The sequence below is a fragment of the Humulus lupulus genome, chromosome 2, assembly GCF_963169125.1.
Source record: "Humulus lupulus chromosome 2, drHumLupu1.1, whole genome shotgun sequence".
NCBI classification, from domain to species: domain Eukaryota; kingdom Viridiplantae; phylum Streptophyta; class Magnoliopsida; order Rosales; family Cannabaceae; genus Humulus; species Humulus lupulus.
In genome coordinates, this window is record NC_084794.1 from 166,001,744 (window position 1) to 166,073,832 (window position 72,089).

Genomic DNA, 72,089 nt, shown 5'->3' on the forward strand with positions numbered 1-72,089 from the left:
CACTCTGTAAGAAATAGTCAAGAGATATCAATAATACTGCCTGGTGGACTAGAAGGATTTTAACCTTCAAACCACCTAAAAAGAAAGGAGTGATCATCTATAGTTATTTACATATTATGGTTCACCAATTTGCACTAATCCATCCTATTTATTCGTATAATTACCTGTTGCCGAAGAACCGCGTCAACAGGTACAATGAGCTTCATGAAGTGTGGTCAAGGCCAGAGATTTTTTAGACACAATACCACAATTGTTCCATCCAAAACATTTGTGAGTGATCTTATTCTAAATTTAGGTTACAAGTTGCATGTAGAATACTCATAACTAAGTGTGAATTGAAGCAATAATATCAAGGATTGTTAGTATTGAGTCTTCAAGAAGGCACTTCGACACTCAAGTCAACAATGAATCTCTCAATTCAATCAGTAAAATATAATAAAGTTTGCAAAATTGAATAATCGATGGTTTTTTTTTTATATCCAATTGGTACAATTTCCAAAAGTTAGTTAAGATATAAAGAACTTATCGTGATTTGTTAACTTTAGTAGTCTAAAAAGTGGTGGAAATCAAGCAATATAGGTAGGATCTGATAAGCTTTCTTCCTTTCAGGGTTGGATGTTACCAGAAACTTTTCTAGACTTGTACTAATAGGTTCTATCAATCACCTTCATGACCGATATCATTTTTCTATGTGATGCAATGCTTTCTTACTAATACAAATTTGGCTCCCATAAATGCCCATTGTTTCTTGTTTGAACCTAGACATATGTCAATCAAAGAAAACCTTTCATTCACTAAATGTATAATTAATTCGGATGTAGCTTGGGATTTGAAGGAACTAAATTTCCTATAATTATTTCATTTTTCAAGAGGAATCCTGATTAACTTTTTGGCAATCGTACCTATTTTTAACATTTATAAGGATCCATCTCAAATTTCAATCTCTCACATCTAGCTCTACCTTACCAATTTTCATATTGCATTCTCTATGATCTTTGCTCTTTTTTTATTTTCTTTTTTAACTTCTTTATTTCCACAACCTTATGTTTCGTTACTTGAATGGATAAGACCAAACCTACTTCTTACGAGGAATGGTACGAAGATTTCCTTCAGATGCTCAAAATGGAGAGTGATAATCCTACCATTGTATTAATCTAAACCCTAACAAGAAAGATGAAATAATCCTTAGCTCGAAGCACATTGAGGCTATTTGATTTCTCTATCCTTGGTTTGGTATCTCCAATGCTTTGTATCTTTTTTCTGCATCTAATGCAATTTGGCCAAAGTATTAGGAAAACTTATACATGATCTTTATTTATTTTCATGTAGATCTAATACTAAACAAATTAATATGAGATAACCTAGAACATGTTTCTAAAATTGAATTCAAAGAGAAACAATGATAAGAATACTTACAGTATACACAACAGAATGAATGCGTCTTTCCTTCAGTTTCCCTAACTATTGTATCCTTTCTGTCGCAGAGTATTATCAAGAAACTGAATCGATCTTAAATTTTCTTCACAGTATTCCAAAGTATCCTTAGAATCACCTAGACTAGAGTGGGAAATTCTCAACACATGAGATAGATATAGAGAAAAGAATAATAAGAGGCTTAGAAAAAGACTTGTGTATAGAGAGAATCTAAAACTATCAGAAAAGAAATGATTAAACTTCTGAACTTATGAACTTAACTCTCTGTTAACATCCCTTTTATAGACTCAATTAGGTCATTTATTTAATTAAAAAATCAATAAAGTAATATCCAATTAACAGCCCTAGGTCGAAATTATCATGGGCTTTAGGCCCGTGAAAGTTCCCATTTGATTATAAGCCCATTGTACTTAAAATCAATGCCTGTATTATTTTCAAATGATTTAATTAATTAAATCATTATTAAAATCCTTTATCAAATTAATTATTTATAATTTGAACCTTGATTTAAACTTACTTATTAATTTAGATACAAATTTATCTTAATTAAGAAATCTGCCCTAATTTATCTTTTCTTCTCAAAATTGCATAACTTTGTGATACTATCCAAAACTGACCTAGTCAGCTTTGATAATTCTAATTGATAATTAAATCAATTAATTGAGACTATCTAGATTTAATGGGGACCACGGGTCTATGAAATCAAGCTCCAATAAGTTATTATAAATCTAACAAATAAATTTACTAACTTATTAATTACTAACAAATAAAGACTCAGAATTTCACTCTTGAATTCATAGAACGCTCTATAACAAATATAGATACGCTATTAATTATCCATTGTTATAACTATAATTGTCACTCAATCCTCTATAGACGGTCTACAATGAGATGAGAATAAAATATAGCTTTACCTCTCATTGTATTTTATCCTTAAAACACTTAGTTCCTTGTAAATGATATTCAAGTAAACTAATTTAATTACTGAAATGAGATCTCTATCATTTAACACCTTGAACCAAACTAAAAGGAAACCATCGTTTCACTTCTTCATCAGAAGCTATAAATGTTCATATCTATGATTAACACTCTCACTCAATTATACTACCGAGTCCCAAGGTGTAAGTGTGGGCTAGTTCGTAGGGTAAGCTGGTAACGAACAAGTCGAAGAACTCAAATAATACAATCAATTAGAATACTAACCACTCAGAATTGAGATTGAATTGACCTATGGTCAACTATATGATATGACTAGAATAGATAATAACTGTATGTTTACTTATCTTATCAATTGTCAATATCAGTCCTGTCTGATGTAACAAATACATCCGATCTTATCTACTTTGCTAATGTTCTGGAAAGAACATAACACTACAATGTGTAAGTAGATCATATCGTAGAGTGACAAGTCAGTGTAAATTCTGTGCACTTACTAATCTTAGGACTGACTTATTTTGAACATATAATCATATTTATATTTCACTGTGATTCTGTCACTATAAATATGATTAGCTATATGCTCGGGATTTAATAGAAGTTCATATTAAACAAATAATCATGAAAATAAAACATTTGAGCAAAGTGATTGACCAAGTCAAAAAAATGATTTCTATTATTTTATTGATAAGAAATGAGATTACAAAGAAATTGGGTTTTAATTAGGGCATAATACCCCAACACAGAGTCCCTTCCATCAATTAGAAGGGTTGGTCTGTATGGAAGTTTCTAAATCTTACGCAATCATTAGCGAATATATCTTCAAAGTTTACCATTCTATTAAGAACAAAAAATGCAGCGACAAAACCAACTACCCTTCCCAAAGAAGATAGCACTTCATGTATAACGACTACAAAGACTAAAAAAATTGATGGGTTGACTTCCTTTTCACTGTAGGAGGCAACTGGTATCTTGAGAACCTTCCTAATGAGAACTCCCCAATCATTGGAGTCTTCAACGATGGTAAATCCTCACTTCCTTCATAGTTTAATGTAATGCCCCGATTATTCAAAGCATCAAGTGTGTGAAATTAAGTAAAAATAATTAAGAAAATAAATAAATTTTAGCTTTTTATACCATATTAACATAAATCCTTATTCAAAATTAAGGGCAGATTCTGGAATCCTAAATAAAACAAAATCATTTCATTAGAACACTGAAATACTTAAAAGCAATATCTTTCATATAAACGTGTCAGAAAAATGTGAAGCTCGACTCCTAAGGTCAAAATATCCTAAACATGTACTCCCCACCACCGCAACTCTTCAATTCACTATTGTACACACTTTGCCTTATCTTTACCTGCATACAAAGTACCCGTGACCCAAGCCCAACAAGAAGAGTTATGGAGGAGACATCCCCCAAAACCCAAAATATGGCAACACATGTAATATAATAACATTAAGATAATCATGCTTCACGTATGCATTTAATCAACATGTTTACAATATACCATCAACGTATCATAAACATAATCATAAACATGGCATACACATAACCATAAACATGTCACCCTGCCTTTGCAATGACCCATTGCGTTTCTGACAGGCCCTTGAATTTTACCACATACAAGGTTAAAAGAATATGTATCCTCTTGATCTTTCCACATATTTAATATTAATCATAACATACTCATAACATGATATACAAAATAATTATAACAAACATTTACCCTACACGCAGATGTCTACTCTTTTTACCTCAATCACAACAGCGATCCACACGCAAAAAGATGTACCTTCAAGTAATCATAGTGACCCCTAAGTCAAACAACATAAAAACATTCATCTTTAAAGACCTATAACCCAAAAAAAACATCATGCAGTTACCCCTTACTCTTTGTAGGACCCAAACCACTCTAAAGTGTCCTCAAGAAAGTCCTAAAACTGCCAAACAAAAAACCCCAAAGTAAAAACCTCAAAACTCGAATCAAATCGATCAAAACAAGTAAAACCTTGTTTATGGAACACTGGCGCGGTCGTGCCAGCCCCTAGGTATGGTAGCACCTAAGGATGTTCCCAGAATTGCAAATGCGATTTCTTCTTCGTGTTCTTCTCCAATCGACCCAAACCTCTAGAAAATCACATTTAATCCCAGTTTCGACCCTAAATCAACCACATACCAACCATAATACCATCTAATCATGAAAACAAAATAAAAACACATCCATGAAATCATCATGGTTCATGCATAGTTAGGGTTCAAGAACCCGAACTTTGTCTTCCTCACCAAGCTATTCAAAAACCCATGCATACTAGACCTTTAATCACCCTTAAATCTGTTCCTATCATACTTCTTATCATTATATAATAGGAATATAGATCCTAGCAGGCACATCTATTGAACATTAATAACCTAACATGATTTCTAACCTTTTTCAACATTATCTTGCATTCAAGCTTTAAGAACCCTAATAAAAAATATTATGGAAACTCAATAATATAAAAGAACCTTACCCCAAGAAATTGAAGAACCTTAACCACAAATTTTTTCCTTCAATCACAGCCCTATACTATTGAGAGAGAGAGAGAGAGAGAGAGAGAGAGAGAGAGAGAGAGAGAGAGAGAGAGAGAGAGAATTATGAGATCTTACCCTAACCCTAGTCTCTCTTGATCTATATATAATGACTTGATCTAAGCTTTGCTATTAATTCAATCAAGCCCTTTTTAGTAATACCCCCCTTAAACTAATAGTTTCAACTTGTGGAAATTGCAATTTCTACCATAAAACTCATAATTATTTTTTCACCCCAAATTTATAAAATTCTTGGCAATTATGCGCCTAATACTTGAAGGAATAACCGTGTGTTCACTTTATTTATTTTTGGATAATCATAGACATGCATATCAATTCATTCATAATTTGGATGATCATGACAAACATATTCATATTTCATAAAGCATATAATTCACAAAATTATCAATTTCCCTTGAACCGATGTTGTGAGGGAAATTTGGTAATTTAATACTCTTGAGGGGTATTTTTTATTTTTTAAATTATATATTATGTCATTGTGTGAATATATGAATATTTTTATGTGATATTAATATATGTGAAAGATATTTTATGTTGGAAAATACCGAGGGTGCTCGGGGATATGTATAAAAGTGATGAATCGTGATTTTCTTCAAGTGTTAGGGGCTTTATTGTCAAGAATTGTTGAAATAAGGGTCATAATGGAATATAGATAACTTATGGGGAATAACTTAATTATGGATTATGGAAATTAATAGTTTAGTGGGGAATTACTAAAAAAAGTTTAGTGAAATTGTTAGAATAGCTTAGAACAAGGGTAAGATGGTAATTTGGTGATAGCGAGCCATTATAAATAGAAAAGAGAGACTAGAGTTAGGGTTTCATTCATCATTTGAATTTGGTGGTTCCTCTACACATGATCAAAAGAGAGAACTCTCTCACTCTCTCTCTAGACAAGGGTTCAAGATCTAAGGAAGAAGGGGAAGAAGGACTTCTTCATATACGTATGGATCACTAGATACTCATGTGGGGGCTTCCTTAAGACATATTGGAAAAATATTTTCATGGCTTCGGTTGCTATACATGATCTTGGGGTAAGACATTTTCACATTTTTAAACTTTCCAAGATTGTTCTTGATGCTCTGAGTTATTCGAATGGTAGTATTGATTAGAAAGCATAATAGGTTGGGATGGTTGGTTTTATATACATGTTAGACACTAAGTTGATAATCTAATATGGTTATTAACTTGATAGGGTTGAATTTATTAATTTATGATTGTTGGTTTTGAATATTGGGGAAGAAGAAGTTTTATTGCATGAGAGATTTGTTAGGGGATTCTCATGAAGTTTTGGTATTTTATTTATCTCTAAAAATTATATGACGATATAGAGGGATTTGAGACGAGAGAAACCCAGAAATAATTCTCAAAATGAGATTTATATTGAGGGAGATATGGCGTTTCGAAGTTCAGTCGACGTCTGATTTTTAAATCAGCTTTGCGGCACAAAAGGAGCGTGCGCCTAGGCGCCCAGAAAACTGGGAAAATAAAGGGTTGCAACGCTTGACTACAAAATGGTCATTTTCAGTTGTCTTTAGGCCATTTTGAAACCGTTTCATCTAGGTTCGTTGGGGACTTCCTCCTGTACTTCTTGGGAACATTTTTAAGACTTTCCTTAGGACAAAATAAGGTTAATTGGGTCTTACTAAGTGTAAGATTTGGTTCATGACATTTGGTTAAGCTGTGAGTATCTAAAAGATATATGTTTGTATGTTTTGGATTTAGGACTAGGTAAGCCACTTGAAGGGATGTGATTGCATCGCTGCTGGACTTGAGGTAAGAAGAGTGGTCACTATAACACAGAGTGTACATTTGAAGGCACATAAGTTATGTATGTATGATCTAATTATGTATATGTATGTTATGATCATGGTCATAATTTTTTCATGTATGTTATGACTTTATGAGTATTCCATGCTTATGAACGTTGTTGCATGCTTATGTCGTCTTGGGTGTGTTCATTTAATTATACGGATTTTCTATGACTTTATGTTCATATTATGACACTTTTTGGTGGTTGGTAGGTTGCAGGGTAAAATAGTAATTGGAACAAGTGGGTGTCTAAGGCCATGGAGGATTAGGGTCGAATGTCACTCGCTACTGTAAATTTTCAACAGTTACTTACAATATTTGTTTGAATCACATTTTGATTATAATATGTGGGAGTTGTTGTATTTTTGCATGACATGCTTACGATATGAAAATGCATGCTCAAGTTATGATAAATTGCATGGGACGCCACTTGCTACTGTAAACTGCCAACACTTACTTACAATATTTTTTTGAAGCACATTTTGATTATGATATGTGTGAATTGTTGTATGTTTGCATGACATGCTTACGATATGAAAATGCATGCTCAAGTTATGATAAATTGTGTGGGGCGCCACTTGCTACTATAAACTGTCAACACTTACAATATTTTTTTGAAGCACATTTTGATTATGAAATGTGTGAATTATTGTATGTTTGCATGACATGCTTACGATATGAAAATGCATGTTCAAGTTATGATAAATTGCATGCCGGCGATATGAAAATACATGCTTACATTAATTAATGCTCGGTTTCACAACTGACCAAATCAACACTAGTTTACGGCCGGAATGACACTGGTAATAAGTGTTATGATTGTGTTGTGATATGTTATGTTATGATATATTTAGGTATGCTATGATTATGTTATGATACGACATAATTTGTTTTGGAACTAAATATGTTAATGTATAGATTATGAGTAGTATATGGCTTAAGATGTGATAGTTGAGCTAGTATATGTTTTATGATTGGGCTTTGGGGTTGTGACCTATATAGCTCTTGTTGTTGGGCATTAGCTCACGGGTACTTTGTGTTGCAGGTAAGGGAAAAAAGCGTGGTTTGTTGAGGCGATGAGCTGGAGCACATTCGTTCAGATGTGTGCATGTCGTAATTGGTTGACCTTGGAGTCAAGGGGTTTCTACTTATGTATTATTGTTTTAAAGGTCTTTAAACTTTGGCTTTATGTTGAGTTTTAAAACATGTATTTTTACCTACTTTATGCATATAAAAGATTATTTATTTTAAATGCCAAGATCTCGAGTTTCAAGTTTTGTAAAAAGGTATTTTAGTTTGTGTTGTTTCTAAAAGAGTTTCATTAAAGCTTTGTTTTCTTAAAGAGATTCATGTATGTATTAATTTACTTAAATACAGAGTATTAGTAAATTAATTGGTTTTAAATATGGTCATTGCAAATGAAAAATTACATAAATACCCCTCTTTAAGGAAATGGATCTTACAACTATCCAAGGGTACTTCGTCCCCAAAATTTACCTGAAGAAATCAGTTACTGTTCATGCCTATTCGACTCCAATTCCCATGTAGCTTCCTTGACATTATTGTTCTTTCGCAAAACCTTAACCAACACAATTGTCTTATTCCTTAACACCTTTTCTTTCTTATCCAAAATCACTGCTGGCTTCTCCTCATACAGTAGATTTTCTTGAAAATTTAACGTCTCATAACTTAGAACGTGAGACTCGTCTGACACGTATTTCCTCAGCATCGACATGTGAAAAATATTGTAAACTCCTAATAAATTTGACGGAATGACTAACCTTGAAGCCACTTGACAAACTCTGTCCAGTATCTCAAGAGTTCCTACATATCTAGGACTTAGCTTCCCTTCCTTACCAAATCTCTTTACCCCTTCATTGGGGATACTCTCAAGAACATGTAATCACCTACCGCAAATTCTACATCTCTGAGGTTCGAATCTAGATAACTATTTTGTCTGTCTTGAAGGGCAATCATTCGAGCTCAAATTTTTCTATCTTCTCTAATTGACTCTGGCACAAGAAACTTTCTTTCTCCCATCTCATCTAAATGTATCGGCGATATACACTTCTGTCCATACATCTCATACTGTGCTACTCCGATTGTCGCATGACAACTGTTGTTGAATGAGATTCGTCAAATTAAAGATACTTACTCCATGATCTGCTAAAATCTAGCACACATTCCCACAGCATGTCTTCCAATATCTTAATCATTCATTTGGTTTGCCCATCCATCTAAGGATGAAACACGATACTAAACTTCAATTTCGTCCTCATCTCCTTTTGTAATTTTCCCCAAAACTTAGAAGTAAAAGTCAGATCTCTGTCTGAAACTATCGATGTAGGTGTTCCACGCAATCGCACTATCTCTTGTACATACAACTCAACACACTAATCTACTGAATATACCATCCTTACAGGTAGAGAATGTGCTGAATTTTTATATTTGTCCAATATCACCCAAATCAAGTCATGTTGTTTCATCGTCTTAGGTAGTCCTGCGATGAAATCCATCAATATGTCTTTCTATTTCCATTCAAGGATACCGAATGGTTGCAACAACCCACTTGTCCTTTGGTGCTTATTTGCTAGCATGTGAGACATCTTGCCACATATTTCACCATATCCTTCTCAATCACAGGCCACCAATATAACATTTTCTAATCATGATATATCTTGGTTACCTTGATGAAGTCAATGAAGAATAGTGTGGGCTTCCTCCAAAATCTCTTTCTTTGACTTTTCCTTAGCAGGCACACAAATTCTTTTTCTGGTATCTCAGCATACCGTTGTGAGAAATGGAAAATTCCTTACCATTCCCTTCTCGAACCTCCAGACAATGTTTAACCAGTTGTGGATCAACATCTTTCCCTTGTCTTATACTTTCCAAAAGTGTCAATTGCAACATGATATTGTCTAAACCACCAATGATAAACTCAAATCCAGCCTTATCCATTCCCTCAACCAACCTTGCTAAAACATTACTTATTGTTATCACCTGACCATGTACTCGGCGACTTAAGGCATTTGCAACACATTTGCCTTTCTGTGATGATATAGAATTTCTTAATCATAATCTTTCACAAGTTCCAACCACCATCTATGTCTCATGTTCAGCTCCTATGGGAAAAGAAATACTTCAGACTTTTATGGTCAGTATAAGTCTCACACTTTCTCCATAAAGATAATGTCTCCAAAACTTTAAAGGAAACACCACTGCTGTTAATTCTAGATCATGGGTTGGATAATGTTGCTCATATTCCTTCAACTACCTTGACATAATTTCTCTGGTTCCATCCGATACCCACTAGCTCTTGTAGCTAGGTTTTAAACTCCTTCAATTTCGTCGGTGCCATCCAATATGGTGCATTCTGAATTAGTGCAATCTTTGGTACTAACTCAATGGTGAACTTGATCTCTCGATTATGTGGTAAACCCGGTAAATCTTCAGAGGACACATCCAAGAATTCTCGTACCACTCTTGTTTCCTCTAGTCCTAGAGTCGCCACCTTCGTATGTCAACTACATTCACCAAAAATCCCATACTCCCCTCTCACAACATCTTTCTCACCTTTAGTGTTGTGATGATCGGGATTCAGGGTAAATTAGTTATCCCTATAAACATGAACGACTCCTCTCGTTCTAGTGAGAACTTTACCACCTCCCTCTGACAGTCAATTTTTGCGCCATGCTTAGCCAACCAATCCATCCCAACGATCACATCAAAGCCTGCCATCCTAAGTTCAGTCAAGTCTACAAACAACTCTCTATTGTCTACCCACAAAGTCAAGGCCCAAATCCATCTTCTAGATATTACCACCTTCCCGGTTGGTAACATGGTCCAAAATTCTACCGTTTATAATGCACATGGTGTAATATACTTGTCCACTATTCTATCAGCAACATAAGAATGAGTGGCACTAGAGTCTATTAACACACAACAAGAAATTTCAGCGATAGAGATCTGACCTATGACCACAAAAGTACTTGCCTCTGCCTGTGCATGAGTAAGAGCGTATATTCGTGTTCGAACCAAGTTCTCATTCTTCTTTAGAATCCTTTGGAGAATTCTGCCCAAACTGTGGACAACTCTTCTTAATGCGTCCCTCCTTCCCACACTGGTAGCATGCTTTAGCATGGCACTCTCATTATGTCGTTTCTATCACTTGGGGCACTTGCAATGACTTTTCCCTCTTCCTCCATTCTTGGGGCACATGTTTTACACTTAGTTAATTGTTAATGTTGTTAGGAATTATTGGCATAATGAGATGCTAGGTGATGATTGTTTTCTTATGTATGAATTGAAAGTATGTTATATGATGCCTATGTTTAGTGCTTGAGCTATGGTTGTGGATGCCTGTGTGCGAAAAACACTTGTAGGGATTTTGTTGTTATCATTGGTGAGAATAATTCATGGTAAGTTTCTCCCCGTGTGAATTTCATGTGTATGAATATTATGTTGAAGGGAAAGCTACATTACACGCTTGATTAACATGAACTTGAGTCATATGATTGCATGTGAGAATCATGTTCAAGTTTGTGACTGTTGTGATGTATGTGAGAGTAGCATGCATGTATATATGTTTATGGTTGTAATATGAAATTGAGAATATGGTTTTATCTTGGTTGGGAGGGTTGTATCCATCACAACTCTTCTTAATGGGAGTTAACTAATAGGCACTCGGTGTTGCACGTAAAGGAAAGGCAAAGCAGTGAGATGATGACACAAGTCGATGGCTTTACATGACTAAGGATCGGGCTGCAGTGATTTCATTTTTATTGTTTTTGAACAAGGCATTTGGGATAATGTCACATTTTGTTTTATTTAAAAATGTTGGTTGTGAACCTAAGTAATATTTCGGCTACTTTAGTTTTGTTATTGTTTTAAAATACTAAGCTAATTTGTTTTTAAATAATGAGACCTCAAACATGTTTTTAATTGTTTAAATGGGTTTGAATGTCTTAACTGTTTATTTCATTAAAATGGACTATTAAATAATATCTCGAGAAATTAGGGTGTTACAGTTCTAATCAAAAACTAAATTTGAATATTAAATAAATCATTGTTTAGATTAGAAACCCTTTTTCATAAATTAATTATATTTATCATAGTATTTTTCTTAATCTTTGTTTTCATAAAACCAAGGGTTGTTAAATAAATTTAGAAATACCATTTTAGTTTATGAGATCTTTAGAAAATGATTTAATTATGTCTTTTCTTTGAAATTTAGGGTTTAGGACCCTATTTTTACTTAACTCTAAAATTTACCATAATTCATTTTTATTTATAATTCATAAGTCTAAGAATCACTCTTAGGTTTATTTTTAAGACTATTATAATGTAAAAATTGTTACAAGATTTGTAGAGATATATTAGATGTCAAAAATGGCTTTAACATCATTATTATGAAAACTGTCCAAATTTCAGATTCGACACCTAACTTTGAAAAGTCATAGCTCGTACTCAATTCATTATTTTCCGATGAAACTTTTCCAGATTAAACTTTAACTTATTTATACTCACTCAGTATAATTTCAAATCAAAATATTCAGTTTTTAGTATCCTAATATTTTTCCAAAAACCGGAGGTCAAATCTGCCAATCACAAAACTATTTTGCACCACATTATAAAAACAATCATAACTAAATATATACTCAATCTTTTCGAACGTTTCAAGAGTCTAAAATCATCTGCTGATCCTAAAAAATATAATGGTCAAATAAAACTACATAAAACATACCATTTGTGTAGAGCTAAACTCGTTGGAAGTCAAGGCTAAAAAATGTCAGAAACCGAAATTTTCTCTATTCCTAAAGAACATTGGATTCCTTGTCTAGAGGGGCCCTAGCTTCCTTGCATGCATCATCAAACTTAAGAATAATATTATTTACACTTTACAACAGAGATTATTCTCATAAAATTATACATATAATATAAATCTCATCCTAATATATTAATCTAACCAAAATCACAATTTACCTTTGGATGTATCTATAGGTTTTGAGGATTAGTTATTTTATCTTTCCGACCCTCTAGCACCTTTGTTCCTCTTCAAAAACCTCAGCCATATTCCAAAATTCAGATTACAACTTAGATCCTAGGAAGAAGATGAACAAACAAAATGATTTTCAAGGTCCTATGTAACGACCAAAAATTGCTAACAGCGCTTAGTGCTTTGATTAGCGTGCCGGAAGGGCATAATTAGTTTATATGTGTGTTTAATTGGTTAAATGCGTGACTATGTGGCATGCATGATTATTATGACTATGTGAGTATGCTCTATGCATGTTTATGAGTATTAAATATGCATGTAGACCATTTAGTGTTTAGAAGGGCATATATGTAATTTTTGCCCGTTAAGGGCATAAATGTGATTTTATGTGATATACGGCTGAGACCACATTATTATGTGGATATATTCGTAATATATGGCTCGAGACAGCCCTAGTGAGTGAATTAGCGAAATAGTCACAGCGGGGTATAAATACCCGGCTTGGGGGAGCCTAGGGGTATTTTTGGAAATTTAGAGAATATTTTGGGATTATTGAGTAATGAATAAAAATTTGGTAATGTGTTAGACATGATGAGGTTAATTGGTAAATAGTAGGAACATTTGAGGAATTAGCAGGAACTGGGGGAGAATGACTGTTTTACCCCTGAGAACCCTTAGAAGACTAATAAGCTTAAAGGGGCAAACTAGTCTTTTGTTGGGTTAGGATATACTCAAAAGACTTAGGAAATGAACCAAAAACTCACAGAAGTTTCTCTCTTACCTCCTACGCGTTTCTCTCACTCTCCCTCTTGAGTTGAGACTTTGAGTTTACTGAAGGAAGGGGCTTGATTTAAGCTGGAAAATAGCTGATTTTGGTTGGGTTAAACTGAAGATTTAAGCTAAAAAAGGCCAGAGGATAGCTAGAGAAACTCAAGCTATAACTGAGGTAAGAAATCAAGTTGGTTTTCTCTAATTCTCATGAGGCTATTTTAAGAGTTAAGGTTTGCATGAGACTTAGCTTGTTAGTTGGGTTTGGATGAATTTGGGTAGTTAATAGGAGTAAGAAATTGGTTATGAGCTAGATATAATGTTTGGACCAAAAGGGTGGGAATTCTAGGCTTAAATCTAGGTTTAGGGTGGAAGTTTGAGGTTGAACTCGTGGAAAAACGCTGAGGAAAGTTTTTTTTTTTTCTGGGTTTAGGGGCTCAGGTCTTGGCCATGTTCTCCAAGCGTCGCGACCTGCATGAGTTTATGAGGCGGGGAGCCTCTGTTTTCCCAGTGCACGCCGCGACTCGAGGAGGGCAGGTCACGACTCGTGTCCCCCATCAGGGAGGTTTTTGCCTCTATCTAAATGGCAGGCCGCCGCCCTCTTGGGCAAGTCGCGGCCCGCAATGGGGAAATTAAGGGGAATAAGGTTTAAGGCTCAAGGAGGCTCAGGAGTTCAAACCTAAAAGGTCACGACGATTTCTATTACCCGATTTAGTAGAAATTTAGGTCCCGGAGGCTAGCTATTATTTCCTAAGTCTTTATTTGGAATAGAAATTGATGGTTACCCATTGACACTGTGACTAGGATTATCGCCAAGGCTCAGGACTGAGGATCGTTCTCGGGATCGTTATGTATGCTTTATTTGGGATTTGAGGTAAGAAAACTGCACCCATGTAATTGTGGTTGGGACTAAGGTTCCCTATGTTTGGATATATGTGTTGTATAACTGTATTTGTAACGCCCTGGATAGCCAAGACCGTTACACTATGTGTTTATAAAGGTGTACGACTTGCTAATCAAGTCATTTAACTCAAAACGTGTTACTGAAACTATAGTTGAACTAAGGTTAAAAAAATTTGGTCTCAAAAGCTGCATTTCTTATAAATAAACATTTTCTTTTTACATGGGATTCCAAAAATAATAAGTTAAAGACTGTTTAAAAAAGATTCAAGATTTAGTTACAGTGATTCGCCACTCTTAGGAAAAACAGACAGTTAAGAATTTCTCGTCCTATTCCATTCCTCGGTCGTGGCGGCAGAACAACTGTCTATGTACATTCAGCCCCGCAGCTCTCCATCTCAGGGTGGGTCCTACTTGCCTTTGCCTTTACCTGCACCACGTAGCACCCGTGAGCCAAGGCCTAGCAAGAAAACACAATAATAGAGCATAAACATTCAACAGACAATCAGATAACTCATACCGCATAAGCATGTACTCAACAGTCTAAGCATTCATGTTATTCAAGTATTCAGCATACCAAGTATATCATTCCATATCTTAAATCAATTCACATATGATAACTAGGGTTAACGCCCTTAGGCCGCACCCCCTATTTATCCCACTGACTTTGGCCCACTTAAACCGAGCTCAGTGAATATTAAGTTGTCCTCAGTTACCAGTGGCCGAGCCACGCCCTGTGCGCAATTAGTATTTACGGCACCCTTAGGCCGTATATCACATGTCCCATGGCATAATACCATCTATGACAACATATAGATATAGGGAGCTCTTAGTCCCATCACAAACACATAACCAGGTGCAGTTTTCTTACCTTTAGATTCGCTAGCTTTGTTCAATTTGTTCCTCAAGCACGATCCCATTCGAGCCCTAGAGTACACCTTTGATGGATGAGCTCAACCTAGGTTATCCTCCTCACTAGCTTGGCCTTCACCTCCTCAAAGCTTCAGCCTCAACTCCCTCAAAAGATGAGTATCCCCTGTCAATTCCTCAAGCCAAACCAGGGACCCTAGCCTCAAGGTCCTGCCTAGACTCTTCCTGAGTTTTAGCTCCAAGAAACCTCAAGAAATGGAGAAGAGAGCTCCAGCCGAATGAGAGAGAGAAAAAGACTTCCAATTCCCCTTTCTTTTCCTTTTCTTCCTTTTCCTTCAGACTTCCAGCTCTCTCTACACAATCCACTAAGTATAACACTTAATAATATTTATCCCTTATAAACCAAATGACCACAATACCCTCCCATTAAAATTTAAGCCCTTAACCCATCCAAGGGCATTCTGGTCATTTATTCCCATTTCCCGCTAATTCCTCGAGTGTCTCTAATATTTACCACTTACTTTCCGACACCTAACTAGTCACCAACTATATTCCCCAATATCAAAATAGACTCCAATATATTCTCTAAATTCCCATAAATACCTCCAGGCTCGACCCGACCCGGGTATAAATCCCCGCCATGACTTTTTCTCTAAACCGCTCACTAGGATCGCCTCGAATCACATATTACAAATATATCCACATAATAATGTGTTCTCATCAATTTATCACATATATAAACAGTTATGCCCTCAACGGGCCAAAATTACGAATATGCCCTTCTAACCTAATCAGGGCCTACATGCATACTAAAACACATAGTCATGCATCACAGATATTCAAATAATCATATAACATGCATTTAATCATTAAATCACATATAATACAATTATGCCCCCCGGCACATTAATAAAGGCCCTTAAGTCTTATTAGTAAATTTGGGTCGTTACAGTATTATTATTATTATTTGAAATGTTAAAGTATGGCCTAAGGGAGCTGGGGCTGACGATTAGCGCATTGGACACAACTCGGCCACTGTGAGTCGGGTTCAGCTAAGTAAACCATGGACTCGGCCTAAGCAAGCTGGGGTCAGCTTAGTAAACAAAGGTTTTGGCCTATGGTCGCTAACCCTGGGCATTTATATCACTGGTTAAAGTATATTCTTGAAAATATATGTTTACTGTTATTAACTTGATATTTATATTCTGTTGAATTTCTGAATGGCTGTACTGAGATTGATTGGATGCTACTATTGTATATGTGTTTGTTGTTTATAGTCTTCTTGTTGGGCCTTGGCTTACGGGTGCTACGTGGTGCAGGTAAAGGCAAAGGGAAGCTGGACCAACCATGATTTGGAGAGCTCTGAGGGTGAGATGTACATTGTCAATCGCTCGTCCGCCATGGCCGAGGGAAAGTACAAGGACAGAGCCTTAAAATGTGTGGTTTGCCATTAGAGTGGCTTTTGGTTGTATAAAACATTTAGAGAGTTATAAATTGTCTCTTAAACCCTGTTATTGGGATCCCTTGTACCAAACGTCTATTTTAATGGAAAATAACCGTTTATGATCAAAATCTTTTAACCTTAAACCTGATAGTTGACTTTAGGAACACATTATTGTTCAAATGAATTGATTAGCAAGTCTTGCACTATGTCAAATACACAGTGTAACGGTCTTGGTTATCCAGGGCGTTACACCCTAGAACACTTACCATAACTTTGATCTTCAAAATCATTCCATGCACACATTGGTCCTCTAGGCTTGCATGTGCTTTCCTAAGCTTAAGATCTTGCATGCAAGATTTAAAATGAGTTATCAATTCAGAAGAAAAAATATGGAAAGAGACCATATACATCAGCCATGAATGGAGAAAGAGAAGAGAGAAGCCAAGAACACAAGTTCTCACCTTTCTTTTTCTTGCTTGCGCCCCACCTTGGAGCTTCAATGAAGGATCTCCTTCTAGAGAGAGAGAGAAAGGATCACGAAATGGAGAGAGAGCATGAGAGGAGAGAGATGCTTTGATGTTTTAGAGTAAAATTGACATAAAATGAAAGGGAGAGAGAATGGGGTGTGTAAGAGAGTAGAAGAGAGAGAATGCTATGTGACTTTGACCCTTGTCAAATCACACTAGAGTAATCTACAAATCTAGTGATCTGAACCCCAAATATTTGAGCTCCCATTGGGCATTATTGTAATGTCCAAAATTCCCTAATGTGGCTTAGTGCCTCGATTAGGGGGCCAGGAGGGCCATAATTGATTTAATATGTGATTACGTGATTATATGCATGATTATGTAAATTATATTATTATATGGTGATAATTACATGTATGTGGGCCCACTTCTTATAAGAAGGGCATTTTCGTAATTTTGGTCGGGCATATTTGTATGCCCAAAATTGGGCACGCAGTAAGTGCCGCTCTCGTCCGGGAAGATGGCCGTATCCAGCTCCCTGTGTATTACGTAAGCAAGAGGTTATTGGACGCCGAGTCCAGATATTCGATGATCGAGAAACTCTCCCTCTGCTTGCTGATCGCTTCACGGAAGCTGAGGCCATATTTCCAGGCGCACACCATCAAAGTACTCACCAACCACCCTCTCCGACAAGTCCTGCAGAAGCCCGAGTCTTCTGGCAGATTGCTTAAGTGGGCCATGGAACTGAGCCAGTTCGACGTCCACTACCAACCGCGTGTTTCCATAAAAGGTCAAGCTCTCGCGGACTTTATTGTGGAATGCTCGGGAATGAATGACCTCCCAGAAGATCCTGTCCCGGAACTTCCCACCTGGAAGGTCTATGTAGACGGAGCCTCAAATGAAAAAGGAGCTGGAGCGGGGGTCATCCTAATATCTCCCCAAGGGCATCAGCTCCAGAGCGCCATCCGTTTCGCGTTCCCAGCATCCAACAACGAGGCAGAACACGAAGCCATGTTAGCTGGGTTACGACTGGCCAGAGAAGTCGGAGCCCAAAAAGTCGAAGTATACAGCGACTCCCTACTTGTGGTAAACCAAATATCCGGGGAATACCAGACGAAAGGCGAAAGGATGGCTGCCTACGTGTCTCTCTCCCGCGACCTACTGCAGCATTTCAAAGGCTACCAAATCCGCCAGGTCCCCCGGGACCAGAACTCACTCGCGGACACGCTGGCCAAGCTTGCAACGGACCCGGAGATTGAACAGTATGGCTTAGTCCCCGTCGGGCACTTAGAAGCCCCCAGTACTGAGACGCGAAGGATAAACGCCATCATCGACCATTCCCACTCCTGGATAGGACCCATCCTCAGATTTCTCACCATCGGAGAGCTCCCCACTGATAAAGCTGACGCAAGGAAGCTCCAATATCAAGCTCCCCGATACGTGGTTATGGATGGAAAGCTTTACCGCAGGGGGTTGTCCATACCCTTCCTTAGGTGTGTTGCCGGAACCGAAGTCAGCACCATCATCCATGAGATTCACGGAGGCTTCTGTGGCGATCATACCTCCGGGCTGAGCCTCTCCAAAAAGATCCTTCGACAAGGATACTTCTGGCCCACCATGAAGAAGGATTGTGTGGATTATGTCAGGAAGTGTGAGCAGTGCCAGAGGTACGCCAAGGTTCCGCGAGCGCCGCCTACGGAAATTACCGTAATGACCAGCCCCTGGCCGTTCGCCGTTTGGGGCATTGACCTAGTAGGTTCCCTCCCCACTGGAAAGGGTGGAGTGAAGTACGCCATAGTCGCGGTAGACTACTTCACCAAATGGGCTGAAGCTGAACCTATGAACACGGTCACATCTAAAAAAGCACTAGATTTTGTCATCAGGAATATAGTGTGTCGTTTTGGGCTTCCACGGAAAATTGTGTCCGACAACGGAAAGCAGTTTGACAGTGAACACTTCACGAACTTCTGTGCTTCGCATGGAATTATCAAAAGCTTTTCCGCAGTCGCCAGACCCCAGGCTGATGGACAAGTGGAAGCTGTAAACAAAATATTAAAGACCACGTTGAAGAAAAAACTCCAAGCCTGCAAGGCTCACTGGCCGGAAGAACTTCCGCGAGTACTTTGGGCCTATCGCACAACAGAGAGAACTTCGACGGGGCACACGCCTTATTCCATGACCTTCGGTTGCGAGGCCGTCATCCCAGTAGAATCTATGATCCCCTCTCACAGGCAAGACACCTACGATCCTACCCGGAACCATGCCCTCCTCCAGGAGTCCTTGGACATGATCGAAGAGCTCCGGGAGCAGTCGCAGGTCCAACTAAAAATGTACCAAGGCAAGATAGCCCGACACTTTAACATGAGAGTCCAGAGCCGTGCATTCGAAGTTGGGGACCTTGTCCTACGGAGAGTATTTCCTGCTACGCAGGATCCGGGAGTAGGAGTCCTCGGACCCAACTGGGAAGGCCCCTACGAAGTCCAAGAAAAAGTGGGCCATGGGACGTATCACTTAAAGAGACTCGACGGATCTAAAGTCCCGCGCGCCTGGAACGCGGAGCACCTCCGCCGTTACTACCAGTAGGCCCCGGACCATCCAGTCGGAAGTCCTTGGTGAAAATAACAAAAGTGAAAAATGTGGAAATAATCCTCCCTGTTGTAAAACTCGCGCCTAACAGGCTAATTTAATGAAACACGGAGAGATTCACTCCGCTTTTACTGCACTTTTTATCCCTGTGTTCAAAGCTGCGTTTTAACAAGTGACCACGCGGTCTGGAGACGTCCGGACCCCACGCTCACTTGGGGGGTATACATGGCTAAGGCATAGCCATACGCCCCTTGAACAAAACGTACACAGAACACCACTTATGTGCTAGCATTGTGTTTGAAAATTTTAAATTGTTTGAAATGTTTAAATTGTTGAGCTTAGGTTTATTTGTTGCCATGAACATGCTTGCATTACGTGTCGTATGTGCATTATGTGCTTATGTGAAAATTGCCATGGAAATGCCTGCCATTACGTATCATAAGAATTATCTTCTGTGTAGCCCAGCGATGGACGGAACTGGGGGTTGAGGCACGTTCATAGAGCTACGCCAAAACACCCCCAACTCCCTGACAAATGCTTTGCAGAAAGATCCGCGAACGCTGTAGAGCTTTGCTTCGCAAGCTCCAGCTCAGGGTCCCGCAAGGCGAAAGATGGCAAGATCCGCGAGCGCTGTAGAGCTTTGCTTCGCAAGCTCCAGCTCCGGATCCCGCAAGGCGAAAGATGGCAAGATCCGCGAGCACTGTAGAGCTTTGCTTCGCAAGCTCCAGCTCCGGATCCCGCAAGGCGAAAGATGGCAAGATCCGCGAGCGCTGTAGAGCTTTGCCTCGCAAGCTCCAGCTCCGGATCCCGCAAGGCGAAAGATGGCAAGATCCGCGAGCGCTGTAGAGCTTTGCTTCGCAAGCTCCAGCTCCGGGTCCCGCAAGGCGAAAGATGGCAAGATCCGCGAGCGCTGTAGAGCTTTGCTTCGCATGCTCCAGCTCCGGATCCTGCAAGGCGAAAGATGGCAAGATCCGCGAGCGCTCTAAAGCTTTGCTTCGCGCGGATCTAGCCTCACAGGGCTCCATGCCAGGTCCCTGAAGTCAGCCACCATGAGGTTCGCAACAACAGTTAGTTTTGCTTCGCAAAGATCTAACCTTAAGTCTAGCGACGCTCACCAAAAGAACTCCCGTTCCAAACAATGGAACGACTCGCCTTAGCAATCCCAGCGAACAGTATAACTACAAGTCCCGGGATTGGCTATTTGCCTCAGGAAAGATAAAGTACGGTGAAAGGAGCCTGGCCGTTGGAACCAGGAAACCTTCGTAACCTAGAAACTACGTGGGAAAAGACATCATCCGTTAAAGCTTCAAGTGGGAAGTGCATAGGTTTTGGCCGTTGGAACCAAAACCCCATACGCCCCTACAACAGTTTCTACCGTATAAATGTCTACCCTAAGCGCAAAGATAAATAAAGAACTCGGCAGAAAAGAAAGGAGAATGCTATGATTATGGCAAAAATGTCCGCAATGAAAAACTCAAAATGAAAAACAATTAAAGATAAAACCCCTTCAAGCATTGGGGGTAACTACAGCGTCCACGACCGCAGCTTTGGGGGCATCTGTTTCAGCTGAGGCTGGCGGAGTCGGCTCATTGGAAGGAGGAATTTGGTCATGAGAAGGTTCAGAGGTCCCCGCCTCTCCGGGATCTCCCGCCTCAGGAGCTTCAGCATGTTCGTCAATGTTGTAAGTTTGGACGTACGCCTCTGGGCCCTGATCCCACACGAGTAGCTTCTCCCTCATGGCTTCGGCATCATCTCCCAGATAGCCTAATACCTCCGGGTTCACTTTCCAGAGTTGATGCATGAGGACCACATGCGATATATTAATAGTCCTGTTCAGTATCACCTCAGCATCCTCCTTTTCCTTCAAGCGCTCCGCCTCGGAGGTTGCCAGCTGTGCTTCCGCGACAGTTAGTTGGGCCCTCAATTTTTCCATTTCGGCCTTGGAGGCATCCCGCTCCCCCTTAAGAGAATCAATCTCCTTGCGCTGCTCCCTATTTTGGTTCAGCACGGATTGCTTCTCGGTCACATGCCCCCTGGCAGTGAATCGCAAGGCCGCGATCTCTTTATCCTTCTCGGCGAGCCCCAACTGCAGCATAGACACGAGATCCCTGCTCCTCTTATGGAGTTCCTCCTCCTCGTGCAGCTTACTCTGAAGAGTGGAATATTCCTCTTGCCGCTTAAGGAGGAGATCGTTTTTTGATTGCAAGCGGGCTTCCAGGGTATCCTTCTCCACCTTAGCTTGGGACAGCTCTTCCCGGAGCTTGGAGTTTTCGGCCTTCATCCCATCCGACCGCTGTCTAAACTCATTCTCTGCCTTGGCCCGGTACTCTTGATATTTGGCAAGATATTTCTTCTCCGCCTCTTCTTCAGCCGTGCGCCGGGCCTGATCAATCTTTTCCGAAGCCCCCAAGGCCTGTTGGGTCAGTTTCTGTTTCTCCGCCTCCAAGGCCTGGCGAGCCAGTTGGCTCTCCTCCAGCTGAACCAGAGCTGCGCCAACCTCCCGGAACGAGCGTTCCGCGATCATAGAGGCCTGCAAGGAAAGACAACAGAATGAGCTAAAGCCGGACCAAAAGACAGGTGATCCCAAAAAATAACAACTGACGGCTTACCCCGGACAGTTGCTGCTTCACAGCGTGTTTCAGCAACAGCGGATCCTTGCTGCTACTGATGGCCCATTTCTCAGAATTGAGCTCGCATAAGCTCAGGGCCATGTCCTCCATCATCTCAGCTCCGAACGGCGCCAATGCACGTCCGAGCCTAGGCACTAGCCTCTTCTCCAAGGCTGGACCATCCAGAACCGCTCCGGCCGGGTGAAGAGATCTCACCCCCTCCACCAGCTCAGCTCTCTTCACGGCAGACAAGTTATCTGCCCTTCCCTGGGTAACAGCCTTCTCCGCCTCTAACCGCCTCTTCAAAAAGCTATCGGCCCGTCTTACACCCTCCAGGAGAGCAGCGGGAAAACTGGTTGGCTTCCGCGGAAAGTGGAACTTCAGGCCAGGCAGGGGAAGATTGGTTGTCTGAGAAGACGGAGACCCCGGAAGGGTGGACCCCCTTTGGGCTGGAGGAGGAGGCAGCCGGGGTATTAAGGCCCCGGTCTGTTGTTTTTGCTGCTGCGGCAGCAGAAGTAATTGCCCTTGTTGCTGCTGCTGCGGCGTTGGCGATTGCCTCTCTTGTTCCTGTTGCTGCTGTTGTTGTAGTTGTGATTGCTATCGTTGCTGTTGTTGTTGCCTTCGACCGGGAGAAGAGTGTCTAAGGCATTTGTTCTTAGCGCCCTCAGCATCTTCTCCGGGACGCTTGCTCACCCCAGTTGTCCTCACGGGGAACACAAGCCCTTCCCCGTCGCTACTGCTACTCGAGACCATCATAGTCTCGGAAGGCCCGTCAGCGGGGGACTTCTCTACCCTCGGAGACGCTTGCGCCTCGCCACTTGTCTTCTTGGGGGAGGCAGCCTTACCTCCCCTACCAGCCTTGGTCTTCCGTCCTTTCCCCGTGGACGGGTCTTGGCTGGTGGCAGCCTTCTTAATAAGCAAAGTAACCCTCCCCAACATCTTGGCTTCAGGATACTCTGCAAGAAACGTACAAAGCAAGGTTAACGAACCAACAAGCAATGAGAAAGAAGATAAGCGGAAGACAAGACAATCAACAACATAAAAGCACAAGCAAGCCCGCCAGCAGGGAACAAGAAACAAGAAAAAGAAAAGTTTGAAAGGGACGACCATGCACGAGAAATGTGGATGGCCTTCCCCGAGAAAAACAAAACATCGCTTCCTGCTCCAGGAAGCTCCCGTACTCCTTGAAGTCCGGGAATGACATGCTGAGAGAAGAAGGGTCAACCATGATGACACCTTCTGGCAGACTACCATCACTCAGACACCAGAGGAGCTCATCTACCCTATCGCAGTACCTGTCGAAAGGTATCCTACGCGGATCTAGCCTAAGGAAACGGGGATCAAACCCCATCTGAGAGGTCCGAGAAACCTCAGACAGGCTGGGGGTGTGGATCAATCGAAAACTAGTCTTACCTCTCCCGGAGGTACTAGCCCCCGAAGCCCCTTCGTTAGGGTAACCCGCGGCGTGGCGAGCCTCGATCTCCTCTTCCTCCGGCTGGGGGTCGGGGAACCTCTCCGCCCAACTAGGAGATAAAGTACTTTCGTCCCGAGCTGCTTGGGTGATCACCTTAGACAGCTCCAGGGCAATCTGCTCCCGGATGTCAGCCGACACCTGAGTCTGCCCCCTACCACTTACTGGCTCGATATTTTGGAAGGAGGCGAGTAACCCATACTCCCTCAACGATTCGGAGGTCACAAGTCCCTCCACTTTCAACTCTTCCTCAGAAAGCCCTTCGTAGAACTTGGACCTCCTTATCATCTCCGCGCAGCGAGGTGTCCGCGGAACGACTTCTGCAAAAATCAAATACAAGCGTTAGAGATCCTCCCAAAAAGCAAGTCAAGTGCAAAGAAACAAAGTAGAAAAAGAGAGGAAGGAGCGCTTACCAGGGATTTTGAAGTCCAAAGATAGGGCAGGCACCCTCTTCAGCGGGAAGCCAGTCGTCAGGAACCAGTATTCCCGGAGGTCCGGGACCCTCGCGGTATGACAAGTGGGACACATTACGTCCGGTTGCCTTTCTAGCCTGTAAAACCCCACCTTGTCTGAATGACCCCTCATAGGCTGAGACTTCAACCCGTAAAAGTACAGCACCTCCTCCGGGGTAGGAGCTTCCAGTCTCCGAGACTTGCAAAAGATGAACCAACCTGCTAAGAGCTTGTAGCTGGGAGGAATTAACTGGAAGGGGGCAATCCCCGCCTTCACACAGAAATTGGCGAAGTAACTCCTTAGGGGCAAGTGCGCCCCACACACTATGTGTGCCCAACTCCAGGCACCAAAGCCCTCGTGACTCTAACTAGCTGACTCGCCCAGCACCGACAGACGGTGCCACATCAGGCCTGGGATGTTCTTCAGGCCTGCCTCAGAGGAATACAGCTCCAGCATGCCATAATTCCTTAAAAGGATCGGCTTTTGGTCCATCTCCCAGATGGAGCTATTGGAGATTGGTGGGCTAGCCGCGACCACTTTCGCCTTTCCTTTCCCCTTTCCACCAGCAACAGGAGAGCCCTTCTCTTGGGCAGAATCAGCCTCCCCCGCGGCAAGAAGTTGTTCCTTCGAGATGTTCGTCACTGGACAAAAGAAAAGAAAGAAGAAAACACTCTAAGCAGTCAGCACCCTTGTCATACCCTAGTGGTATCAAAGGCGTCGGGGAGACCCTCCCCGAAAACTGCTTGGAGAGGCTCCCACTGAGCTTACCGAGGGATTGGCACCATACCACCCGAAGGACAGCAAAGAACCAGACTGAGACCCCGAGCCTAAGCCCACCAAAAGAAGTGTTTTTCCAGAGAAAGACACCTTCAAGGCGTTCATGCTTATGCCCTAAAACAGCAAAACAAGGGACGACTTTCCAAACGCAAATCACCGAAGCATGCAGAAAAGGCTACTTATCGACTCACAATCGATCACATGCCTACCAAAGCCCTATTCACGCATGCACATAAGCAATAATGGCAGAAACCTCTACTCTAACAACTACCAACAACCTAAGGTCTGAAAGGAAAGAGCAAAGTAGAAATACTTACTGATATTCGGGTAGTTGGAGGTTGAAGAAATAACTGGATCAATGCACAGCACGATCGCGAGAAGTAAAAGCTGCAAAGACGAACGATGATTCAAACCAGGAACTTCGGGGAATAAACCCACTGCCAAATCAAAAAGAAAAGTTTCCAGATACTTACCAAAAGAAATGGCAAGTTCAGGGGAACGTAAGCTGGGAAGCCTGAGAGTTCGAAGGTTTGGAAATCTGAAAATCCTAAAGATGGAGAATCTGAAAGCGTAAAGAGGAAGAAAGGTCCTTTCCCTCGTTTTTATAGCAGGGAAGAAGCCGTTTCGAATTCCTCAAGTGGACGGTCCCGATCTTCCCATTCCGTGTGCGTCAGATCCAACGGCTGGAGAGGAAGCGACGATCCTATTTATGACTCCTCGGATGGGAATAAAGTATTTATTTCCCATCATTACACCACCTCGGGCCCTGAGTACCATTAAAAACCGTCAAATCATTAGTCAGATGACTGACGCACGCATCCTCAACCAGTCGCCTCACGCACACGTCTTGGTCGCAGAACCATTCCCAGAATGACACGTGATCCTTGCCGCACTTGAGTACTTGATCTCAAACAGAAGAAATTCCTTTTCTCTTTCATACTAATACTCAGGCGGGAAAAAGGAACCCTTCCGGGAACACAGAAGGTGCCCCCTCGCCTAGTCTAAGAAACCGATTGTACAAGCTCCCGGATCTCTCAAAGCTCCGCGACCTTGGGGGGTAAATATTATCCAGATTTCCGGATAGCGTTTAGATTGATGACCTCGGGGAAGCAGAATTATCGATGTCTTTCACGGAGGGTGACCAGAGCTCGCGGATGGACAGAAAGGCTTCGCCTCTCCTGTTTAGTATCCGGATTACTCTTCCAAGCAAGCACAACACGGAAACTCGTCAACTCTCCCGGACTCCCGAAGGATACCCCTCGGGGAGGCCCCTTCCAGGAGAGGCTCTTCGAGTGGTCTCCGCGGAAACAGTTCCGTGCCTCGCACAGAACAAAACCGAACGGTCGAGTCCGGGAGAAGGCATATTTGGAATGATATCCGTCTGACACAGGATCCCGCCTGACACGCCCGTCAGGTCAAAGCCGCACACATCCCAGCACGCCTAAGGGTACCTTTTCGCCTACTGTTCCGCTGACAACTTGGAAAAGACGGCTGACTTTGTGTGTTCCCCATACTTTCACGTAAATATACCCACATAGAGTCTGGTAGCCATGCTACTACAGTAATTGTATCCCCTATTTATGGCTGGTGTAATTAAGACTCATGTACGTAAAGAAAAACCCTAATCCGAGACCCTAGCTATAAAGACCCCTTCATTTTACAAGAAGGGGGAGGACCAACAAATCACATAGCAAAAAACTCTACCAAAATCTCTCTAGCTTCATCTTCTTCAAGAGAACCCGAGAGAAACACGGTGAGTGTGTGAAGTTCTTGTGCACCAGCCATCTTACTGTAACCTTTTCCAAGTATAATAACATCGACTCGTGGACTAGGGCTTGTTAACGCCTGAACCACGTAAAAACACTGTTTGTTTAGTTACATTTCAGCATTTCTACAGTTCTTATCTTTTTATTATTCTGTTAGTTATTCGTTTCCGAAAAACTCGGTAAACAGTTTGATTTTAGGATTGGATGTTTGGTGATGTTTTAAGTGTCAAAGAGCTTGGGTTTTGCTGTCAAACTAGTGATAATGTTGTGGTGATGATTGATTGTGATTTTGGGATTGGTTTTATGAGTTTTGACTAAGTTTTGATTGAGAAAAATGCAACAGAGATGGGTTCGCGGGGTCAAGTCGCAACCGAGTTCATGCAAGTCGCGACTTGAGTGAACCCCAGGGCCTTCTTTGGGCTCTGCCTGGCAGGGGCACCGCAACCCTTAAGGGCAAGTCGCGTCCTGCCCCTGGCACCCAGATAGGGGGCTCTCTATCTTGGGGGCAGGGGAGCTAGGGTTTAACCCTATTTTTGCTGCTTAGGTCGGCAGATTGTAACTTTTGAACTGTAATGACCATTTTGGATTGTAAATAACTTTGTAAACACTTTTATGGGATCGCGTGTACAGCTTAATGTTGTTAGTAAAATATATCCATTCCTTTTGATTGATATTTTCACACTAGCCCATTAATAACACTTAGATGCACGTTTATGGCCTAAGGACTCGTTTAGCAAGTTAAGCACTATTTGAAGTACACAATGTGACCATCTTGGCGAACTTGGGCATTGCAATTATAATCTCAGCCACTCCCTTATGTATGTTTGGTTTGGTGGAATGCCCATGGAAATGGAATGAAAGTTCATATTTTTTTGTTTTCTTTTAATTTTTTACTTAAGTAAACCATTCCAATGGAATCCTTAATTCCTACCCTTGTAACAATTCATTCACCTCCCCTTTGGGATCATTAAATACTGCACATGTTTGTCCATTTTGACAATACTAATAGATGATTTTTTTTTATCATATAGGTATATGGATAAATACCATTTTGGACCTTATATTTTGCAAAAGTTACCGATTGGACCCCGTATTTTGTTAAATGTCAATTTGGACCCTGCGTTTTGTAAAACGGAACAAAATAATACCCTGAGCCTAATTTTGGTCAAACTTTTTTAAATATGACCAAAATTCCCTCCAATTTTATTAATTAATGAATTTTGAATTATATTAAATTAATTTAAAATATTAAAAATTAGAAAAAAAAATCATTTAAAATTTATACAATCAAATATTATTAAATAAAAAATTAATAAAATTTGATATAAAATAAAAAAATTAGAAACTGGTAACATTATTAACAAAAAAAAAAATCAATGAAAATTCTATTAGTTAAATAAAATTAAAACAAATTCTTAACCTAAAATATATCAAAAATAAAATCTGAACCAACCTAAATCTTTAAACTTTATCTTCATCATTCTCCTCCTCCTCTTCTTCTTCTTCTTCTTCTTCTTCTTCTTCTAAACCCATAATCAAATTTTAAGAAAAACAAATTTCATATACAAAATCAATCATTTCGTCATCACATTTCAAACCTCAAATTTACACTCAAAATCAGAGTTCAAAATCAAATCAAAAGTTCTCAACACATTTCAAAATCAACATTAAAAATCAATCACAAATTTCAACATTACACTTGAAAAGCAACATCAAAACTCAACTTTGTTCTTCTTCTTCCTTAAACATAAAACCTGCTGTACCCAGTCAACACCCAAGAACCTGAGCCTCGAACTCGGACTCAACCCAGATCTGCCCAACTCAGGTGTGACCCCATCACAGTAGATGGAGATCCGTCCTTCCTGTCACACTAGACATCACCCCGTCGCACCAGATCTTTCCAAGAACAAGTAGTTGAAAAAGAAGAAGAAGAAGAAGATGATGATGCATAAGAGATGAAGCACAACAGCAAGAAGAAGAAGATCAAGATGGAAAGAAGATCAAAGTTGCTACTTACCAGATCCACATGCAAACCAAGAAAACTCCTGTTCTTTGAGACACTATTTGGCCTTGGCCAATCTATTATGTCTTCTATCTTGGTCGGATCCACCATAATCTCGTCCTTACTAAAATTGTGACTGAGGAATTTTACCTGAGGTAACTAGAACCCACACTTCTTAAACTTGGCATATTGCTTGGGGACCTTCAACCTCTGAAACACAAACCGAAGATGATGCTTGTTCTCTACCTCTGACTGAGAGTAGATTAGAATGTTATCGATGAAAACAATCACAAATCTGTCCAGATAATCCTTCAACACCCTGTTCATTAAATCCATAAATGTTGATGGGGGATTGGTTAGTCCAAAAGACATAACCAAAAACTTATAATGCCCATACCTCATGCGAAAGGATGTCTTTGGGATATCCTCATCCTTGATCCTCGGCTGGCGATAACCGGATCGAAGATCAATCTTTGAGAACACCGTCCTACCCTACAGCTGGTCAAATAAATCATCAATCCTCAACAGTGGGTACTTATTCTTAATGGTCAACTTATTCAATTCTCTGTAATTGATACACATCCTTAATGACCCATCTTTCTTCTTCACAAATAGCACGGGTGCACCCCACAGTGAAAAGCTAGGCATGACGAACCCCAAATCAAGTAACTCATGTAACTATACCTTCAATTCTTTTAGTTATGATGGAGCCATTCTATATGGTGCCCTGGTTACTGGTTCTATCCCGTTGTGCCAAATCTATAACGAGCTCAATTTCTTAGTGCGGTGGTAACCCCCAGTAAATCTTCTGCGAATATATCCAAGAACTCATAGACCAACCTAGTCTCTTCATGTCCACCTGGTACGACCTTAGTGGTATCCACCACATTAGCTAGGAATCCCATGCTACCTCCTTGCAATAGGTTTTGAACCCTGAATACTGAAATCACGGGAATGTGAGTCCCACTCACAGTACCAACAAATACAAATGGGTCCTCTCCCTCAGGTTCAAAAGTCACCATTCTCCTTTTACAATATATGGTTGCTCCGTACTTAGCCAACAAATCCATACATAAAATCATGTAAAAATCTTCTATTGCCGGCTCAATCAAATCTACAAATAGCTCTCTGTTATCAACCTCTACTGGTAATGATCTGACGTATCTCCTAGAGACTACCAATTCCCTAGTAGGCAACAAAGTCCCAAACACCACAGCATAAAAATCAAATGGTCTACACAATTTGTCTATCACTCTACTAGATACAAAATAATGTGTAGCACCATAATCAATCAACACAGTGTAAGAAGAACCCGCTCTAGAAATCTTACCTTTCAATACTGAGGGACTAGCCTCAACCTCTGATTGCATCTAGGTGAACACTCGAGTAGGAGTCAAGTTGTCTGCCTTCTTTGGTTCTTCTTTCTTCGCCCTTGTGTAATCTTTCCTAAGATTTCCAACCACCCCACAAAAAAACCATGACTTCGCTCGCCATTCTCCCAAATGGTGTCTCCTACACCTGGCAAACTTTGAATAACTCCTCCAAGCCTCAATGTCACCTTGGCGGCCACCCTGAAACCCCACAAACACTCCTATCGGGACCAAGTGAGTAGAGGTGTCTGGGGTCTTTCTATTCTGGTTACTAGGGCATCCACCCCTACCAGATCCCACAACTAGAGGTACCACCCTCTTGGCATCACTCCTAGCGGTGCTCTCGCGTCGAATCTTGTCCTTTGTGCCCTCAGTAGTGAGGGCCTTCTCAACTACCTAAGTATATATATTAATTCCAAGCACTGAGGTGATCCTGACATCTCATGCAATCATGGGGTTCAATCCCCAAAAAAATCTCTCTTTCCTGGCAGCATCAGTTGGTACCAAGTCAGAAGCAAACTTGGCCAACCTATCAAACTTCAGGGCATATTAAGTCATAGTCATATTGCCCTGAACTAGTCTTGTGAACTCATCCACCTTTGCCATTCTAACTCCATCATTGTAGTACTTCTCATTGAATAATTCTCTAAATTCCTCCCAGTTCATTGTACCAACATCCTGAGTCTAGGATACCACCTCCCACCAGATCCGCGCATCACTCATGAAGTCTAAGATAGAGGCAATCATACTCATCCACTACTCAGGTTGCAGTGGGTGTGGCCCCCCCTCAAAATACGGAGTGTGTTGTTTATTGAATCGTTCGTAGAGAGGCTCCCATCTATTCTCAATTTCTGGCTGTCCCAGAATTGGCCCTGCCGTAATGGACTCCATTACACATGCTTATTGTCGTTTACAGCTTGCTAGCCAAACATTCCAGACAAATACAAATGGATATGAATAGCAAATACAACACAGATAGACATAGTCCAAAGATGTTCGCATTTAAAAAAAAATATTCAAAACATGGTTATACACATATTCTACAACTGGGCCAATGCCTTAATCCTGCTGCAAGTGTCGCTTTTCTTACCTAAGGTTTTGTGGGCAAGGTGAAACAATCTCAAGTGTGATCCCTGCCTTGAGCCTTGCAAAAACCCTAGTCACAACGTGAGTATGCACTTATCAGAACTCAACTCTAAATCATGAGTTCCAATCTAAACCCTAACTCTCGGAACCACTGTTCCCAGTTAACGAGGCACTAGAAACGTCCCTTGAACCCCCAAAAGGGCCCCCAAGACAAGCCCTAAATCCCTCGAACCAAGTCTGAAAAGTTACTTAAATTACCATTTTGGGGCACTTGGAGCAGTCACCCCCATAGAAACTTTGGGGTTTCTGGGGCACTGGGACGGTCAAGCCCTATGTAACGCCCTACAACTCAGGGACCGTTACACTGTGTATTTTAAATAGTGATAGAATTTCTAAACGAGTCATTTGTCCATAACCGTGTAACTAAATGTGATTAACGGTTTAGGGTTAAAAAAATTGGTCAAAGGTACCACAATTTCATAAAAACGTTTTTAACTACAATGAAAAAGTTACAACCTGTTGACCTAAACAGAAAAATAGGGTTTGACCTAAGTTCCTCTTTAAACCCTCGGCCGTGGTGGTCGAGCAGCCGAGTATGTACACATCATCACCTAAACTCTCCAGCTCAAGGATGGTCCAACTTTCTTTTCCCTTTACCTGCACCATATAGCACTCGTGAGCCAAGGCTCAGCAAGAAAACTTAAACATGCTCATAAGCAGTTAATAACATATATCCAAATCATAATAAGCATGCTTAGCAGTAATAATCCTACTCATGCATGCATACTATGCACATAAATGACTACAACGTCATATGGGCCAAAATGGATCATTAATGAATCATAAATATCCATTAATTAATTAATCATATCAGGGTCCAATGCCCAAAATACATGATTATGGAATCATACTTGGGCTCAGCACCCTAATGCATGATTAATAAATCATATTGGGGCTCGACGGCCCAGGATATGGGACTAATGAGTCACCCCGGGGCCTTTTGCCCTATCCTCTGTATAACCAGCCTTGGAGCTGGCCCAGCGTACCTAGCGCTCTAGTTTTATCATGACCAATAGGTCAGTCAAGCGTATGATGCGCTCCTGGTTAGGCATAACCCTATCGTCCAGTGCTCAGCACGCTATTTCCATCCTTCACTAAGATGTCAATGCTTTACGACAAGCACTCAGCGTGCTAAGGTTATCCTTAACTAATAAGTCAATGTTTTATGATTAGCACTCAACGTGTTAAGGCTGTCATTGACTAATAAGTCAATGCTTTAAGAACAGCACTCAATGGGCTAAGGCCGTCCTTGATTAATAAGTCAATGCTGGGGCTCAGCCCTAGGATATGGGACTAATAAGTCACCCCGGGGCCCATTTCCCCATCCTCTGTAGAGCCAGCCTTGGAGCTGGCCCAGCGTACCTGGCGCTGAGTTTTCCACGACCATTGGGTCGAAAAAGCGATGCGCTCTTGGTTAACTTAACCAAAACGACCAGCGCTCAATGAGCTATTGCCGCCCTTGACTAATAAGTCAATGCTTTTCGACCAGCGCTCAGTGCTATTATCGACCTTGACTCATAAGTCAAGCCTTTCTCAATAAGATAATGCAACCAGACATATATCATATATCAAATATCCAAATACAAAGCATTTATCATGCTTAATCAACAATCACAAGCATAATCATAATCATACACATTCTCAGGTGTTCATGCCTTATTCATATCCCTGCTCAATAATTTGGGCCAAGCCATAATCACATGTATCACATATTGGGTGTCATTTTCTTACCTTCGGTCCAAGTACAGGTTACCAATGAACGACCCTCAAGCACGATCCCGTTTGCAAGCCAATAGTTATAACATAGTCACAACCATAATATAGAATCCCGTCAACAACGAGTAAACACAGGCTCCCGGACTGAATCCTAGTCTCTGGGACATCGAATCCTACTAAACTGGGTAGTGGGGTCGATCTCGAGCCCTTAGGTTTAATTTCATGCACTCAAAACCTCCCCAAGGCCAAAAATCCCTTAAGTGTCACGACCCCTAAACATTTGAGACGCGGCCCGTTCAAGTCAATGGCCTGAGCCTCTTCTTTGCCAGCACCGCGGTGCGCCCTAGAAGGTGTCGCGACACCAATAGCTCATTGGCACCTATTTCTCCTTCGATCAATTTGAGCAACGGCGCCCCAAGAACAGGGTCATGGCTCGACATGAAAACCCAGATTTTCCCCTTCTTTTCCCTTTCCAAATCCCTCCATAAACCTAGCCAAACCTAGGCAAATCCCATAAAAAAAATTCTCAAACAACTCAGCAGCCCAAAACCATCAAAACTCAAGTTACAATTCAATCAAAAACTTATCAAAACACAAAAATCCAATCAAATTTAAGAAACTCAAAACGCAGAACTTAAATCTTGGATTACCTCTGATTATGTAGTTTCCCAACTAAATCCTTCGACTATCAAGCTTCTAATATCCCTTAGAATCGTTATGACTCTAACATTGCTTGAATCTGAGCCCTAGAACTCGAGTTTCCTTCGAAAATACTAACGAATTCTAAAAAGAGAATGGGAGAGAAAGAAAGAACTTAACATTACTTTCTTTTGACAGGTTATTTCGAGCTTAAGTAACCTCAAGTAAAACCCAAGGCTTGGGGTCCCGAAAACACCCCCGAGGGTAAAATAGTCAAAATCCCCATAATCCCCTCCTGATCTCACTAACTCCAAATATATCCTCAAATATTTATTCACATTACCCAATAACCCGGTAATGTACTAAATCCCCAGAATCCCCTCCTGATCACTTCAAGTCAAGTATTGGCCTCGTTGTTACTTTCCCACTAGCTTGCTCCCTAGGATCGTCTCGTGCCGAGTAGCCCAAATATATCCACATTTTGATGTGGTCTCACACATATATCACATATATGCCAAATATACCTATAATGAGCCAAATTACAAAAATTGCCCCTTTTGATCAGAAATGGGCCCACACGCATATTTAATACACCTAAACATGCATATCAAGTCATATTATAATATAACTCACATAATCATATAATGATACACATATATATCACATAATCACATAATGTCCATAATTTTCCATCCTGGCCCTCTAATCAAGGCCCTAAGCCTTATTAGGCAATTTAGGACGTTACACCCTACCCTAGAGCGATCGCGCTACAAGCTCCAAAACTCCAAATCAAATTCAAATTTCCTTATTTTTGGGACACTAGCGCGGTCGGGCCACAACCTAGCGCAATCGCGGTAGGTCATTACAAACCCAAAAATGCCTAGAAACCAAAGTGTTCTTCCTTAATTATTTCCCCTACGTTTTTATGTGTTTTTCCGGCCTCTAAACCAGTCCCAAAATCAAATCTCAACCAATTTCCCAACATTTTTTCACCAATATAAACCTTAGTATAGCTAATACAACCAAAATATAACAACAATATAACACAGAAACACCAATTACCCAACAAATCACCAATTTGTACTTTTGGGTCTAAAACCAAACTATTATCTCTATTATCCGAGAATTACATCTCAAAACTTGAATCCTAGCAGCAACCAAGCTGAACAATATGTAAAACTCAAAAATTCAAGCCAAAACTTCAAAGAGACTAAAGAACACCTCAAGATCATGAAACTTCATAAATTGAGAATTAACTTACTGAATTTCAAAATCTCTGGGTGGTTTTGAAGTCCTCAACAGCTTCTAATCCTCCATGAAGTCTCTAATTTCCTCCAATCCCCAAGTTCAAACTTGATCTTCCTCTTAAGCTTTGTGTCTTTGAGAATGCTCCTCCATAGTGGCCAAAGGAAAACTAGAGGATGCTTTGAACGTGAATGGCAGCTGCTACAACACTTAGCCAAAATTCACTACCAAATGGTCAAATGACCATTTTACCCTCCATCTCACATATCCTCAAGAGTAGTCCCCAAGGGTACTTTGGTCATTTAGCCTAAAACTTCCCACTAACCTCAAATAATACCTCAAATTCCCAATTAAATCTAGTAATCCACCACCCATAATTATTTTCCCAAAATATGTCTCATATTCCATGAATTCCTAAAATACACAAAATTACTAAAATAGCCCTCGGCTCACCCCCGAGCCGGGCATAAATCCCCATTGCGACTTTTGTGCTAAATTGCTCATAAGGATCGACACATCCCGAATATTATAAATATATCCACACAACAATGTGGTCTCAAACACATAGCATATAAAATTGCAGTTATACCCTCAATGGGCCAAAATTATGAAAATGCCCCTTTTTAACAAAATCAGACCGTTAAACACATTTAATACACATAATCATGGATTCTTAACCATATAAGCTTCTAAATCACATAAATAAATTAATTAACCCACGTGGGGGGCCTCTTTCTGGTTCCAGCAAACTATGCCAATCCCCAAGTCCATAGGGAACTTCATGCATAAGTGGCAAATAGAGGTGGCTACTCCAAATAGTACTAGGGCCGGACTACCCAAGATGGTATTATAAGCGGTGGAGCAGTCCACCACCACTAAGGTGCAATATTTGAAGGCATGTTGAGGCACTTCTCTAAGTGTGACTAGTAGCTTAATTTGTCCCATAGGAATCAAGCCTTCGCCCGAGAACCTGTATAGCGTCGAGGTGGATGGGGACAGATTGTTTGTCTTCAGCCAAATCTTCTTGAAGGCTGGGTTTAATAGGAGGTTCACTGAACCTCCATTGTCCACCAGGATCTATGCTAGAATTTTTTTTGAGATTTGACTGTTGATTACCAACGGATCATGGTGAATGAAGTGCACTCTCCGAGCTTTATCTTGGGAGAAGGTAATTATCTAGTTTGTCATCCACGACATCTGTGCCGGGATTGGGCCAGTGCAAGCACTTTGTCATCATGTTTGAGGGCCCACACATACTTGTTTTATGAGGCCCTCAGGCGGGGTCCTCCAGTAATGGTCTCTACTCATTCGTTGACCGGAGGAGATCCTCGGGCCATTGGATATGGAGTAGCTGACACTTGGCCTTGAACTTGTGGAGGCACTACATGTTGGTGTAGGGGCTGAGCTTAGGCAGGAGCTTGAGTTGGGCGTGCTCCAGCCTTGGCTTACTGGTGAAGATGCCCCAATTTGATGAGATTCTCTATCTCATCACGAAGTTGTCTACATTCATTGGTGTGATGACCAACGTCATTATGAAACTAGCGAAACTTTGTTGTATCTCTTCTTTCCCTTTCTTGCCGGATGGGTTGTGGCCTCCGGTAATGGACTTGTTGCTCCGTGGCTGTGAAAATATTCTCCCGAGAGTGGACAATATCGGTGTACTCGGAGTATTGATGAGTGTACTTGTTGGTATTAAATAAGAAAAATATCAAAATACGCAGGACCATGTATAGGGAAGGGATTTTTAAATAAATCATTAATACAGCCAGGATCATATATATACAGATATATTAAATAACACATAAGGAATAGAGATTACCTCTAATTCTTTTAGTAAAATCAATGATCTTCCTATCCTTATGGATGCTCACACCTTAGCCTTCAAAGACATTCCTCTAACACACAAGGACATGTGTGGGCACGTAGGCCTCACAGGTTGATTTAGGCTCTTTAGATGTACCCAGCACATGAGATCTAGAGATGGTTGAGAAGAGGGAGGCTATGAAAACTTCTAGAATTTTAGGTTTTGAGAATTCTATTTTTTCTTTCTTTTTTAGAGAGTTTGATAACCTATAAACAACTTACTTAGAAAAGAATCTCTTCTTTTCAGGTTTATAAATATAATTAAAATAAAACTGATCAGTTACAACCTATTTTAATTATTTAGTTTAAATAATATCTAATAGAATAATTAAATAATTACATAAACAAACTAATTTGAAATTTGAAATTCAAAATTCAATTCCCAGGGATAGGGATGTGTGTGGCGTCACTCACTATCAATACAGTGAGTGGCATGTGCCACTATTTTCTATCCTTGTTTTTCTCATTTGTTTGTTCAATTAATTTTAAGACAAGATATTTATCACAAAATAAATATCAGTTAATTCAAAATTAAATTTATCTTAAAAACTATCAGTTTTACTTAATTATCTTATAATAAGATAATAAACTCTCCCAAATATTAATCCAAACATGATTAATAAATATTTTAACTAATATAAAGTTTTCCAAATAAAAATTATATGGTTAATTAATTAATTCACAATTAATCAATTGCCCATAATTATTTTCTTGCCCTAGAAAATTAATTCATTTGCAATTTAGTCATGCTCTCTATTAATCTTCCTTGTGACATCCTTACTCTTGACAGTGTAGGATAGAGGCGAGCTGGGGACCATGGACGTATAATACGAAGCTCCAATAAACCATATTATTAATTAAACTCTTTAATTCAATAATCTTATTAATTAATTCCATGATTACTCCAATATAAATATTGAATTGCACATTAAGTGTTTATAGAATTATATTTAAAGAGTTTTCTCTTGTAGTCCATTGATATAATCAATAAATGTAATTTTGTCCTCCATTGATTGATTCGTTAATTAGAGCTGCTCAAAATTATCATTTTACCCTTCCAATTACCTCTTGTTCCTTAAGTATCATTAATTCACAAGCGAATATTTAATCTATAATCAAATTATAGATTTGATTTGAGCATAACTATTAAGTTCCAAAATTAACCCTTAAGGGAACCAATATTTGATTTGTTAGGAAAGCATGCCATTATTGTAAAATCATGTTCCCAGCCATTCATGATATTAAATCTCTGAAACAAAAGTCACTAGCCTCATTAAATCAAGAGACCTTAACGAATGAATCAAAAGATCCAATAAACACAAACATGAGTTCTCTAGATTTAGACTTATCCACAAAGGATCATCTATTATGATAAGAATTAAATATTTATGGCAAACAGAAAGTTTATAAAGATAATTAATTAATATTAGTCCTGTCATATATAATCTCTATTATATACAACATATTTACCAAGATGTCTATCCACATCAGTAATCTGATTCTAGATTACTTGCATTTCGTATTCTTGGTAAAGCATACTAGTAAACATTCATTAAGGATTCCTTACTTTAATATGCTACTGACTATTTTATTCATTGTATATTATCTTAATTATGTCGTAATAATACAAGATCATATCCTCATAAATGAATATAAAACTTTCTAATCGTTGTTTGTGTTTTCACCCAAGGACATGTGGCAATCTAAGGAGGGCATGTGGCAAGGACGTGTGCCTCTTCAAATGAGGCCACACCCCGAGGGTCAGTCCTCGAAGGGCGTATATCTCGGCCAAAGGCCACATCCCTCAAATAAAGGTAGGGCACGGACGTCTCTCCGAGGTCATGTCTCGAGAGCTGGTCAGTAGTCCTCGATTTCCTTACAAATAGTTGTCTTTTAGGTAAAGGACCTTGTCCTGGGCAAGGGTAGCCAGGTGTCAACCAATGCATGTTTTCAACGACAAAGGATCACCTGACAACCTTTTTGGCGATCCATCGAGTGTTTTCAATTGTACGACTTGAAAATCCGCATTCCCACTGCGCTGCTTGACAAGGAAATACGTGCGACATACCCTAACAGTGCCAGGGACATGTTCCCCATAAAGTAGGTAACTTTCTGTAGTAGGCCCTGCATATTTCGCTTGGGTCGTGGTCTCTAGTTAATACAACCCAATGCATTAAAATGGTACCCCAATAACGGGGAGAATGTGTATTAATTGGCCCAGTGTGTATTAATTGTAGATGATTAGCAATTAATGACCCCATCCTCAATAAATAGGGATGGGGATCTCATTGTAAAGGGTTGGGAATTTTTAGAGAAAGAACCTTGTACTTAGAGCAATATAAATGTTGCCTAAGAAAACTCCATTGGAGCTTGCCCTAACAAGCTTCCAATCTCCTTAATACCAGAGACCCGTGGACTAGGGTTCTTTTATAGCTTGAACCACGTGAAAATCATTGTGTTCTTGCTGTCTATTTCTTTAATCTCTCATATTTAGGTTGATAGCGAAAAAGGCAGTCAACATTTTGGTGCTTTCATTAAGAGCTTGAAGAAATCATTTAGAACATTTACAGGCATGGTAACTACTGAAAGAAATGTCACAGACGATGTAGTCCCTCCTAGTGGAGTTGAAGGAGGGGAAACTAGTCGACCACCACTTCAGGACATGCCTGAAATGGTGGAGGATTATGAAGAAGACACTGAGTATGACGGCGAAGATGACGGTGGCGACCAGGAGTATTATGAGGAAGAATAACCTCAGCCCATGGACGCAGAGGAAACACTAGAGGTGGTGGTTCTTCGTGAACCGGTTGCCACACAGCAGCAAAAGATTGATGCCCAAGAGGGTAACATCGCCGCCCTACAAGAGATGGTACTAGTCATGAAGGCCACTCTTGTAGCCCAAGGCCTATGAGTGGATGCCAATGGTAATGTACCAGCTAGGCACCCAACGGGCATGCCACCTGCACACCATGTTGGAGTGCCACCTGTCAATACAATCGGCATGCCCCCCGAGCACCCGACTGAAGAGGCTCGAGATATGCCAAGTGAAGTGCCCACCAAGCATCCAGATGGAATAGGAAATCTAGTGCTACCACAGGAACGTGGAAAATGAAAAGTTGATGATAATCCTGCTCCAAAGCAGAAGAGGGCTCGCCAAAACCCTAAGGGCCACCAGGTTCCCCAGCAGGCTGGTAATGGTAAATGTCCCCTCGGGACCTCACCAACCCCATAGGAACAACGGTCTGATGGTCTGCCCAAGGAATGTCTCTCAGAATCGAGAATGCAACATTAATAACTCAGTAAATGATGAGAATATTGAGTCTGACAGAGAAACTGGGGTGGCTCGACTCAAGGATAATGGCATGTTCCAAGGTAAAGATGACCTGTGGGACAACCTTAATGCACGAAGATGTAATAAGGCCAATGGGTGTGAACCCACGAGGAATGGTCTATCAGACCTACGGGACAACCTCAACGCCCGAAGAAGAGATAACCTGGCGCAGAGTGTCAACCGAGACCGCGATCCGCTCTGCGCAGAGTTAGAGAGTCTAAATAATATCATGCTAGGAATGGCCAGACGGCAAGGCCATGACTTAGACTCGAAAGATGAAGAAGTGGAGCCATACGCTCCCCACATTGTGGAAGCCCCCTTGCCACAGAGCTTCAAGATGTCAGCCATCCCGCCTTACGATGGCGGCTGGGACCCAACTGACCACCTTTCTAAGTTCAACAGGTTGATTTCGATTCACCACATCTCTGACAATGCTAAATGTCACGTGTTCCCGATCACTCTAACAGGACCAACATATGAGTGGTTCAAGAAGCACCGACCAAGATCCATTCACTCGTGGCATCAGCTGTCATCTTCCTTCGGAAGGCAATTCATAGGAGCTCGGAAGGTGAGCTTCGAGGTCAATGCTTTCTCCAACATTAAACAAGGGCCCTTCGAGACCCTCAAGGCATACATCAAACAATTTGAGGAGGAGGCGACGAGAACCAAGAGGGTTGATGATGGCCAACAGTTAATGCCCTTATAGGCTAGCATCCGTGCGAGGTCCCCACTTTAGGATGACCTCCAACGGAGGGGATGTTGATGGCTCGAAGACTTCATTTGTCAAGCACAAGAGTATATCAACTGGGAGGATGCCCAGATTGGAGCATTCGGAGGATCCATCACTTTCCCCACTCTGACTGGATCTAGCCCTGTGGCTTCGGGAATCCAGTATTCCTCTTATGCAACCGTCCAACTAGGCCTAGGAGGATTCCATCCTAACCTAAGCGCCACCCCCACAGGTTTCAATGTCGTACCAACTCCTAGTTTCACCATGGCTCTGATAGGATATGGAGAGGCGCCCACTAGATATAGTGCTTGTCAGCCTGCATTCAGTGCCATAGCTGTCGATCTGTCCCAGTCTGCTGCACCCAGTCGAACCCCCAGTGGCAATAGACGTGGGGACAAGGGCAAGGGTCGGAAGCCCAAGGGAAATTGAAATGCACGGGCTGAGCAGGGAGCTAGCTCTGATGAGAAGTATGTCTCGTAGTACTCCGAGTATAATGACTTGGTGGACTCCCGAGAAAACATCTTCGTGGCCACAAACCAACATGTTCACTAACACAAACCACAACCGATCTTTAGGGACAGGGAAAGGCGAGATCCAGGAAAGTTTTGTCGTTTTCACAATGACATAGGGTACCACACCAATGAGTGCCGTCAGCTCAAGGATGTGATTGAAAACCTTATCAAGTTGGGACATCTCCACCAATATTGTAAGGGTGGAGCATGCCAGGCCCAACTCCCCACGGTTGGAGTGCCCGTGCCGCCAGTGGGCCCGCAAGTCCCAACAGTCGCTCATGTGGCCCCGCAGTAACCAATGGTCCCAGGACCTCCTCCAGTGAATGTGCGGGAAGGAACCATCTCAGGAGGGCCCCACCAGGGGGGCACCTCCCGAGACTCGTAAAATAGGTATGCGCGAGCATTGAATCATGACAACGAGGTGATGGCTTTGGCTCAGTTTCCTACCCAAATGCCTCGAATGACTGACCAAGTCATAACGTTCCCCAAAGATGATGCCTAGAGAGTACACTTCCCGCACCACGGCCTGTTGGTAATTGAGAGACAAACTCCAACAAAATGGTGGCGCGAATTTTGGTGGATAACGGGAGTTCGATGAACATCATGTTTAGATCAGCCTTTGAGAAAAAGGGCTGACCACCGCAGATTTGTCCTCGTGTGCCTCATCCCTTTACGAATTTTCAGGAGAAGCCCTCATCCCAGTGGGGCAAATAAAGCTTCATGTAACACTTTGAGAAGTACATTGCCAAGCCTTCAAATACTGCACCTTTGTGGTGATGGAGTGCTCCTCAGCATATAACACCATCCTGGGATGGCCAGCCTTGGTAGAGTTTGGAGCCATCACTTCCATCTGCCACATGTGCATGAAATTCCCCACGTAGGCGGGATTTGGTACCGTTCGGACCAGAAAGAAGCGAGACAGTGTTATAATGTGTCTCTCAAGACCCCCATCATGATGGTGGAGACAATATTCCCCGAGCAGTCTGAGGCTTTAGAGCTACAAGTGGTCCAGAAGATCGGGCCTGATGAGTTGGACCCAAGGGTTGAAGAGGACAGGGCCATTGAACCAATAGAGGAGGTGGATGAGGTAGTTCTTGATACCTCCACCCCCGATAGAAAAATAAAGTTGGGGAACCTTGAAGATGGAAGTTCGGGAAGCATTGCTGGACTACCTCCAAGAAAACCAGGACGTGTTTGCATGGTAGCATGCCGACATGACTTGCATTGATCCAAACATCATCTGCCACGCCTAGAATGTTGATCCCAAATTTGCTTTCGTCCATCAAAAGCAACAAACGTTTGATCAAACTCGAAAAGAGGCTCTCAAAGTTGCGGTGGACAAGCTCCTCACCAACTAATTTGTCTGAGAAGCCCAATATCCTAGATAGCTATCCAACCACGTCCTTGTGCCATAGCCAAATGGCGCCTGGAGGACATGCATCAATTTCTCGAATTTGAACAAGGCTTGCTGGAAAGAATGATTCCCGCTCCCCAAGATAGATCAGATGGTCGATGCCACCTCTGGCTACGATCTATTGTCATTCATGGATGCATACTCAGGCTATAACCAGATATCCATGCATGTCGCGGACCAAGGTCATACTAACTTTCGGACCGACAAGGGTGTTTATTGTTACATCATGATACCTTTCAGTCTAAAGAACGCTGGTGCCACCTACCAGAGACTAGTAAACCAGATGTTGAAGAACCAACTAGGGTGAAACATGGAAGTCTACATGGACGATATGATGGTCAAGTCTAGGACATCTCCCGACCATGTGGCCGCCTTGGTTAAGGTTTTCTCAGTGCTCTGCCGATTTGGAATGAAATTAAATGCCCAAAAGTGCACATTTCGGGTCACCTCTAGAAAGTTCTTAGGTTTCATCGTTAGCATTAGAGGAATTGAGGCAAACCCCGAGAAGATCAAGGCCTTGATCAAGATGTAGTCTCCTTGGAAGCACAAAAACGTGCAGAGCCCAACAAGAAGGATCGTAGCTTTCAGCTGTTTTGTCTCCAAGGCAACGGACAAGTACATCCCTTTTTTTAATGTTCTCTGAGCGAATCAGAGATTTGAATGGTCGAAAGAGTGCGAACAAGCATTCCAATAGCTCAAGGCACACATGGCAAATCCCCCAATTTTTTCCAAGCCAGTAGACAAAGAGCCTCTCCTGCTCTATATGGCTGTCTCGGAGAATGCTATCAGTGTTGCATTGGTGCGGGAGGAAGGTCGTGTTTAGCACCCCGTCTACTACATTAGGAAGAGACTCCTCGGTGCAGAATCTAGGTACCCGCTGATGGAGAAATAAACTTTTTTTTTTCTAATGGTGGCTTCTCAAAAACTAAGACCTTACTTCCAGGTGCATCTAATTAAAGTCCTCACAAACCATCTGCTTAGGCAAGTCATTCAAAAGCCACAGTCATCGGGAAGACTCTTGAAGAGTTTGGGGGAGTTGAGTCAGTTCAACATCACATACCATCCGAGGACTGCTATAAAAGGTCATGCACTAGAAGATTTCATCGCCTAGTGTACAGGGAACTATGAGAAGCCTGAAGGTGTCCAAGTGATCAAACTAGCCTGGAAGTTGTATGTGGACGGGTCTTCAAACGAAAATGGTGCTGGAGCTGGACTCATTTTGGTTTCCCTCGAGGGGCACAGAGTGCGCAATGCCCTCCGCTTTGGTTTCAGCTCCTCTAACAATGAAGTGGAGTACGAAGCCTTAATTGCTGGGCTTCGAGTGGTACTTGAACTCAAAGCCGAGGGCCTCAAGATTTTCAGCGATTCTCAACTCGTGGTAAACCAAGTGGTCAGAGAATACCAGGCCCGGGGAATAAAAATGGCAGCATATCTAGTGAAGGCTCAAGAAATGATGCATAACTTCAGAAAATTCACTATTCAGCAGGTGCCGCGAGAGCAGAATTTCAATGCTGACGCTCTGGCTAACTTGGCCACCACCAAAGATGCTGAGTTGATCAATGTGGTTCCCATTGACTACTTGGATGCTCCTATCATCTCAGCTCCCGACAAGGTGGAAGCTATACAACCCAAGATGGGTGGATGGAGCCAATAATAAAATATCTTGTCTTCGAAGAGTTGCCTCAAGATAAGAAGGCGGCTCAAAAGCTGCTCTATCAGGCACCTCAGTACGTGATCATGGTCAATAAGCTATATCGGCGAGGATATTCTATACCTTTTCTTCGATGTGTGTCCCAGCAAGAAGCCATTCTGATACTCCACGAAGTACACGAGGGCTTTTGCGAGGACCACGCTAGGGGGCAAAGACTTTCCAAAAATATCTTAAGGCAAGGATACTTTTAGCCCACCATGAATGGAGACGCGGTAGATTATGTCAAGAAATTCGACAAGTGCCAACTGTTGACGGTGAGAACTCGTCAACGACGTTAAGTTAGAAAAATCAAAATATGGAGCTTATCAATGAAAAACTTCAAAAATCTAAACAGAAACTTAAAGAATAGTTGCAGAAAGAAAATGGTGAAAGGAACTTGTATTTCTTATGGTATGATGCTACAGTGTTCTTTTCCAGCCCCCTTCTATGTGGAAGTGGGGTTCGTTTTATAGTGGGCTCTAATGGCCCCTGATACATTGTGGTCCAGGGGACCAGGTGGTACACAAGTACACTGTCAGGAGAGTGGTCTCAGGGGTAGTGGTGTTGGCTCCAGTACATGGTAAGATACCATGAGGATGTTGCCACTACTTATTTCATACAAATGTCAGTGGAGTGGTACCAGGCATAAAGGTGTTGATGGTGGTGTCGACTCTGACATATGGTCAGAAGCATACAGGCCATGTCCCCTCTCCCAGTACTCCCACTACTTGTCCGGCATGAGTATTTGGATTAGACACACGGGGTCTTACAGGTCGTACCCCGTTTGAGCTCCGTACTGGTAGGATCTTTTTTAATTATACTTTTTCTTTTACCTCTAAATGTTGGAGTATCTGCAGGTCCTTATAGGACACACCGCCTTGAGGTGTCAGGCGCGAGGTCACCTGGGATGCCTTGGGCGCACGAGGCGCTGGCCTGGGTAAGCCGCGAGAAGGAACCCTTGGGTCGTTGTGTGCGGCGCTTGTAGGCGAGGGTGAGACATCGTCTCGCGAGGCCCATGGTCCTGGGCCTTGGGTGCGCAACCGAGGCATGGGTGAGACACTGTCTCACGAGCCCATGGTGCTGGGCCCTGGGTGCGTGCGGTAGAGGTGTGGGCGAGACACCATCTCGCGAGGCCCATGGTGCTGGGCATTGGTCTCAAGCCGCTGGTAGTGTTCAGGCGCGAGGCTCACAGGGTGCGCGAGGTGCTGGCCTGCAAAGCACACCAGGCACTCAAGGCTGAGACACCTTCATGGCAGGCGTGGTGCGTGCAAGGTGCTCCTTCGTGTGAGGCCCCTCGGCCATCTGGGAAATTACGATGCACGCGAGGCGCTCCTTCGTGCAAGGCCGCTCGGCCATCTGGCAGGTACGGAGCACGGGAGACGCAAGACGATGGTGGCCCAAGGGCACTGCGGCTTAACCATGTATATAAGCATTCATGGGATCTAAGCACGTACTTTGGGTCTTTTACAGGCATGGAATGTTGAGCGTCTACACTTGCCCCTCAGTCTAGGAGGGGACCTTTAGGTGCTCTGGTAGACGATTCTCTTTGATTCTTATAAATAGGCCTTCATGTCTAGCCTATTATTTACACCTTACCTCTTCAGCTTAGCGGTTTTGGGGTTCCTTCTTCTTTCAAGAGGTGAGGGGTTCAATCCCCCACTACCTCATTTTTGTTATCGTTTCCCCTTTTATATATATATATATATTTATATATATATATTTGAGTTCATTTCTTTCTTGTCTATATCCATGCAGGTATTCGAGGACTAAAACACATTTTTCCTTTGTTTTTGCAGACGCGTACTTTCAACCACTTGCCTCTGTTTGGACGTGACGGTGCTTTCGGCCCCTGACCTCCTTTTGACCACGACAGCACCCAATTTTACTTGCTTGAGGTATACTTTTTTTTTCATTATGTTTATTGGGTCCAAATTAGCACCACTCAGGAGGGGGTATACTTTCAACCCAGTTGCATGCCCTTATTCATACCCCGTAGTGGGTTATTTAGAGTGCTTGTACCTAGAGGTTTTGAGTCCATTCCTTTGTGTTTTGTAGCAATCATCTCATTTATACGTGAACCCTTTTTGCTTTTGGAACGAGGTCTCGTGGCATGTGAAGGTCCATTCGACACTCCTCCGGGGGTCGAGTTTGTTGACTTGTCCTCAGACTCGGAGTCCCCTGAGGACAATCCTCACCATGACTACGACACCTTAAGGCATGCCCACATTCGTCATCTTGAGCATATGGCTGAACTTAGGCATAAAATTTTGGTGGTAGAGAGCGAAATAGATCCTTGACCTTAATGACCATGTAGCGAACCTTAGGGTGACCATTTGAGATTTGCAGATGGAGTTGGAGTTTATGTAGGGAAATCTCCCGCCTGAGCATCCAAACCCGTTCTCCCCTAATGACTGTCATGGGGTCGTCCCGTCTTCTCCTCAACCCTTATTTGTGATCTACCCTAGTTTAGCACTTTCGCAGCCGGTGCCTCAGTGGAAGACTCTTGCTAGGAAGAGAAAATGGAGGGTAAAGTGCATGTTTACACCTCACTTTTTTCTTTTGGTTTTTCAGATATGCCGAAGAGAGGGCGACGACAGGTGACTGCTGATGATCAGGGCACTGACCCCCTGTTGGCATCCACTCTAGTGTACCATGTGTCCCAGAATATACTATTGGAAATAATAGAGAACTACCGTGTTCCCCCAGAGTACACATTATACGTTCCTTCGAAAAAGTGTCGGGCTCACTGCCCAAATCCGGGTTACGTGGCTATGAGCAAGCATATCTTGAAAGTGGGTGGTACAATCCCATTACACCTGCTTTTCGTCGCGGTTCTTAATTATTTTGACCTTGCTCCACTCCAACTGGCTAACCTTGAGTTGCCTCTTCATCTCGTTTATGGATCGTGTCCAACGTGCTCCTACGGCCCAAGAGGTGCATTTCATGTACAATCTCATGCCCTCTCCTAAGTCCAAGGGCTTTTATTTCCTGCAAAAAGCCAATACTTCGGTCCCCTTGATAGAGGGCGTTGTGTCCAACCCAGGGTCCTGGAAGCAGGACTTTTTCTTTGTGCAGGGTCCCCTCTCTGTTCGTGAGCACTTTCTCTCTGCTCCAAGTAAGTACTTCAAGCCCCTTTTTTTTTTTAAACTTACTGTTTTGGAACTTATGTTTGTGTCGGCAATTGTGTGGATCGTGCAGAGCATTTCACCACGCTTGGAGTTGTTGGGTCAGAGGCGAATGCAGTGGATGCATTCCTCAAGGCTGACCCTGCCGAGAAAATGGCTACCTACCTCTTCATCGTGGACAAACTCAACTTTCACAAGCTATCCCCGGTTTCAGATCCCGGGTTGTTGTGGACTATTCCTGGATCAAAGAAGAAGAAGGCTGCTTCGGCTAAACATCGCTCGGACGAGGGTGAGGCTGAGCGTGTGCCAGAGGGGGTCTCCCTTGGACATGGGCAACCCCACCAACTGTCTTCGTCTCCCGGGGGATGTACTCCTTTAGCCCTTATAGACCTTGACATGGCCTCCCACTCCCAGGATCAACAGGCCATGCCAAGGTATTTCGTTTGTCCTTATCTTGAGGGCTCCGATGCTTTTCATCAGGCTTCCCTTGACCCTGGTCCATCGGGGGCTCACTTTTCTGATCTTCCTGCGCCCCCTCCTGGTCCATCGGGGGCTCATTTTTCCGAACTTCCTGTGCCCCCTCCTGGTCCATCGGGAGCTCATTTTTCTGATCTTCCTGCGCCTCCTCCTCCTTCGGCGAGCGGGTCATCTGTCCTTACTCAACCAAGCACCCTTGGCTCATAAGGGACGCCCTGGGTGGGCCACATGGCGGCCTCTTATGGGCGGTTGTATACGGACCTTCCTGAAGCTGATTGGAGTGGTCTTGGGAGTTTTTCTATGTCGGAGCTCGGGGAGACTCTTGCGTGCTCCACCGCTTGGGTGAGTTCATGCATCTTATGTCGGCCTTATCCCTTTTTTCTCTTCTTCTTCTTTTTTTTGTTGCTTATCATTGTTATTGTTATTTTTCTTGTGCGGACCTAGACAGTGGCTCAACGATTTTCTGACTCGACTCAAACATCGAATGCTGAGAGGGACCGTCTTACGATCCAGGTCGAAGAGCTCGAGAGGGAACTTGTTGAAACCAGGCTTAAGCTATAGAAGGCCTTGGCGAAGGCTTCTTCCTCATCAAAAAAGAAGAAGAGAGCGATTTTCAAGGCCATGATGTTGCAGGAAAGGGTCACCAGCTTAGAGACCGAACTTGAGGGTGCCAAGGCTACTATCGCAGCGTTGCAGGGGATGGTCGCTTCCCTAGAGGCAGACAAGGCGGCTATGGAGGCGAACAAGGCGGCTATTTAGTATAGATCCATAGAGTGCGCCCTTTATGGAGTATGGAGGCAGAATCCTAACTTCGATTTCTCCTCCTTTGGCGAGCACGCCATTGCGCGGGCGGCTGAGTGGAATGCCCGTGGCCGGAGGCCTTGAGATTGTCATTTTGTGATTTTTGCCAGTTAATCCACTGTGGGTGTATGCTCGTTCGAGCCCTATTTTGCTTGTAATTTCTCCAAGTCTTGTTATGTTATCAAAACTCTTTTTTATATATACATATGTGATCATTCATCTTTTATTCCTCTGTGTCCTTTTGAGCCCGCATGATGGGGTTCGATAGGTTCTCTTTTTTATTTATCAGGCTTGAGGTCCTTTAGAGCCCATGTGAAGGGGTTCAATAGGTCCTTCTTTGGTGCCTCTTGATTGTTCTTATAAGAATATATTGACCCCTTGGGTTCTAGTTATCCCTTTATATATTTTCGCGCGCGCTAATTATTTCTTGCAAGAAGCATCCTTCTCGTCATTATTCATAGTACTATTTTGCAAGGGTCTCTTTTAGGACCCTTTTTGGCTAGGCAGCTCAGTGGCCGCTCTAGGCCTATTGGTGGGTGCTCTTCCAGAGGCCTTTCCTCTAGTGGGAGCATCTGCCTTTATTTGGAGGCTTTTCTTGTAGGACCTTTTGGCCTCCTTGATGTTCAGAAGGGTAGCTAATCCTTGTGAACTCAAGAGATGCCTTGCAAGGTCTTCTTCCTGTTTATAAGGCTTCGTCACATTTTATATATATATAAGGGCCTCGTTTAAGGTCCTGATATGAGGGGTCCTTTTAGGATCCTCCTGATAGGGGGTCCTTTTTAGGTTCCCTCTGATATAAGGGGTCCTTTTTAGGATCCTTTTGATAAGGGGGTCCTTTTAGGATCCTCCTAATAAGGGGGTCCTTTTAGGATCCTCCTGATAGGGGGTCCTTGTTAGGTTTTTTTTTTTTTTTTGATATAAGGGGTCCTTTTTAGGATCCTCCTTATAGGGGGTCCTTTTTAGGTTCCCTCTGATAAGGAGTCCTGAGACAAGGGGTCCTTTTTAGGAGTCCTTTGTAGGGGTCCTTTTTAGGTTCCTCTTCTTTGCTATATATTTTGCCTCCTGTCCTACCCCCCAAGTGCTTGGTGAAATTTATTTCAGCAGGCACTTTGGTGGGTGTTATAGAGAAGAAGAATGACACGTGAAGTGGCAAATAGTTTCATTCATACCGTGCGGGTTACAATGACATATATGAAAGGGTTACATCTAATTAGGAGGTTACCCAAGTAGCCTCTTTAATTCTTACTTACTAAGTTAACATAATAGGGAACAAACTAAACATAGGTTTGTTTTGCATCGGGTACAGAAGTCTCACTGGTAGTATTTCTTGATGTGTTCCGCATTCCATGCTCTAGTTTCTTCTGCGATTCGCAGGTCCTTTTTGTGTGGGTTCGCGCCTTCATGCCCAACCATTGCCATAGGCACAGAAGGTTTTGCGGTTGTGCGGAGGGATTTGTTATAACATTCCCTCGCTTCCTTCTGTTCTCCTTTCATGCTTGCTATTCCCCCGAGAGTTGGGAATTTCATAGCCAAGTGGTACACAGAAGTTATCACCTTCAATTCTCTCAGGGATGGTCTCCCTAATACCGCATTGAAGGCTGAGGCGCAATCCACCACGATGAAGTTTGCCATTATGGTGGTTTGCCTAGGTTGTTCCCCCATGGTGAGGGCAAATTCAATTGCACCTAGGGGTTGTATCGAATCCCCTGTGAACCCGTAAAGGGAGGTATTGCAGGGCTTCAGGTGTCGGATGCTCAATCCCATCTTCTCCAAAGTAGGGCGATGCAGGATGTCTACAGAGCTTCCATTATCCACTAGGACCCGATGCACTCTCATGTTCGCAAGCTGGACAGTCAGCACCAAGGGGTCATTATGAGGGAAATGTACCCCCTGCGCATCTTCTTCGGTGAAGGTTATCAAGTCATTCTCGCCCTTGAAATTCTTCGGGGGCGTTGCTCCAAACTTAAGATGCGCAGTGGTGTACTTTGTCTGGCCTCCTTGGCATATTTGTCTCGTCCCTTCCTTGAATCGCCTCCGAATCCTGGCCCTTCGAAAATAGTCCTTACTTCTCCTTGTGTCTCCGGGGCCACCTCTCGTGCCTGTCGCGCGGATGCCCCTTCTTCCAGTCTTTGGTTCTCTTTCCGGATGTATCTACCCAAATGTCCCCTGCATATAAGCTCTTCGATTTCTATCTTCAGATGGTTGCATTCTGCGGTGGTGTGGCCGATATCTTTATGGTATTGACAATATTTTCCGGGGTCTCTATTTGACTGGTCTTTTTTCATTGGCGGGGGACTTCTGAATGGGACCTGGTTTCGTTTGTGACGAAAATATGTACCCTAGCATGGGTGAGGTCAGTGTAAAAGGTGTAGGGGCCTTGCCTGCGTTCATCCGTGCGCTGGGGCTTCCGAGGTCGATCCTCTCTTGTCTCATCATAGACCCTCTTCTTTTTTGCATTGCTTTGGCTCTCCCGGATTGAGGGCTTCGGTGGGGTCTGGTCTTTTACGGCCTTGAGGCTTTCGTGACCATCCTCCACACGAATATATTTATGCGCCCACTCGTAGAAGTCATCCAAGTCTGTGACCTCCCTCTTGAGCATGTTATCCCATAACTTGCTTCCCGAGCATACTCCGACTGTGATGGCCATTTTCAGCTCTCTACGGGTCAGACTCCCTACTTTGGCCGCCTCCATATTGAACATGTGAATGTAGCTCTTTAGAATCTCATTTTCTCCTTGCTTCACGTTGGTGAGGCTGGTGCCCGGCATCGTGTAGTCCTGCACGGCGTGGTGTTGCTGGAGAAATTCATCGGAAAATTGCTGCCAAGATCTGATGGACCCTGGTCTAAGTCTCTTGAACCATCTGTATGCAGGTCCTTTCAATGTGACAGCGAAGCAATGGCATCTGGCCCCACTACTAATCCCCCTTAACTTCATCAGGTCATTAAATGCATCCAGATGGTATTTAGGATCTGTGCTTCCTTCATATGGGGTCATGTGGGGCTCCTTGAAGTTGGCCGGAAGTCGGATGGTTTGGATCTCCTTAATGAAGGGCGACTCATGGTCGAACTCATCCTCAAAGGTTTTTCCTCCAGAGGTGGTGATGATTTTGCTTCGTAGGCTCCTCATTTTTGTGTCCATGTCTTGCCTCCTCTTGGTCAAGGAGTCTCTCAACATGGATGGGTTAGGATCCTCCTTTCCTTTGGCTTCCCGGGGAACCATAGGAGGCATGGTCCTTTTACCCGCCCTCTTTTTGTTGAGTTCTTCTCGTAAATCTGAGGGTGTTCTCCTTGAGGTGACCTCAACATCATTACGAGGGGCAGCGTTGGTCTTCGGCTCTGTCCCCTGGGGCTGCTTCGGTGGTCTAGGAAGTTCGTGCTGCTTCGTCCGGGTGGTGTCACTAGTGGAGAGTCAGGTCCTTCCGTCGTCTACTAGGACGGTGGTTTCTACCCCCTCCTGGCCTCTCTCTTTCCGCCTAGGGAATGTCACGTTTGATCTCCCTTGCAACAGGCCATTTAGCACCTCTTCCATATTTTCCAGGGTGGTTTCTAGCCCCTGATTCTTGCAGTGAATTTCCCGTATCTCGTCTTCGTCGAATCCAGACTTAGAACACGAGCTCACGGAGTGGACTAGAGGGTGCTCGTCAGGCCTGCGCGTCGATGGGCCTGGATCTTGCCGACCGGAGTTTGGCACCTGCAGTGGCCTTGGAGGCATGAACTCACCGGCACCCCTTGCTAGGGCAGTCACTGGCCTTGGACGATCCTCCTCAGGTGGCACCGCCGTGGATGAGGCCACCCTTTCATCTCCGTGGACCTCAGGCTCCTTTGGGGCCTCCATGTTTGCAGGTGGAGGAGGATCCTTCATAGAGGCTTTTAGCTGATCTCCATCAAGATGGATCTCCACCTTTCGCATCTCTCTTAATCGTTTCGAACGTCACGGCATCTTTTTCTTATCGGAATCGACAAAAGAACAGTGGCTTGCGACCTATTCTTCCCATAGACGGCGCCAAACTGTTGACGGTGAGAACTCGTCAGCGAAGTTAAGTTAGAAAAATCAAAATATGGAACTTATCAATGAAAAACTTCAAATATCAAAACAGAAACTTAAAGAATAGTTGCAGAAAGAAAATGGTGAAATGAACTTTATTTTTTATGGTATGATGCTACTGTAACGCCCTGGATAGCCAAGACCGCTACACTGTGTACTTATAAAAGTGCAAGACTCGCTAATCAAGTCAATAATTTGAAAACATGTCATTAAACATGTATGAGCTAGGGTTAAAAAGGTTTTGGTCTCAAAAGACTTGTTTTATATATTTAAACTGTTATATACACGGGATCCCAAAAGAAATAGAGCTAAAAGTTGATTTACAGACTTCCAAAAAGAAACATAAACAAATGTTAGCCATACTAAGGCAAAATAGACAATCTCTAGGTTTTGCGTCCCTACCTAAACCGTGGTGGCTGAGCAGCTGGCTATGTACATTCCGCTCGCAGAGCTCTCCAATCAAGGTTGTTCAAGCATGACCTTGTCTTTACCTGCACCACATAGCACCCGTGAGCTAAGGCCCAGCAAGAAAACATGAAATGCAACACAATCAATGATATCAGACAGTAAAATTCACCAAGCATGAACTCTTATCAAATAATCCACATTAATACCACTCAACATATATTCAGAATCATGGATACAATCAAACACTTATAACATTCATATCACATAATAATCAGGGCCAACAACTTAGGCTGCACCCTCTGTTTATCCCACTGACTCCGGCCAGCTTAAACCGAGCTCAATACATATTAAGTTGTCCTCGGCTACCAGTGGCCGAGCCGCGCCCTGTGCGCTAGTGTAACCCTTGGCACCCTTAGGTCGTTGGTTCACTAAATGGCTTGCATGGCATAATACCATCTTTTCAGGCATTCACAATAGGGAACCCTTAGTCCCGTCACATATATTCAACCAGGTGCAGTTTTCTTACCTTTAATCTTTGCGTTTTAGATTATGAGCAACGCTGCTCAAGCACGATCCATTCCCGAGCCTAAGCTTTTATCACCTAGTCACAACCAAAGTATAAGGTTCCATTAATATTCAAATTAGGGTTTCCGGTTACAAAACTAACTTCCGGGAAATTGAATCCCACCAAGCACGGTGGTGAAAACGATCCCGAGCATTCTAGATCACATTCCCATGCCTAAAATCCTCAATTAATCAAGTGCACAACCAAGGGCTGTGGCCCTTGAAGCTTAGCCGCGGCCCTGCCCTCAAAATAGAACCAAAGCTACCCCTGAAAGAGGACACGCGCCGCGGCCCTTGCCTTTGGCGCCGCGGCGCTCATCTTTGGTCGAGCCCTCTTGGCTCATAATTCCACAGAAAACCCAGCCTAACACACACTAAAATTCTCTTTTCAATTTATGAAACTCAAGAGCTATAAACACTCAAACCAGCCATTCAAACTCAAATTAAAACTTCTAAATCACAAATTGAGACTTACCTTTTCTGCTGAACCACTTCACCAAGCCAAATCCAAGCTAATTCCCAAGCTTTCCTCCTTAATTCTGCCCTTAAACATCAAAATTGAAACTTCCTCAATACCCAGCTGAAAACTCATAATTGAAACCTCAAGAACATAGTTTAATCCTTACCTTAGCCTTGGTTAATCATCTCCTGGATAAATTCTGAACTTAGCTTCAAATTCCCACCTCAATTCTAAAAAATTCCTAGCTTGAAACCCCAGAAATTCCCTGTTTTCCCTTATGGTTTTCACCTAGTTTCCTTGAGAGAGAAGTGAGTGAGCTGAGAAATTAAGTCAGTTTATTTCTTTCTACAGGTTTCCTTAAGTTTGTCTTATTTGTTAAGTTAATCCCAAGGCTCGGGGTGCTGGAAACGTCCCCGAGGGAAAAACGGTAAAATCCTCCAATATTCCCACCTAGACTTCCTAACCTCAAATATATCTCCATATATTTATTTTCATAACCCGATAGTCTAAATAACTACCTGATACCTAAAACACCCCTGACTTATCCAAAGTCAACTGCTAATCCCCGTTGTGACTTTCCCCCGCTAACTAGCTCTAGGATCGCCTTGAGTTGTGCTCTGCAGATCTACCCACATAATAATGTGGTTCTCACAATTACCATATACACATATCACATTAATACCAATATAACCACATAAGCATTATTAATCATATAATCATGCATTTAAATCAATATATTCATGCAAACCATATTTATTCCGATTATGCCCTCCCAACACGCTAATCAAGGCCCTTAAGCCTCGTTAGCGAATTCGGGGTCGTTATAGCTACAGTGTTTTTTTCAAGCCCCTTTCTATATGGAAGTGGGGTTCCTTTTATAATGGACTCTAATGGTCCTTGATACATTGTGGTCCTGGGGACCAGGTGGTACACAAGTACACTGTCAAGAGAGTGGTCTCAGGGGTAGTGTTGTTGGCTCAAGTAAGTGGTCAGATACCATGAGGATGTCGCCACTACTTATTTCGTACGAATGTCAGAGAAGTGGTACCAGGCATAAAGGTGTTGATGGTGGTGCCAACTCTGACATCTGGTTAGAAGCATACAGGCCATGTCCCCTCTCCCAGTACTCCCACTACTTGTCTGGCATGAGTATTTGGATTAGACACATGGGGTCTTACAGGTTGTACCCCGTATGAGCTTCGTACTGGTACGATCATTTTGAATTATACTTTTTCTTTTACCTCTAAACATTGGAGTTTCCGCAGGTCCTTATAGGACACACCGCCTTGAGGTGCCAGGCGCGAGGCCGCCTAGGATGCCTTGGGTTTATGAGGCGCTGGCCTAGGTGAGCCGCGAGAAGGAGCCCTTGGGTCGTTGGTGTACGGCGCTTGTAGGCGGGGGTGAGACATCGTCTCGCGAGGCCCATGGTGTTGGGCCTTGGGTGCACGCGGCCGAGGTGGGGGCGAGACATCGTCTCGCGAGGCCCATGGCACAAGGCCTTGGGTGCGCAACCGAGGCATGGATGAGACACCGTCTCACGAGGCCCATGGTTATGGGCCTTGGGTGCGCGCGGCCGAGGTGTGGATGAGACACCGTCTTGCAAGGCCCATGGCGCGGGGCCTTGGGTGTACAGTCGAGGCGTGGGTGAGACACCATCTCGCGAGGCCCATGGTTTGGGCCTTGGGCATGAGCCACTGGTGGTGTTGAGGCACTGGCATGCGAGGCCTACTGGGCGCGTGAGGCGCTAGCGCACGAAGCACACCGGGCACGCGAGGCTGAGGCACCTTCACGAGACCCAGGCGCGAGGCGCTGGGGATGGTAGGTGTGGTGCGTGCGAGGCGCTCCTTCGTGTGAGACCCCTTGGCCATCTGGGCAGGTACGGGGCATGCAAGATGCAACACGATGGTGGCCCAAAGGCACCGCGGCTTAACCATGTATGTAAACATTCATGGGACCTAAGCACGTACTTTAGGTCTTTTACAAGTATGGAATTTTGAGTGTCTACACCAGCGCTTCGCTAACATCCCCCGAGCTCCTCCAAATGAACTTACGCAGATGACCAGTCCAAGGCTTCGTTGTCTGGGGTATCGACCTTATCGGGTCCTTACCTATAGGAAAGGAAGAAGTGAAATATACCATAGTGGTCGTTGACTACTTCACGAAGTGGGTCGAGGTCGAACCACTCGCTGCGATCACCTCTAAAAATGCCTTGGATTTTGTCATTAAAAACTTCATCTTTCGATACGGCCTCCTGAGGAAGATACTCTATGTCAATGGGTTGCAGTTTGATAGTGAAGTATTCATGGACTTCTGTCAATAGCATGGAGTTATCAAGATCTTCTCCTCTGTGGCCCATCCGCAGGCTAATGGACAAGTGGAGGCAATTAACAAGACACTCAAGTCCACTTTGAAGAAAAGGCTAGAACAGGCAAAATGAGCTTGGCCCGAGGAGTTGCCTAGGGCATTATGGAGCTATTGCACCACTACTAGGACTTCTACCAGCCACTCACCATTCTCCATGGCCTATGGGAATGAGGCTATGTTCCCAGTTGAGGCAACAATCTCCACGCACTGACAGGATACGTATGACCTGACCATGAATCATACTTTACTGCAAGTATCCCTGGACCTTGTGGAGGATCTCCGTAAAGTTTCTCTACTTCGCGTATCATCCTACCCGCAGAAGGTAGCCAGGTATTTCAACTCTAAAGTGAAGGATATAAATTTTGGGGTCAGAGATCTGGTGTTGCAAAGAGTCTTCTTACCCACCTGAGACCTCGATGCAGGAGTGTTGGGACCTAATTGGGAAGGCCCATACCAAGTCGAGAGAATTGTGTGTCCGGGAACATACAAATTGGCCAGACTGAGTGGGGAGTAGATTCCCCACACCTGAAATGCTAAGCATCTTCGCCGGTATTACCAGTGATATGAGCAAGGAACTTTGTCAATTTCTATAATACCTTTTGTATTCTTCGGGCTAATTTAATGAAAATCATGTAAATTAAACACAGTAGGAAAGAAATTTATTGTCGACTTATATTTCTTAGTTTCCTTTATTCTGTTATTGCTATGTATAAGAGCACCCGCTCCCTGGCTTGAACAAGTGAACGCAGACTAGTCTCCGATCACTTGGGGGCATGGAGTTAGGGCAGTGTCACGACTTGCAAGGAGCGACCAAGGAAACTAAGCTTGTCAAGTGGAGTAAGCCTAGTGTCACCACCCCGAGTATAGGAAAACCTAGGAAACTAATTGATTCTAGCCTAGGAGACTAAACTTATTCCAAGCAGAATAGGGCTTAACACTTAGAAATTAGACAATCTTAGTAGCGCAAGAATAGACTTTCGCTATCTCCCTTGGACATCGAGTTCGAGGAGCACTGACCAATTATTTGATCTCAAGATGCGAACGTATGATCGAGTACTCTGTACTTGGTCCCGAGGCTGACTTGGGACACCTCCCGTGGCAACTGCACCCGAGGAGTTATGCCCAAGTCCTCTAGATGCCTCGAATATTATAGCGTCGGGAAGTCCATGACATGGGGAGCTTGGATAGTCGATGAGTGAAGCACCCCTAGTGTCATGGGATCCCATAGCTAAAATACCTGGAGAAAACCTAGCATAAAAATTCCAGTATCGCGAACTTAGAGATTCAAGTTACCTTTCGAGGACAGCGCGCGCCCAAGGAGTAATAACCAAATCCTAATCTTTAAGATACGAATGGACGCCTGAGTCATTTGTACTCGGACATCTCCCATGGACATCGCGCCCAGGAACCCCTAACCGAGTCAGTCTTGACCCGTTGTCGGGATCCGATCTAAATACTTGGAGGAGTAGACCCTAAAAGTAACCCTTAGTAGTGCTAGTGCGAATTAACATCATCTTCTGAGGACATAGAGCAGAGTTATGAGATGATCCTGAAAGGAGAACGGAAGCCCCAAGATATACGCTCGGGGGAAAATTTAATGCCCCTAACTGCCCTTCTGGGTATTGCATACTCGGGGGACAGGCGGTTGGTGTGCAAGAACTCCTGAAAGGCTGAGTCTTTGGACTACGGGGATATAGGAGGACGACAAGTTAATTCAAGGACTCTGAGCCTAGGAACTTGAGGACACTGAGCTGTGTTAGATTAATGCTAAACTTTGCGTTAAAGTTACTCCTAGGACTACAAGCCTATAAGAGACACTAAGCATTGAAGTCAAGTGTTTAAAATGGTTTGAGTTCTTGTTCTCATGGCAATCATATTATGTTGAATTTATAGAACCAAGTCAGGTGTTTAAAACAGTTTGAGTTCTTTTTCTCATGGAAGTTGTGTTACGTTGAATTTATTGAACCAAGTCAAGTGTTTAAAATATTTGAGTTCTTGTTCTTGTGGCAGTCATGTTACATTGAATTTATAGAACCAAGTTAAGTGTTTAAAATGGTTTGAGTTCTGATTCTTGTGACAGTAATGTTATGTTGAATTGGTAGAACCAGGTGTTTAAAATGGTTTGAATGCTTGCTCTCGTGGCAACTAGGTCATGTTGAATTTATAAAACTAAACCAAGTAAACAGGACTTTGAGTACATGTTCGCGTGAATGTAATGTTACGACGAACTAAAAGAACCAAAGGAGTTTAAAAGTAGTGCAGGCTGTCGTTGCATTGAATAGTTACAACTATGCTCGGGAGCTCGACCGTTGTTTGTCTTTACCCCAATAAGTTGTGGCATGCAGGCATACTCAATTTAAAAAGAAAAAATCATGAACAAGGAAAATTTACTGGGGCCCTTCGCCTAGGGGCACCTCTACCACCAACTCGATCACCGGGTCAACTTCAGGGGTGCGACCTACCGCCGAAGCCTCTTTCTCCTTAGCTATGTTGGCAGTGCCTGCCTCAAGAGGTCCCTCAAACTTAGTCCTCATGTCAGGATCCTCTGTGAACGAGAGATCCATGTCTCTGTTGATCTGCCACGCAATGAAGAGCATGTCCTCAGCCATCACATCGAGGTCTTTGGCCAGTTCTCTATTGGTTTTCTCCAACTCATCGACATGGGCCAGAGACTCCTCCCAACTCAACTGGAGCTCCTCGCGGACTTGGGCCAACTCCTCCTCCATGGTTCGAGTACAGCCTACAGCATCTTCCAGTAACTTGGAGGATGTTTCCTCCAAGGCAGACAACTTCAACCTCTCGGTGACCAGTTGATCCTCCACCTCACGGACACAGGCCCTAGTGTCCTCCACTTCTTTCTGGAGCTGTGAATATTCCTCCAAGGGGATTACAGTCTCTTAGAGCTGAGCAAGTTATGTCTAGGTCTGGGCCAACCCCTCCCTAGTTTTCGTCAGCTCAAGAGATCGTGTTACCACAAGGTCATCGAGTCGTAGATTGATAGCCGCAATCTGTAAAATCAGAAAATTAAGTAATCCAAAAAGAAAGAAATATACACAAACTTTGGTAGAAATTAGGAGACTTACCCTCATGGAAGAGTGACTGATGGTAACCATCAGTGCAACTTCATTGTCGCAGCTACAACGGACGAAGCTGATGGCGGGCATCTCGCATAGGGACGCCGCTAGTCCCTACATGATCTCTATGCCGAGCGGTAAGGCCTTATCTCCTATTCTCCCCATGAGAAAAGGTTCCAACTCTTCATGGCAAGGAGGGACAATGGGTTCCTTTGGCCAGTCCTCGCGCCAGGAGTCAGGAGTCCTTGTTGCCCTCCCCGATACGAGTGTTGTAGTATTCGACAACCTCCCTGTGCAACTCTGAGTCATCCCCTTCATAATGCTCCGGAAGAGTAGGAGGTCTTGAGGTCAATGACCTCACCGACAGTTGTTGTGCTCGGGGTAGGGGCCATTGGAGTAATGGCAGAGGGTGCTTGGGCAGACAACATGGGTGTGGGCACTAGTGTTTGAGCTGTCAGGGTGTCAATCTCATAAGGCCCCGACACCCTCTAACATTTCGACCGCACCAGATAAGAAGGTCCATACTTTCTGCATAAAGGAAACACCCTGGTTAGTCTCAATAAAAGAAAGGAAAATCACAACAGAATATAATGTGTGCAGAAAGGAAAATAAAACTCCTCAGGAACCCCACCACAATCAGGCTCCTCATAATGGAGGACAGAATGAGCAAACTCGCGTACGATTCGACCCATATCCTGCGTTAGGTTGGTCTCATACTGACAAAACCAAGAGGCGTGCATGGTCGTTGTCTCGTTGAGAGGCATGAATCCTTGAGGGTGCCTCCTCCTCCTTGGGTTACAGAGGAACACGTCGATGAGGTCCTGGTAATCTTGGTACTCCTCCACAAACCAGCGATGCCCCGAGACTTAACCACATTCTAGAAGGGAGGGAGAAAAGGATGAACGATCGGGACTAGTTCCCTCCCCTACACACCATGAATAATAATGTATAATCAGAGATTTTCCTTAAGGCATAGAAGATGATTCGATCCCCGCCTCAAGATTCGCCTTGAGCTCCTCGTCTTCCTTCGCCTCCACGACTGTCTTGATGGCAAGGACGCTCTCTGCATGCTCCTCACGAAGGCATTGTACGTATTTATGTTGTACCTTGGCTGCCATATACTCCGTGTGTAGCCTTGCCACATTATGAGATTGCTTCAAATCCTGAAATTTGGTTAACACCACCAGATTTATGCTCTGTCTTGCCTGCAACAACCCGTATTGTCTGAGGTGGGCATCGGTGGCAAGGAAGTCAAGCTCTTGCTCCTCGTTGTGAATGGACTCCATCGCCCAAAACCTTTCATCGAAAGAGTTGACAAAGGGAGTGCGACGAAACAGACTAGATTAAGATGGCACAGACAAGGATGATTCGCGAACTAAATACAATCGTATTAACTTACACAAGGACAGAAGTACTTACCAACTGTAGTGAAGTCCAGGAGTAGAGTGGGGTTTGTCCCCGTCGAGAAAACCATCCGCCCAAAAGAACTGGTCTTTGTAGGCCCGAGCATGATTCTCGTTGCTACACCGAACTTTGTAGACTCTCCCTGGGACTGTGTGCTTCATCAGGGTGTAATATCCCCCTTTCCCCCCCCCCCCCTCCTTTGCGCATTGCCAGAAACTGTAGATGTACAGTATTTCAGCGGGGGACGGAGTAGGCCAGTTCTGCCTTTTGTATAAAACATACAGCCCTACCAATACCCAATATCTGTTTGGGGACAGTTGGAAAGGAGCTATGCTGACAAACTTAAGAAAGTCAACGTAGTATTGGTGCAGCGGCAGGGCTACACCCTCTTGGAGATGAAAGGCACTCCAGGGCCCAAGCCCATGAATGCTCTCATCCTCCCGAGCTAAGCGCACGAGTATTTCTCTATCGTCTACCCCATAGTTCTCGAGGATCCTCTGCAAGGCACCTTTATGTCGTAGCTTGCTTGAGAGGTCTACCGCTTCGAACCCTATGGTAGGGTAAGGGGAGTCTGAAGGCGTTAGGCCTGTACTGGCTTCTTCCTCCAAAAGACGAGCTCTAAGAGGTATTGTTGCCTCCGGTTCTGAGCTCTCCCGTACTGCGAGAGCTTGGCTAATACCAACCACTTTTTTCCCCTTCTCGGGGTGTTGTTCTGCTTCTCGGGCCATATGAAGAATCTCGTTGTCGAAGGCATAGAAACCTTATTGATGGAGCTGATGAAGCTCCTCAGATATCTGAAACAAACACCAAGCAGTTAGTGCCTTGGCCCGAAGAAAGTTAGGCCAAAATGAAAACCCCTAAGACAACTGCTAGGGAAAAAAGGAAGGAAAAGAAAAACTAGACATTGGGGTGTCCTCAGATCCAGACACCTGGTGCCAGAGACAGCACTGAAAAAGATGAACACCAACGGAGATGATGAATGCCGCTGGAATCTGGAATCCAGATTCCGGTCGAAGGTCCAGAATATCGAAAAATGCCTTAGAACGTCTATATACATCGTTTAGACCATTTTCGATGACAAATACGGTTAAAGAAACCTCTAAAAAAATAAAAAGCTCGAAAACAACTACTAAACATGCATCCTAAGTCATCAAACATACACAAAATACAGTCACAGTTCAGAGGCACTTACTCGAAATGAAGCTTCGAATGGTGCTAAATTGTGTGCGAACCTTGAAGAATTGCTTGTCGTTTTCCCAGAAGTAAGAAACTTCATGCCAATCGTCCAGAATGACAGAAGAATTAGAAAGGATGCAAGGCCAAAAAATGGTTTAGGAGGCTGAAGAGTTGAAAACAGAGGAAATTTAAAATAGGCTAAAGTAACGTTGGAGAGTTCTTTCTCGACCTTTTATAGGTCCAGTGCTTGAGTTGAAGATCAAAAAGGTGTGGATCGTGATCATTGGCATTGGAAAAGGGAAATCTCAAGTATAGACTGAAAGGACACCTAGGGTACGAAAAAGATGTTTCGGGTCGCAGACCTAACCCTTCATTATTTGCACGATTTGATGGGCCCAACAATGGGAGCTCAACACGTGACAGGAAATCTCATAGTGGTGTCAGCAAAAGTCCAAACATTTATATCTGAGGACTATTCGATTTTTCCCTAGTTTTAAGTCTCCACGGTCCGAGGACGAGTAGAGACTTGGGGGGAAAATGTTGTTCGTGTTTTCACCCAATGACACATGGCAATCCAAGTAGGGCATGTGGCAAGAACGAATGCCTCTTCAAATGAGTTCACGCTCCGAGGGTCAGTCCTTAGAGGGTGGATATCTTGGCTAGAGGCAACGTCTCTCGAATAAAGGTAGGGCACAGACGTCTCTCCGAGGTCATGCCCTGAGAATTGGTCAGCAATCCTTAATTTACTTATAAACAGTTGTCTTCCAGGCAAAGGACCTTGTCCTCGAGACCTAGAAGGCTAGCCTGGTGTCAACCAATGCAAGTTTTCAACGTCAGAGGATCACTTGACAACCTTTTTGGCGATCCGTCAAGTGTTTTCAATTGTACGACTCGACAAATCGCATTCCCACTATGTCGTCTGACAAGGAAATACATGCGGCGTACCCTAACAGTGCCAGGGGCATGTTCCCATAAAGTAGGTAACTTTCTACAGTGGGCCTCACATATTTCGCCTGGGTAGTGGTCTCTAATTAATGCAGCCCAATGCATTAAAGTGGTATTAATACCTCAATAATGGGGAGAATGTGTATTAATTGGCTCAGTGTGTATTAATTGTAGATGATTTGCAATTAATGACCCCAGCCTCAATAAATAGGGTCGGAGATCTCATTGTAAATGGTTGGGAATTTTTAGAGAGAGAACCTTGTACTCAGATCAATATAAACGCTGCCTGAGAAAACTCCATTGGAGCTTGCCCTAACAAGCTTCCAATCTCCTTAATACTAGAGACTCGTGGACTAGGGCTCTTTTATAGCCTGAACCACGTAAAAATCGTTGTGTTCTTGTTGTCTATTTCTTTAATCTCTCATATTTAGGTTGATAGCGAAAAAGGCAGTCAACACTAAATTTATACAAATTATTCAAACAATAATTATAACATTCAAATATAATAAAATTGTACTTTTATTTAAATCAATAAAATGTTCTTTTACATGCTTTCAAGCCATAAACCCTAACAATACTTCTCTTTTGGAGCAGCAGTTCTCTTCGATTCTTATTCCCTTTGCCTTTACACGTTTACTCTCGCTTGGGTCCTCGCTAGGCGCAGCTGATTGGGCAGGAGCAAATGTTCTAGCACTAAAAGCAGGATGATAAGTGCTAAATCCAGTGGAGCTGCTCTATACCCGGTAAGCATGGCACTATAGCCGACTTGAGGAATAGCTCGACTATGTTGTGGGGCACTCATTACACTCGTTTGCACGAGATTGTAAGGCGAGAATTAGGGACAAGGAGCTGCAACTACAGGGACTGTAGGAGCTAGAACAGATATTGGTCCTTCGAAATCTCCAATTTGAGCATCTTCCCAATGGATATATTCTTGGACCCGATGAATTAAATCATCGAGCCTGTGGCATCCAAGTCTTTCCAGGTCATCCCATAGTGGTGAGCCTGGTCGGATACTAGCTTGTAAGGTCATCAATTATTGGTCCTTGCAGCTTCTTCCTTAAAGTGTTTAATATACACCTTGAGAGTTGTTGAGTCTAGTTTTTGTCATGTTTAGGTGATGTTTTAAGTAGTCTTTTATTTCGTTTTTCTTTCATTTAGTGCGGGTTTATGCTTTGTTTGTTTGTCTTTGTGAATATCAGGAAGAATTGAGCACTTGGAGGAAAATGTCAAAGAAAGAGAAGAAATAACCAAGTTGTTCTACATAGTTTGAGAAATAATGGATCTCAACATAATTTGGAAGTGTTGGTGAATTTTTGGGATGAAAACTTGAAAATTTGAGAAATCCCTTAAGAGCCACGGCATGAGCAAAGTAGAGCCGCGGCTAGGTGGTGAAACAGAACCACTGTTTTGAAGGAGATCCTCGGGTCGCGGCATGGCTAGAGAAGGTCGCGGCATAGATGGGCATCAACCCAGAATTCGTCGACACGGGCCGCGGCATGGAGAGAACATTTCGCCCATGAATTTTGACACGGGCCGCGGCATGGTGCATGTAGGGCCGCGGCCTGCCTCTCTTAAAAATTGAATCCTAGGTTTTAATATGGCGAAAAAAAAAGAAAAAAAAAACACGTACGGACTAAGGGGAGAAATTCTTGCTTGAAGGCTGAAGGCTTGGAGTATTTCTATCTACATGTTTTTCTTCTACTTCCTGATGTTATCTTTAATTTTTATTGTGATTAGCATTATGATTATGAATTAATTTTCTGTTTAGGATGTTTAATTGAATCGCTTGAATCCCTATTATGAACTAATGCAATTTCAATTCTCTTCTTCTTCAATCTTCTTCAATTCCATATATCCTGTTCTTATAGACTGATTATTGATTGGCCATCTATAGTCATATATATATATGTTTTTAAGTCAAAATCTGAGAAGTGAGATTTAAATCTGCTGTGGTTATATTGGACATAATTCTAATTTAGAACGAAAGTACCGAATTAATTTTGTAACTGTTTATTAAGTTGTCAAGATTAATGCTACCTTTGTGGTTCAATTTACCATAGAAATATAGGAAATTTTCACCTAGGTTGAGTTTATAATTCATAGTATGATTATAGGCTGCTGTATCAACTTGTTAATTGAATTAGGTAAAAAGAAGAAGAACTCATACTTTGCATTAGGGAATAATAGGGAGGATAGTTGATGAGATTAAATATCCTAATTGTTTCTTCAATGGTTAAATCAAAGGTTTTACTATTAGTTGTTATTCCATTTGATTTTCAATTATTGTTTCTGCACTTTATAGTTTCTCTTGCTGTATTTACAAAAATCAACAAATTTTAATTGATCAAATAGAAAGAGGAATTGATTGACTGGTAATTGATAAATCAGTCCTTGAGGACGATACTTGGTTTTTACCATTTTATTACAAATTACGACTGTGTGCACTTGCATAGCAAAAATATCGCAACAAGAGTCTCAAATGGTCCTTGCTTAATGTTAGACAAGGCATTGACTTCAAAGCTTATCTTCCAAGCTACTATAAACTATCTTCAAAAGGTAGAGGAAAATTGGGGCCAAGAGTGTATGGAGCTCTCTCTATGTTTCTTGAACCACTCATCAGCTAGTCCCATCAAGATTAACCAAAAGCAATGGCATCTGGTGTCCTCGAAGACGTGATACACAGACATAAGGCGGTTGAACTTGGATAGATGGTCGGAAGGTTCTGAAACTCCACTGTAAGGAGTTATGTCGGGCATCTTGAAGCCTCGAGGTAACGGGACTTCGAAAATGTGTGGAGCACACTGCTCTCCATATTCATCCTCCTAATCGGAGTATTAGCCCTGTCTCATGGCCATCTTCAACATTATCTTTTTTAGGCTCTCCAACTTTGTGCGGAGAGGATAATGGTTGGCACTTTGTGTCGAGTATACCCCCTGGTCGGGCATTGCTTCCCACCTCTGAGCATTGAGATTACCTCGAAGGTATGGTTGTAGGTATCGCCCGGGTTGGTCCTCAGGAGTTGCCCTATTCTTGTGAGCATTTAGATTGTCTCGCAAATCAGGTTGTGCGCTCCCATGGCAGCCATCTTCGGGGAATCCAACTTATGTTTTCCCATCAGAATCTACGTAATCATCGTTAACCGAGACATGGATTCACTATCCTCAGTTCATGGAGACTTCTCTCCTATTGGGTCCTCGTTCGGGATTTCCCCAGGTCTGTTGGGGCATAGAAGGCTTTCTTCCTCTAGGCTTGACACGATCAGTCACAACGCAACTGGGCGGAAGGCACTGGGCTCCGCTGGCATTGAACGCCTGGAAGTTTCCTCAAACCCCGTGAACTTCTTCAGGGCCTTATGCCCTTCTTGAGACATCAAGGGGCTTTGAAATCTTACAAGTCCTCTTCCATTTTGGGGGAGCCTTAGCCTTATTTCCCTTATGGGTTGGAGGCACTGGTGGTACTCCAACTAAGTGCATAGGTGGCACACCAGTTGGTTGTTCTTATGCCACATCAGTAGGGTGCGTAGGTAGCAGGCCCGCTGGTTGCATAGGTGGCACTCTAGCTAGGTGCACAAGTGGCTCCCCAGCTGGCTGCCCAAGTGGTACTTCACCATTAGGGTCCACTTGCAGCCATTTAGCCACCAAAGTGGCCTTCATGGTGTTGACCATCTCTTGTAAGGCGGTGATGTTACCATTTTGAGCCTTAATCTCTCATTGTTGCACTTCTGGTGGCTCCTCTGTCTGGTACGATTGAGTATTCACTTTCATAGTCGTCTCTGTCCTCACCATCGTAACCGTCATTATTAGCCACCTCCGGATTAGCTGGTGGGGGGTGGTCGACTTGGTTCTCCTCCCACAGCGACAGTGGGGGAGCGTCTCCATGGAGATTCCTTCTTATGGTTCCATTGCTTCTACTCAAGCTTTCTTCAAGCTCTCAATGAAAGCACCAAACTGTTGAGTAGCAATTTCTCTAACAACCAATTAAAATAAAGCTTAAAGAATTAGAGATTGAGACATAGGATTTTACGTGGTTCAAGTTATGAATCAACCCTAGTCCGGGAGTCACTTGTATTTAGTATGTGAAGAACTTGCAAATGCCAAGCTCTTATGGAGGTTTTCAGGTAGCATATAAGCGTGCTCTGAAAGTAAGAAATGAATCAGGGTTCTTTACAAAGTGTGCCCTAGCCCTATATATAGATGGTTGGGGGTAATTAATTCCCTAATGAGGGATAGTTACAATTATTCTCCCTTGATGGGGGTTTAAATGAACAACAAATGATAAATTCTTCCAATTAATGAGCTGGTGGGCCCCTGCGTATCTCTGTGAGGCCAATACGAGGAATTCTAGTCCACTGCTTATTGGGCAACATGCTTCTGGCAGTTTCAGGATGGTAGCAACACGTTCCCCATGTTAGGCGGTGTCATGAGACATCGTGCTTGTCGCTTGTATGGGATCGACACCACGATTGGTGTAACAGTAAGTGTTAGATAGTTGCTTGTTGTCCAGAGTCACTATGCTTGACAGCTAGCAACTCTACTCCATGTCCGAGGATGATTATCGCTGACTTGGAGGATGTGAATTGAGGAAACAGTCTTGGACTAAGAATGGGCACAATATCCTGGAACATGATCCTCGGGAACTAGCATTCCCATGAGGACACAACAATTATGCCCATATATTACATTAAAATATCACATATTTTAAAAAGTGCTATTGTTTTTTCTAATAGAAAAAGACACGGCTAAAAATTTTAGGCGGTAAATGATACACTTAGGCACCAAATGAAAGACAAAAGTAAAAGAATCCCTAATAACCCTACGCCTCCTCTGTTTCTCTCTCACACTAAGTAACTCTCTCTTGCTCTATCTTTCTCTCTGAGCAACTCTCTCGTTCAATCTTTCTTTCTTTCTCTCAGTTTGTTGCAGGTGTGTAACAAGGTGATGGGGGCCCGCGGCTTGGGTCGTGTGACAGGAAGGCTCGACTCGTGGGTCTATGGCGTGGCTCACTCGTGGGTGCGACGGTGCTTGCGGTGGTGGGTCTACGGCGTGGGTGCGGCGGTGCTTGAGCTCACGATCTCCAAGTAATATATATGTGCTCTTTTGGTGGCTGACCTTGCCATTCGTGGTGGACGCAGTCTTCGTATGAGGGTATTAATCTTTTTACAATGTTTAATTTTAATATGTTATTATCTGTGGATTTCTTGAATCTGAGTATTGTATATTGATGCAATCTTTGATTGGATCGATGCTAAACCCTCTTCATTATATATTAATGCTTCCGTAAAATTTTAATATTCATTATATATATTGAAGTATTGTGTGTTGATGATGTTGTGATGATATGTGTATGCATATATATAATCTGAATGTGGGGTACACAGAAAATAGCATTTGTATGGTCTAAACTACTCTTTCAAAGTTTTCTTGGTTCACATTTTCAAGCTTATACACAATTAGGTTTTTTAATCTTATATTAAAGATTTGTTTGACATTGCTGATTGTATTTTGAATTACTAGATGCTTGGGCTTTTGTATTTTGTTAAACTGCAGGCCTTGAATTAGGGGATTGCTTGATTTTTAGTTGTCATGTTGTGCGATTATTAAGGAAAAACAACAAACTATAATCAGCTCTAAGTATATAATTATTCTATTGAATTGACTACAATGAAGGTCTCCTAATTAATCTTACTGTACTTTGAGATTATGATTTCTTATGCTTAAAGAAATGCATTTAAATCTATATCTCAAGGTATTAAAAGGTAAAACTCACACTAATTTTGCTTTTCCTTTAACAAGAAAATTTTATAAATGGGTTTATTAATTTTGCACGTATATACATTTGTGCTACAAGGGGTGTTTAACTATAGTTATAGGTCAAATTTATATCTTCATCTAATTTCTTATGATTAATTTGGCTGGGTTTTGTGGTAACATTGGCTTAGTTTTGTGCCAATTCTGGTTTGGTTTTGTGCCAATTTTGGCTTAGTTTTGTACCAATTCTGGTTTGGTTTTGTGCGGATTATGGTATCTTAGAAGTGATTGAAAACATTTTTTACTTAGGTCTCAACTTTAGTTAACGAATCTAAGGTATCTGGCACTTGATTTTGTTTCATGTTTCATGTTGCAAATTGAAATTGTTTAGCTCTCGTGATGGATGCTTGGTGAATGGTGAAGAGATTTTTTCTTTTTCGCAACTCAATGAGTTGTGTGGGGCGATAGTGGATGGTTAGTTGTGTTTTATTTTTCAGGAGCCAGAGAACTTGGACTCTTGATCAGAATTAGACAAAAAGACAACTATTAGTGATCTTAATGAAAGGCATGGTAAGTTATTATTTTTTTTAAGGAATCCTTTTCTTATTTTTAATCACATCTAGATCATTTTTATCTCAGTTTCTGTGTAAGAAAAACACTGAGAGACTGAGGAGATTTGATTGAAAACTGTCAAGTAGATGAAAATTAATTTTCTACTTATTAACTATCATCTAGCTCAAAGATGCTGGCTTTGCATAGCATCAGAATGATTTGTTGCCACCGTAGTGATTTTAAGACTAGTTTGGCTGTTTCCCAACTATTTTATGAGTTTCATTTGACTAAGATTTTTACTTTGGAATTCATATTGCATATTTGTAGTATGTGCTAATGATTTTTGTTTTTGTGTGTTTCTGAATGAAGTAAGAAAATTGTTTGATGAAAGTTCTAAGTTAGATGTTGTATTTTAGAGTTCTATAATTATTGGTTTTCTAAACATGGAGAAGTTGATAAAGCTATTAGGTGTTAGGAGTGTGTCCTAAAAGCATGTAAAGATATTTGTTTATTCTGTGAATAGATAAATACAATGGTTTATTATTATTGTCATATTTAGATTGTTAAATTATTGTTTGACTAATTTTGTAAATATCAGAAAAATTCCATATTCATTATTGAGGATGTGATCTTGTATTAGTACGAGAGAATTAAGATCACATGAATGAATAAAAATAGTCAACAACAACAAATTAAAGTTATGGAATTCTTTAATTGGAGTTGTAAGTACGGTTTACTAAGTATCATAATGATACAAATAATCTAGATTCGGATTATTGATGTGGAAAGACATCTCGGTAAAGGTGCTTTATATAATATGATTATATATGACATGGACCGATATGAATTAGAGTCTTTATCCAAAAACCATTTAATAATAAAGACTTGTAATTCATATCATAACTGATGATCATTTATAGATCAACCTAAATCCTGAGTTTTCATGAACTCCTATTCATGTTTATTAACTCTTTTGATTCATTAGTTAAGGTCTCTTCAAAGAATGAGGCTAATGACTTCTGTTTTGGAGATTTAATATCATGGATGGCTGGGAACATGTATCAACAATACGGAATCTAATCTTTCCTAATGGATTGTATATTAGTTCCCTTAAGGGTTAATTCTGGAACCGAATGATTTTGAGCTCAAATCTATAATTAGATTATAGATTAATTATTCACTAGTGAATTAATGGTACTTAAGGAATAAGAAGTAAATTAGAAAGGTTAAATGGTAATTCTTTCATTCTAATTTATGAACTAATTAATTAGAGGGTTGAACTATTGTAAGATGGTTATATCAATGGACGACTTAAGAAAAAGATTTCTGTAAAAGTATATCTATAACATAAAGAGTGCAATTCTGAATTTATAGTGGAGTAATATCAGAATTAATAAATTAACTATTATAATTAAAGAGTTTAATTATTTAGTTTCAATTTATTGGAGCTTAATGTTATAGGTCCATGGTCCCCGAAATGGCTCAAACAATCACTGTCAAAGGCAAATACAAAAAATGGGCAAAAAGGACTTATGTGATAAGTAAAATATTTTTCTATGTATCAAACATAATTATTGTTTAATTATGTGTAATTAATTAATTAATAATTAATTAATTATATGATTTAACAAAAATATAATTAATTTATTTTTGGGATTTTTGGTATTTAAATAATAATAAAAATTGGGAAAAATCACATGACATCACAGGCATGTGGTACACGTGTGGCACAGTGCACATGCACTATGCTACACGCATAAGAGATGTACTCGGTCTCTTGATTCCACAATTTTAGTTATTTAAATATTAAATAAATAATGAGATATTTTAATATGATTAAAATATTATTATTTAAACAAAAATCTGATAACTGATCAGTTATTTTGAATTTGTTTAAAATAACAAATATTTTAATATATTGGATATTATTAAATATTGGATATCAGTTTTTTCACAGAACGTAACTTTTCAGGGATAGAAAAATATCTATGAATCTCTCTCAGAGAAAGAGAACAGTGACATAAACAAAGGTCATTGTTCTTCACAAAACCTAGGTCCAAACTTTATCAGATCTCATGTGTTGAGAACATCTGATAAATAGTTTATTGCCTATTATTTGTATAGTGAGCCCACACTCGTTCTTTGTGTGCCTGAGAACATTTTGGAAGATCTTGGTGTGAGATCTCGAGGATTTAGCCATACTAAAAGATAGCAGCAAGGAAGGACCTGAGGTAATTTTTCTATTCATGTCCTTGATTCGATATATATATGCATGTGAAGAAGTAGATCTAGAAATCTTATGGGATTAATCTAACAATTTGATTGTTGTTCCACAGCGCATAATCTCTTAATTGATCAATAAAAACCAACATTAGGTTGTTTGATTGGATGCCATCAAGAAAT